Source organism: Coregonus lavaretus, assembly GCF_964263955.1.
Source record: "Coregonus lavaretus genome assembly, contig: HAP1_SCAFFOLD_388, whole genome shotgun sequence".
Classification (NCBI taxonomy): domain Eukaryota; kingdom Metazoa; phylum Chordata; class Actinopteri; order Salmoniformes; family Salmonidae; genus Coregonus; species Coregonus lavaretus.
In genome coordinates, this window is record NW_028166980.1 from 60,343 (window position 1) to 132,431 (window position 72,089).

Genomic DNA, 72,089 nt, shown 5'->3' on the forward strand with positions numbered 1-72,089 from the left:
ACGTTAGGTTAGGTTAGGATATAATGTTAGGGTTAGGTTAGGATATAACGTTAGGTTAGGTTAGGATATAACGTTAGGTTAGGTTAGGATATAACGTTAGGTTAGGATATAACGTAAGGGTTAGGATATAACGTTAGGGTTAGGTTAGGTTAGGATATAACGTTAGGGTTAGGTTAGGATATAACGTTAGGGTTAGGTTAGGATATAACGTTAGGTTAAGTTAGGATATAACGTTAGGATAAGTTAGGATATAACGTTAGGATATAACGTTAGGTTAGGTTAGGATATAACGTTAGGGTTAGGTTAGGATATAACGTAAGGGTTAGGATATAACGTTAGGGTTAGGTTAGGTTAGGATATAACGTTAGGGTTAGGTTAGGATATAACGTTTAGGTTAGGTTAGGATATAACGTTAGGTTAAGTTAGGATATAACGTTAGGATATAATGTTAGGTTAGGTTAGGATATAACGTTAGGGTTAGGTTAGGATATAACGTTTAGGTTAGGTTAGGATATAACGTTTAGGTTAGGTTAGGATATAACGTTAGGTTAGGTTAGGATATAACGTTTAGGTTAGGTTAGGATATAACGTTAGGTTAAGTTAGGATATAACGTTAGGATATAATGTTAGGTTAGGTTAGGATATAACGTTTAGGTTAGGTTAGGATATAACGTTTAGGTTAGGTTAGGATATAACGTTTAGGTTAGGTTAGGATATAACGTTTAGGTTAGGTTAGGATATAACGTTAGGTTAGGTTAGGATATAACGTTTAGGTTAGGTTAGGATATAACGTTTAGGTTAGGATATAACGTTAGGTTAAGTTAGGATATAACGTTAGGTTAGGTTAGGATATAACGTTAGGGTTAGGTTAGGATATAACGAATGTAGAATGCCCTGCTTTTATTTAGTCATATTCCAACCGTAAGCTATTTTCTGTAATTAGCTCACCATTAACTTGTAAATAATGATCTTGTTGTGAGTTTATTTTCATGTAATAATTAATACAAATTAGCTAAAGTAAAGACGACGTCAGCTATATGATATGGTTATTATTTGAACTGGCTAGCCAGATAACTTAACGTTAGCTAGCTAGCTAACAAGCTAGAAACTAACCAAAACATTGTTTAGAAAGTTGCTTTTAATTGCCTAGTTTGCTAGATTGACATATACTAAATTCATTTTTAAACAGATGGGTTTATTGGTGTTTAAATACACTAGTTACAGTGAGGGGGAAAAAGTGTTTGATCCCCTGCTGATTTTGTACGTTTGCCCACTGACAAAGAAATGATCAGTCTATAATTTAAATGGTAGGTTTATTTGAACAGTGAGAGACAGAATAACAACAGAAAAATCCATGTCAAAAATGTTATGAATTGATTTGCATTTTAATGAGGGAAATAGCTACTGTTATAGCTTGCCATTGTTTACAGAAGTCTTCTAAGTCCCTATAGCAACAAGCCATTGTTTACAGAAGTCTTCTAAGTCCCTATAGCAACAAGCCATTGTTTACAGAAGTCTTCTAAGTCCCTATAGCAACAAGCCATTGTTTACAGAAGTCTTCTAAGTCCCTATAGCAACAAGCCATTGTTTACAGAAATCTTCTAAGTCCCTATAGCAACAAGCCATTGTTTACAGAAGTCTTCTAAGTCCCTATAGCAACAAGCCATTGTTTCCAGAAGTCTTCTAAGTCCCTATAGCAACAAGCCATTGTTTACAGAAGTCTTCTAAGTCCCTATAGCAACAAGCCATTGTTTACAGAAATCTTCTAAGTCCCTATAGCAACAAGCCATTGTTTACAGAAGTCTTCTAAGTCCCTATAGCAACAAGCCATTGTTTACAGAAGTCTTCTAAGTCCCTATAGCAACAAGCCATTGTTTCCAGAAGTCTTCTAAGTCCCTATAGCAACAAGCCATTGTTTCCAGAAGTCTTCTAAGTCCCTATAGCAACAAGCCATTGTTTACAGAAATCTTCTAAGTCCCTATAGCAACAAGCCATTGTTTACAGAAGTCTTCTAAGTCCCTATAGCAACAAGCCATTGTTTACAGAAGTCTTCTAAGTCCCTATAGCAACAAGCCATTGTTTACAGAAGTCTTCTAAGTCCCTACTAAGGGCAGGACAGAAATATGCTCTCAGGCTAGATTTTAATTTGTTCAACCAAAGTTCCTCAAAGGACCTGATGATACAGTGGGGAAAAAAAGTATTTAGTCAGCCACCAATTGTGCAAGTTCTCCCACTTAAAAAGATGAGAGAGGCCTGTAATTTTCACCATAGGTACACGTCAACTATGACAGACAAAATGAGGAAAAAAAATCCAGAAAATCACATTGTAGGATTTTTTATGAATTTATTGGCATATGATGGTGGAAAATAAGTATTTGGTAAATAACAAAAGTTTCTCAATACTTTGTTATATACCCTTTGTTGGCAATGACACAGGTCAAACGTTTTCTGTAAGTCTTCACAAGGTTTTCACACACTGTTGCTGGTATTTTGGCCCATTCCTCCATGCAGATCTCCTCTAGAGCAGTGATGTTTTGGGGCTGTCGCTGGGCAACAGACTTTCAACTCCCTCCAAAGATTTTCTATGGGGTTGAGATCTGGAGACTGGCTAGGCCACTCCAGGACCTTGAAATGCTTCTTACGAAGCCACTCCTTCGTTGCCCGGGCGGTGTGTTTGGGATCATTGTCATGCTGAAAGACCCAGCCACATTTCATCTTCAATGCCCTTGCTGATGGAAGGAGGATTTCACTCAAAATCTCACGATACATGGCCCCATTCATTCTTTCCTTTACAAGGATTAGTCGTCCTGGTCCCTTTGCAGAAAAACAGCCCCAAAGCATGATGTTTCCAACCCCATGCTTCACAGTAGGTATGGTGTTCTTTGGATGCAACTCAGCATTCTTTGTCCTCCAAACATGACGAGTTGAGTTTTTACCAAAAAGTTATATTTTGGTTTCATCTGACCGTATGACATTCTCCCAATCCTCTTCTGGATCATCCAAATGCACTTCAGACGGGCCTGGACATGTACTGGCTTAAGCAGGGGGACACGTCTCGCACTGCAGGATTTGAGCCCCTGGCGGCGTAGTGTGTTACTGATGGTAGGCTTTGTTACTTTGGTCCCAGCTCTCTGCAGGTCATTCACTAGGTCCCCCCGTGTGGTTCTGGGATTTTTGCTCACCGTTCTTGTGATCATTTTGACCCCACGGGGTGAGATCTTGCGTGGAGCCCCAGATCGAGGGAGATTATCAGTGGTCTTGTATGTCTTCCATTTCCTAATAATTGCTCCCACAGTTGATTTCTTCAAACCAAGCTGCTTACCTATTGCAGATTCAGTCTTCCCAGCCTGGTGCAGGTTTACAATTTTGTTTTTGGTGTCCTTTGACAGCTCTTTGGTCTTGGCCATTGTGGATTTTTGGAGTGTGACTGTTTGAGGTTGTGGACAGGTGTCTTTTATACTGATAACAAGTTCAAACAGGTGCCATTAATACAGGTAACGAGTGGAGGACAGAGGAGCCTCTTAAAGAAGAAGTTACAGGTCTGTGAGAGCCAGAAATCTTGCTTGTTTGTAGGTGACCAAATACGTATTTTGCACCATAATTTGCAAATAAATTCATTAACAATCCTACAATGAGATTTTCTGGATTTTCTTTTCTCAATTTGTCTGTCATAGTTGACGTGTACCTATGATGAAAATTACAGGCCTCTCTCATCTTTTTAAGTGGGAGAATTTGCACAATTGGTGGCTGACTAAATACTTTTTTTCCCCACTGTATAGGCCTAGATATTGTTTTTGTCTTAAAGTGTTTTAGGTTTTCCCTAATTGTAATCTACTCCCTTTAGTACTTGAAGTTAATAAAGTATTTTGTTGAAATCTTTTCTTTGTTATTTCAGCACTACTACCTCACTGCTTTAGCACACGGCCACATTCCCATGTTCCAATGTGAATTCTTTAATTATTTAAGAGATGGGGTTGGTCTACGGCTGGAGAGAACGATGCTAAATGGGCGTGAACAAAGAGCAGCACTGTAGCTATACAAACAAATAGGTAAAAAGTCATCTGGCAACACTGCTTAGGGTTTCAGCAACTTTAATAATGTATTTCTAGCCTAGAATCATCCACTATACTACTGTGGAAAATTAAGACTAAATATGGCTATTGTTGTTCACTTGACTGTCTTATTAAGACAATTGTCAAAAAGCGTTTCAATATTCATTAGAGACGTCAATTGTTGTACAACATAATGGTCATCACCTTTTAGCTAAAATAAACAGTGGATTTCTGCTGTTGTGGGTCTTTAACCATCTGTCTGACTTTGTTGTTCACACAGGAGAGAGACGTGACTATTGTGGATCCTCTGGGGAGCCTCAACAACATCATGAAGCTGACGAGGCAGAGAAGAGTCCCTCCACATCAGAACACCTCAAGAAACACCAGCGGAAACCCACAGGGAAGAAATCTCACCACTGCTCTGACTGTGGGAAGAGATTCACCTTAAAAGCAGACCTTAACAGACATGAGAGAACACACACAGGAGAGAAATCTTATAGCTGTGATCAATGTGGGAAGAGTTTTCCTCACTCAAGCAACCTGAGGGTACATCAGAGAATACACACTGGAGAGAAACCTTATAGCTGTGATCAATGTGGGAAGAGTTTTTCTCAGTCAAACATCCTGATAACACACCAGAGAACTCACACTGGAGAGAAACCTTACAGCTGTGATCAATGTGGGAAGAGTTTTGTTGAATCTGGAGCTCTGACTATACACAAGAGAACACACACAGGAGAGAAATCTTACAGCTGTGATCAATGTGGGAAGAGTTTTTCTCAGTCAAACATCCTGATAACACACAAGAGAACACACACAGGAGAGAAACCTTACAGCTGTGATCAATGTGGGAAGAGTTATGCTTATTCAAACGTGATGATAATACACCAGAGAACACACACAGGAGAGAAACCTTACAGCTGTGATCAATGTGGGAAGAGTTTTGTTGCATCTGGAGCTCTGACTAGACACAAGAGAACACACACAGGAGAGAAACCTTATAGCTGTGATCAATGTGGGAAGAGTTTTTCTCAGTCAAACATCCTGATAACACACCAGAGAACTCACACAGGAGAGAAACCTTACAGCTGTGATCAATGTGGGAAGAGTTTTGTTGAATCTGGAGCTCTGACTATACACAAGAGAACACACACAGGAGAGAAACCTTACAGCTGTGATCAATGTGGGAAGAGTTTTTCTCAGTCAAACATCCTGATAACACACAAGAGAACACACACAGGAGAGAAACCTTATAGCTGTGATCAATGTGTGAAGAGTTTTGTTAGATCTAGCTCTCTGACTATACACAAGAGAACACACACAGGAGAGAAATCTTACAGCTGTGATCAATGTGGAAAGAAATACTCCCATTCAGGTTCTCTGATTAAACATCAGAAAATACATACATGAGTTGTTTCATGATATCAATAAAATAATGTCACAGTTGTTGGGTTTTATTTTTCTCATAATTGGATTTGTATGTGATGAATAGCTTAGAAGGAATGCATTAATGAGGAGCATAGGTTTGTACTATACTGATATAAATTGTTTCACATAACAGGCTGTGATTCATGTGTGGAACGTTAGGGGAAGGACAGATAAGACTTGTATTTCTTACAGATACGAACACTGCCTCTTTGTTGTCTGTGAACCGTTGTCTGTGAACCGTCCTTGGATGTAGGAACTGTGGGGATTTGTTTTCTCATAGCTGGATGAGATGACTACCTTGGAAGGAATGCATTGATGATTAAGCATGAAGGGTTTGTACTGTACTGATATAAATTGTTTCACCTAACAAGCTGTGATTAATGTGAGGAGCTGTTTTAGGGAGTAGGGGGAGATAAGAACTTGTGTCTCAAAATACTAGACCTCACTGCCTCTTTGTGATCTGTGAACCGTCCTTGAACGTAGGTACATAGAGTACAGTGGAACGGTGTCTTTTCGGTGCTGACTCTGCAGGTTATTATCATAGCAACTATGCCTGGCAACAAATGGAGTGCCAAGGAGTTGAGACCAACCCCCGCGCCAACGGATTGGCTGAAATGGAGTCTGGACCACACTCAGTCCTTTGCTCTGGTTGGCCAACAGAAGAGGTGGAGGCTTTCTGTCAGAGTACTTGAGAAATTTCTGTAAACAATAATTCTAGTTCTCTGTCGGCCCTGCGTGGTTTGTCAGTGAGCCCGTATACGAACTTTCATACTTATCATACATACATTTTGCATATAATAAATTTAGCTTGGATTGAATATCTCTTGATTTTTCTTATTCCAATACCAGATTTGAATTACGCAATTTCTAACAATTGGTGACCTCCGACTGTGATCTGGTAGCGGAACTTCACTTCGCTGGAATTCACCCAGCCTATTGGACATCACTGTCATCGAACCGTGTTTCACAAATTGCCCGGGCTTCTATAAAGGTAAGCAAAACACCTATTGTAATATAACTGAAGTTTTGCACATTGGCTTTATCCAAATTAATTTTGTGAAGCACCTGTTTGATGTAAGTGAACCCTATTCTACTATAAATAACAATTACAGTATACTATTTCGATTTCATAATATACTATGCAAATGTTTGATAATTGTGATGGTTAAACCCATGGGAGTGTGACGCTATGACTGAGGCTCATAGGAGGCACTTTAAAGTAGTTTAGACAGTGCGACGCTATGACTGAAGGCTCATAGGAGGTACTTTAAAATAGATTAGACAGTGCGACGCTATGACTGAAGGCTCATAGGGGGTACTTTAAAAGTTAGACAGTGCGAGTGTGGTCTTATGAATGAGAGTGTGAATGACAAGCCTGTATATTTTGTTAGAAAACGAATTGGAAGTTAAAACGTCTGTGGCTGTCCAAACTGTGTAATTTGGGGATAACTGTTGGGTTCGTGATTGTTTAAACCATATAACCCATCAATAACAATTGGGAACATAAAGCTAAAGTGATTAATTGTGTGACTGAACTGGTTTTGAATAGTTGTGTTGAAACAATTTGGTTTATTATTTGATTCAGTGTTTGATGTTTGACATAGCATAATACTGGTTTTAGGTGCTTGGGTTGAGGCTTCTTTTTTGTTGATTATTTGATGTAATGTTTGACCCTGCAAAATACTGGTTAAACAATTAGACTGAAATAATTCGGTTTATCATTTAAATATAAACATGCACCAACTTTAACTAATTAGGTGGGAATAATTTGATTTAAATAACTAGATGAAAGTACTTTAAATAACCACAGAATATTGGAAACACTAACACAGCTCCTCGAAGGAACCTGCTCCCAGAGGAGAGGGAGAGAGAGTTGCGAGGGGAGGGGCTGGAGACAGCGAGAGTGTGGCTTTTGAAGAGTCAGGAGAGAGAGAGAAGGGGGGTGATTTAGATTGATACAAACAATTATTGATGGGTTAGGACTGGGGATATCTGTATCATTTATATTTGCATTTTTGGTTATTTAGTTAAATAAAGTGGTCTAATGGTATTACAATTACCAATTTGCGTTATAAACTAAAAATATTAGACCATTAACATTGAAAGCACTTTTTATACAAAATATTGGAGTCAGTAAGGTTTTAAATTACAATTAAGAATAAATAATAAAGTTCTTAAAACAAAAGTATAGATACAACAACATTGGCAAAAATGACAGATAAAGTAATTAAAGTGTTGAAATCCACCCTCGAGATAAATGGGGGAAAAGACGGGAAGGAATGGAAGAGGAGAGGAGAAAAGTTATACAAAGAATGGATAGCAGATGGATGGATAATGGCAATGAATGGAATCCCAGGGGAAGGAGAACCGAGGACAATACTGACGGCCCTGAAGAAGAGAACAGAGAAGGCAGTAAGTGAGTGGAAAGAGGAAGGAGAGCCCCTCAAAGGGAAGTCCAAAGACGCGATGGAGAAAGCCAGGTTAAAGGAGCGGATTGGTTTGGCTATGTTGGAGAAACTAAAGAAAATGTGGGAAGACAAAGCACCACCCAAGATAACAAATCGGTTGTATCCAGCCCTGCCATCGGCCCCACCACCGTATGAAAACCCTCCAAAAACAATGGCACCAGTGTTGGAACTGACTGGGCAGGTACAGTATCAGCAGAAAGACGGCGTGCTGCAGGACACATGGGTGGGTGAAGAAGAGGTGAATAGACGAAGAGGTGATATCGAACAGATGTTGACAACTGCACGAGAACTGAAAGAACAGATTTCTCAGCTGAGTAGACTGGATAAAGAGGAAGAAGACTCAGAGAGAAGTACAGAGTACCGGGACTTGTGTCGAACCAGAGCAAGTGAGAGAGAGAATGAGGAAATAGGAGGTAGAAGCACAGCCAGTTCAACCATTTATGACAAACAATGCCGAATTAAAAAAGGAACTGAAAGTACTGGAAAAGCAGGTGAGAGAAGACAGAAAGGAGCTGGCACTCACATCACTGCAAAGAACATCAGAGCCAAGGGGGGGCCATTGTATTGATTTGGGAGAAGAAGAGGAAGAGTATGAAGACGTAAAGCAGACAAAAATGCTCTATGGAGCTTTTCAAGGAGATATTTGGGATGAGGAAGGGCCTGCACAACGCACACGGGCCAAAACTCAAGGGAGAGGGGGTAACTGTGGGGGTCAGTATCCTCTGAGAGAAACAACAGTGGGAGCTTCAGTATACAAACCCTGGCCACACAGGGATGTGCAAACTCTGGTTGACAGTTTACCCCAGCCTGAAGAATCAGGACACAGGTGGGTGAAGGCTTTTGAGAGCCTTACTGCAGCAGATAAACTCACCATAGGGGATATGGTGGCAGTGATGAACAGGTGCATGGGAGATCATGAATGCAAAGAGATACTCACACAAGCAGGCCTGAGAGGAATAGTAGGAGCAGCAACTGGTTTTGATCGATACCGAACTGTCATATGGGATGCAGTTAGAAGGAAGTATCCCACTCAGGCAAGGCCAGATCTCATGAGAACACTGACGCTGAATGATGATGAAACCATACCAGCCTACATGAAGAGGGCAAAGTGCCTCTGGAGACAAGCATGGAATGAAGAGCCCACCAAAAATACAATGAGTCACCTCTTCCTGGCAAACTGCCTGGGGGGACTCCCAGACCAGGCCCGGGTAGAGTGTGAAAAGGTTGTGGCACTCACAGCAAAATCCATCCCAGAGTTCACAGAGATAGCCCAACATCATGTGGAGCGATGGAGGGAAGGCAAGAGGAAGGAGGAAGACGAACTAAAGCAGCTACAGAAGAAAGTTTTGAAAAAACAACTGGCTGAAGACAAACCAGGCAAACAGATGGTTCTGACCAGTACCCCGAATCCACAGGGTGTGCCAGGTATTGATCCAGCTGCAGCCGCGGCTGCTGCAGTAGTACAGGCAATGGCTGGGATGATGGCACCCCGGATGATGGCTCCTGTGGGGCCAAATGGGTATTTCTCTGTTGGGATGTACACAGAACCAGACCCATCTCAACAGCCTGGCTATGCACCCCGCAGATACGCAGATAGAGGATGTTTTAATTGTGGGAAAGAAGGACACATGGCAAGATTTTGCCCACACTCACACCAGCTATCAAGACAACAAAAAGGAAGAGGGTATGGTGGACAGCAAAGAAGAGGAATGCAAAGGTTCCAACAGGGACGAGGAAGCTGGCAAGGAGGCCAACAATTTCCACCACCCCAGCAAAACCCTGGAGGAAACAATGGGCAGCCACAACCAGTGCCCAATGCGGCATTGCTACCAGGTATGTCATGGATGGGAATGCAACACCCCAACCAGGACCCCCAATGAAGCTGCCTAGAAACCCAATATAACCTCAACACCAACATCTACTCATTTCCACCAGGGTCAGAACCGGTAGTGTCATGTTTAATTGGAGGAAGAAAACATAATATGTTGATTGATACAGGATGCACATGGTCTTCTGTACAAGCATCATATCCACTCACTACCAAGACACAAGCTTTCTCTGGGGTTTCTGGGGCAATTATGAGAAAGCCATATACAGTTCCATTGGAAGTTGTATGGGATGACCTGCAAGTAACTCACCAGTTTCTCTACAATCCAGAGTGTTCGGTGGGGTTAATGGGAAGGGACTTGCTCTCCAAGCTGGGATGCAGCATCTATTGTAACCAAGAGGGACTGCATGCTTCTATCACACCTATTGATGAACTCATGCCAATACTCATGAAGGAACTCTCTGATCCCCCACGCATGCTGTACATGGGAACACACTCAGAAGAAGAGGAGGAGGAAGAAACATATGTGTATTGGCTGAAGTTAATGGATACTGACCCTGATGCTCCTAGAGTATGCAGAGAGTTCCAGCTATGGAAGGCATGGATACAGACTTTAAACGCATACTACCCTCCTGAGGACCCTCCACACGTCACAATGAACTACACCAGGGACCTGGATGAAGCATATGATGAAGCATGGGAAGAAGAAATGGAGGACAGACGACCAAGTGTGACAAGCAATCACATGTACATACTCAAAGAAGGAGTGGCAACCAGTTGCATGGTAATGGATGGAGATGTGGTACTGACAGACAAATGGTACGCACTTCCTGGTGACTCTGTACCACATGTTACTCTCCTAGTAGGGTTTGGCTATGAGGCAAGATCATTGGGACCAGCAGTAAAGAAGGCAAGCTGCCTGCGGTGGAGCAAGAGCGCCTGTTACAAGATACAAAGCTCAGTCATGGATGGAAATCAGGTTTGGAGAATCTTACTAAACGTGGATGACATTGGAAAACCTGAAGTGGTGAGAAGATCTCGTTACCATGGAAGAGAAATGACTGACCATCCAGACACGGTCAACATCTTCAACCAGTTACCAGAACAACTGTGGACACTAACTGCAGAGGATGTGGGACTAGTTGATGTAGAACCAGTGGTGGTTTCAGTTAGAAAAGACAGTGGCCTTACTATTCCAGTTTGCAAGCGCCAATACCCACTCAGTGAAGAAAAGACAAGGGGAATTGAGCCTACAATATCAGGACTTCAAAAAGGGCAAGTAATATATCCAACCTGCTCCAACTGGAACACTCCAATTTTACCAGTAAAGAAAGGTGACACTGGAAAATGGAGGATGGTGCAGGACTTCAGACCAATCAACGAAGTAACTGTACCGGACGTTAGACCTGTACCAGACCCATATCTGGCCCTGCAAAACATCTCACCTACCCAAGACTGGTTTACAGTGGTGGACCTTGCTAATGCATTTTTCTGCATTCCGTTACACCCGGAGTCTCAACCACTATTTGCATTCACCTACAGAGGACAGCAATTCACCTATTCTCGTCTTCCACAAGGATATCGTGATTCCCCAGGAATCTTCAACGCTATCCTGAAAAGTCACTTGGAGGAGTTAACATTACCAGAAGGGGTGACACTGCTTCAATACGTTGATGATCTCCTGTTGGCAGCACCAACTGCTGAGTCTTGTTTGCAGGCCAGCAAGTCCCTTCTCCTCTTGGTAGCTAAGAAAGGGTACAAAGTGAAGAAAGAGAAAGTGCAGTGCTGTAGGAGAAGTGTACAGTTCCTGGGGAGAGTACTGTCAGGAAAGGGACAAGCTGTCTCTTCGGCCCAGAGGACATCAATCTTGGAACATCCCAAACCCACTACTGTACAACACCTTTTGTCATTTCTTGGCCTTACTGGATACAGCAGAACGCACGTGCCAGAATACTGTCTTAAGGTGGAACCACTGCGAGCAATCTTGAGAGAAGCAGGAAACAGAAACCTCACAGCTGTCCTTAAGTGGACTCCAGAGGCAGAGGCAGCTTTTATCCAACTCAAACAAACGCTAGCGCAGGCTGAAGCACTGTCTTTACCTGATTACACCACGCCATTCTGTTTGGATGTTTCTGAAAGGGATGGTTATGTGCATTCCATCCTGTATCAGAAACAAAAGGGGGAGAGAAGAATCTTACACTACTACAGTGCAAAACTGGACAACATTGAGACAGGACAAACTGACTGTGCCAGACACATGGCTGCCATTGCTAAAGCTGTAGGCAAAACAGCTCACATTGTAATGAGACATCCACTTGAAATCAACACAGACCATGGAGTGACAGCTTTTATTGGCTCTAAACTTTTCACGTTGTCCAGCAAAAGAAAATCCAACATAACAAAGGCCATCACTGCAAAACACATTACCTATGTGACGACCACAACCAACATGACTGATGGCATGGGTCAGGGAGAACCACATGTATGTGAAGACAGAGCAGCCAAACAAATCAAGGTTCGAATGGACCTACAGAACTCACCTCTGGACGGCAACAAGACCACCCTGTTCACAGATGGATGCTGCTATAGGTCAAAAGACCCAAAGGAAGGGAATGTTGCTGCCTATGCTGTGGTAAAGCAAGACAAGGAAGGAGAACACGAAGTTGTTGAAGCAAAAAGACTGAATCCCAATGAAAGTTCAGCACAACTAGCTGAACTTAGGGCATTGAGGAGAGCTCTACAACTAAGTGAAGGAAAGAATGTGGACATCTACACAGACTCTGCCTATGCACATGGGATTGCACACATTGATGGACCACAGTGGATGAGGAGAGGATTTGTGACCAGCTCAAATGAGCCCATCAAACACAAGGTTGAAGTACAGAAGTTAATTGATGCAATCCAGCTTCCCAAACGAGTGGCAATAATGAAGTGCAAAGGTCATAGCAGAGAAAGCACCAGAGTGCGTGAAGGAAATGATCGGGCTGATCAAGCAGCAAAGGATGCAGGAGGATACACTGCCCAGCAGATGGTGCAACGAGCCACTCAAGGACAGGAGGAGTTGACGACAGACACAGTAAGACAGTTGCAAGAAGCAGCAGGCGCCTACGAACAGAACGTATGGAGCAGACAGGGAGCAAGACAAGACCATCATGGGATTTGGAGATCTCACACAGGAAAAACAGTGGGACCTGCAAAACTCCTCAGATCAATCTTAAGGGAAGAGCATGAGAAGGCTCATGGAGGATGGAAAAGTGTCGCAAAATCAGTTGAGAAAGCATGGTGGCATCCACACATGTTGGACATGGCAAGAGAGACATCAGAGAGCTGTGAAGTGTGCAAACAATACAACAACAAAGTGTCACTTGGAGCAGTGATTGGCAGCTTCCCAATACCTGACGCGCCATTTCAAGACATTTGCATAGATTTCACGGACATGGGACAGGACAACAGAGTGGAAGGAAAAAGATACCTGTTGGTAATGGTTGACAGATTCACCAGATGGGTGGAAGCCATCCCCACAGCAAGAGAAGATGCAAAGGCTGTGATTAAATGGCTGAGGACGGACCTCATTCCAAGGTTCGGGGTCCCGCGAATGGTCCGTTCCGACAACGGTACACATTTCAAGAACAAACACCTGAGGGAGGTAGAGCAGGCCCTAGGAATCACCCACAAGTTCGGGTCAGTATACCACCCCCAATCGCAGGGACTCGTAGAGAGAGCTAACCAATCGCTGAAACGAAAAATGGCCAAAATCATGGCCGGAACTAAACTGAAGTGGGTAGATGCGCTGCCCCTAGCTCTAATGTCAATGAGAAACTCACCTGGGTCTGACACCCATTTAACGCCCCATGAGCTTATGACAGGACGCAGAATGCCAGGGCCACCAGCAGACAATCTTAGTATGCCTAGGCTAGATATTGCAAAAATCAGATACACAGACTACATGCAAGCGCTAATTTCTCTTGTTGAAAGATTGTCTAAACAGGTGGTGGAAGTGCGCACTCCTGCTGTTGAAACCACGGACGAGAACAGAGACATCCTGGTGGGGGATTGGGTGAGAGTGAAGGTGCATTCCAGAAAGTGGACGGAGCCAAGGTGGGAAGGGCCCTTCCGGGTAAAAGAGGTATCAAGCCACTCGTTGCGGGTGAACACGAGCAAGAAAGACGTGTGGTACCACAGGACACACTGTGCCAAGGACATAGTTCCAGGAAGGACTCTAGATCAGGTACAACAGGACTTGGCAACAGAAGGGGAGTGATGATGATGTTGTGGTTAGGAGTGGGGCTCGCCTTATGGGGAACAGTGTTCTCAGCTCCCAATCAGTACCATAACATAGTCATTACCTTACAGGAAGGGGAATCTCAAGTGATGTCCCTAGAACCATGTAAGATCTGGTCATGGAGGAATAGGGCTAGTGGAATTGGGGACACTGGTTGCAATTGGAACCAGAAGGGAAACTGTAACAAAATGAATCCCCATGTGTTAAAGAGAGGTACTTATCTGTGTGAGGGAAAGTGGTGTCCATATTGGGACTATATGATCACAAATGTTGGCACCTTCTGGGAATGGCGTAGAGGCTATCCGTATGCATTAGGAGATGCTTCTAAAGCAGCTAGGTTTTCAATGATAAGGGGTGTACAGGGGTCAAAAGGGGGTGCATGTAAAGGTGATGAAATCCTACTAACCATTCAAGACATTAAACTTACAGACGCAGGTGTGTACACCTTAGCAGCAGTACGATCCGGACCAGACACCATGGGTATGTTCACCATCGCAGTCACACCCAAACCTGCAGCTGGGGAGAGACAGACCCAGTTGGACCACACCCCCGCTCCAGGACCAGCTCAACTTCAACCCACTAGGGTACCAAACCCTGTTCAGGTGATTAATGTTAGGGATATAACGGACAGCGACCAATTGGGGACAGAAACTGGCTATGAAGGGAAAGAAAATATGTGGTTGGCATACATGAGGTATACGGCTAGGACACTGGCCAGGCAGAATTGTGTTATCTGTGGGCATGCAAGACCTGGGTTGGCAACCCACCCATTCGCTTTAGGAGAAGGGGAAGGATGGCAGTGCATATTGGAAGAGTTCTACCATTCACTGCCAAACACCACCCTGTGCAAAGCCCTAAGTTTGATTTTCCCTGAGGTTCCCCCACAAAAGGCACCTGAGGGAGTTCAGGCTTATGGAGGTAATTACAGTTGCATTACTGGAACAGGTAAGGGTGTTAACTATGGTAGGCTACCACCCGGGGATTGTGCTGTGAATGTAACCATGAACAGCACTTGGCCAATAGAGGGTAAAACCCAGACAAAAGGGGTGGCTGATGTGTGGTGGATCTGTGGACCAAATAGAAAACTAACCCCGATTCTAAAGGGGGACTGGCAGGGCACGTGTGCATTAGCTAGTTTAATTATACCACTGACCATTATTGATGTTTCCTCAGACCAACTTTTGGGGATTGCCCAGCTAACCTCAGACAGAGAGAGAATGAGGCGGGGGAGACGTAGTGCCCCATGGTCAACAGAAGAGGAGATCCACTCTAACCTGTTGGGGGTGCCTGTGGGAGTACCATTACAGTTCCAGGCACTCAACAGGAACGATGGGTTGTGGCATCTGTTGCCAATCATAGGTCCTGCCATAGATGCTGCTAAACAGCGATCTTGGATAAATTACATATATTATAACCAACAGCGATTTGTTAACTACACACGCACTGCCCTGACTGGAATGTCCGAACAACTAGAGGCCACCTCTAGGGTGGCTAGGCAAAATAGACTAGCACTTGACATGTTGCTTGCTAACCAGGGGGGTGTTTGTAAGATGTTTGGGGAACAATGCTGTACGTTTATTCCTAACAATACTAGCCCTGACAGGAGCATAACAAAGGCCCTTGTTGGCCTGGAGAAGTTGTCAGCAGAAATGGAGAGCATGGCTGGAGTGGGGAGTGGTGGGCTGTTCTCCTGGCTGAGTGACTGGTTTGGTGAGTACTCTTCTATGGTGGTTACTGGATTTCTGACCCTAGTAATTGTGTTTTTGCTGTTAATGTGTTGTGCTGCTTGCATCGTCCCCTGTCTCAGGAGGTCAGTGGTAGGAGCGGTGCAGGCGTCAGGTATGATGCTGTTGTTACCGGCCCAGGATGATGCGGGTGACTCTGCTACTGACTCTGAGACCAAGCTGGATGATCCATGGTTTGCCTAGTAAAATACATACACGCATTTATTTTCAGTTCTTGCTCATTTATTACCTTATGTTTTTACTAACCACTGTGATTGTTTATTCTTCCTGATGTGAAGGTAAAGGATTCCTGGGTGGCTGGTAGCCAACTCAGTACATGTTAGGTGTAGGGGAGGAATAGAGGGTTAAAATTATTATTTTTTATTTTCTATTAACATTAAATGTTGTGATTTAATTTCCATATCCTGTTATTCTTAAGGGTGATTATACTCAGTTTAGAGTGACACCATAAAATTGTTGGGTTTTATTTTTTGGATCTGTATGTGATGAATAGCTTGGAAGGAATGCATTAAAGAGGAGTACTGTACTGATATGGATTGTTTCACATAACAGGCCGATAAGAACACTCTCTCTTTGTTGTCTGTGAAACTGTCCTTGAACATGGGTACATGGAGTACAGTTTTTGGGGGCTCGTCCTTTTGGGTGCTGACTGTTGTACTATTAATAAAAACGTTGATAGAATTAACTACATACATTAATGTTAAAAATAAGGCAATTGGACACAACAAGGTTTTGAGGCGGTGCATGGCCAGTTGGCTGCAACCTCTCTCATGGCTTTCCAAAATCGTATTGCTGTCGACATGCTCCTGGCTGAAAAAGGAGGAGTATGTGCTATGTTTGGTGAACAATGTTGTACCTTTATTCCCAACAATACAGCCACAGATGGCAGTTTGATAATTGCCCTGGAAGGGTTACAAACTCTTAATGGTAAGATGAAGAGCCACTCAGGGGTGGACACTTCCATGTGGGATTCCTGGATGGACGCTTTTGGTAAATATAAAGCCCTGGTGTCCTCCATTTTGGTTTCAATCTCGGTGTTTGCGGCCATTTTGGTTTTGTGTGGGTGCTGTTGCATACCATGCATTCGCTCACTCACCACTAGGCTCATAACTAAGGCCATTGACCCAACAAGCCCTTCCCAGATGTTTCCTCTTCTTGGGGAAGGAGATTTTTTATCTTTCGAGGAGGATGAGGGTAGAACTTTTACTTAGTTTATGTCACGTCTCTTTTGAGACGTGAAGAGGGGGACTCAAAACTTTCTCTTTGAGAAAGTTTCCCTTTTCTTTTTTACTTAGTTTATGTCACGTCTCTTTTGAGACGTGAAGAGGGGGACTTAAAACTTTCTCTCTGAGAAAGTTTCCCTTTTCTTTTTTTTACTTAGTATATGACACGTCTTAAGAGACGTGTAGAGGGGGATTTGTAATAAATGCTATTTTTATAAACAGCTTATTGCTATTAAATTGCTATAACTAATTCCTTTTTCCAAGACAAGTTTTGACCACACACACACTCTTGCCACAAAATGCACTCACACACACAGACACACTCAAGACAAGATAAGAGATGACTAAACGCACACACCAAATCTCCTACTTTGCTGAAACATTCGGAACAAAGGCCCTGAGCTACAGTGTGTAAATCTCCTAGACCCAATCACAGAGGACGACGCCCGAGCAGCATGGACCAACCAGAAGACCAGATCTGCCAGACTCAACCCACTTTACAAATAGTATAAAACATGTGTGTACTGTTTTTTGGGGCTTTTTCTGGAGGTTCCCTATGAGCTGAAAGAACGAGACCGTGCACGCGAATTCAGATATCTTTACCTCTGAATAAACTGCCTTATATTATAAAATTATCCACCTTGTCCAAAAGTCTCTACTTGGTCTCCGTTCTCCAGTAAACTTGTTTTATCAACAGTCCAAACTGCTCCTACATGTTGTACCAGTACTGAGTAGGTCCAAACTGCTCCTACACGGTGTAACAGTACTGAGTAGGTCCAAACTGCTCCTACATGGTGTAACAGTACTGTGTAGGTCCAAACTGTTTTGGACAAGTCTCTGAATGTCTTTGAATGGCCCAGCCAGAGCCCAGAAATGAACCCGATCGAACATCTCTGGAGAGACCTGAAAACAGCTGTGCAGCGACTCTCCCCATCCAACCTGACAGAGCTTGAGAGGATCTGCAGAGAAGAATGTGAGAAACTCCCCAAATACAGGTGTGCCAAGCTTGTAGCGTCATACCCAAGAAGACTCGAGGCTGTAATCGCTGCCAAAGGTGCTTCAACAAAGATCTCTCCAGAGACGTTCGATCGGGTTCAAGTCCGGGCTCTGGCTGGGCCACTCAAGGACATTCAGAGACCTGTCCTGAAGCCACTACTGCGTTGTCTTGGCTGTGTGCTTAGGGTCATTGTCCTGTTGGAAGGTGAACCTTTGCCCCAGTCTGAGATCCTAAGCGCTCTGGAGCAGGTTTTCATCAAGGATCTCTGAACTTTGCTCCGTTCATCTTTGCCTCGATCCTGACTAGTCTCTCAGTCCCTGCCGCTGAAAAACATCCCCACGCTATGATGCTGCCACCACCATGCTTCACCGTAGGGATGGTGCCTGGTTTCCTCCAGACGTGACGCTTGGCATTCAGGCCAAATAGTTAAATCTTGGTTTCATCAGACCAGAGAATCTTTAGGACCAGAGTCCTTTAGGTGCCTTTTGGCAAACTCCAAGCGGGCTGTCATGTGCCTTTTACTGAGGAGTGGCTTCCGTCTGGCCACTCTACCATAAAGGCCTGATTGGTGGAGTGCTGCAGAGATTGTTCTACCATAAACCAAATTTTGCGAGTCACAACTTTCCAAAACCAGTCAACCGTATCCTCTCCAGAGGCAACAGAGCCGTTCTCATTGTGGACAAACTCTTTATAAATGGAGACACAACTCCATAACACCATGGCTCTACTAAATTTAACGTTACGGAAAAAACTACTGTCAATATCTGAACACTATGGAGTTGATAAGCGCACACACGCTTGATCTCTCTCTTTCTCTCTCTTCACTCCGTCTCTCTCTCCTCTCCCTCTCTCTCTTCTCTCTCTCTCTCTCCCTCTCTCTCTTCTCTCCCTCTCTCTCTCTCCGTCTCTCTCTTCTCTCCGTCTCTCTCTCTCCCTCTCCCTCTTTCTTTTCTCTCTCTCTCTCTCCTCTCCCTCTCTCCTCTCCCCCTCTCTCCTCTCTATTGTTGAGAACTTTTCTATAATTTAATATGTTTTCTGTTTGTCTATCTTTTGTATGTCTGTCTACACGTTTATCTATGTTTAGATATCAGAACAGGGACGCTGGGGAATAATAACATCTTGCACGGGATACATTGGTACTGTAGTGAATACGTCTCTATAGTAATGCAATGTCTCTTTCATGATCACGTGAAACGTCAATTACTATGGAAATGCTTGGATGTGGGTTTTTTTCTTCTATGAAAATGATGTTTAATGTAGCTATACATTTTAGTCATTTAGCAGATGCTCTTATCCAGAGCGACTTACAGTTAGTGAATACATATTTTTTTATACTGGCCCCCCGTGGGAATCAAACCCACAACCCTGGCGTTGCAAACGCAATGCTCTATCAACTGAGCTACATCCCTGCCGGCCATTCCCTCCCCTACCCTGGGCCAATTGTGCGCCGCCCATGAGTCTCCCGGTCGCGGCCGGCTGCGACAGAGCCTGGATTTGAACCAGGATCTCTAGTGGCACAGTTAGCACTGCTATGCAGTGCCTTAGACCACTGCGCCACTCAGGAGCTATGGTGCAACTACGATGTCGATACGATATGGATTACAGTTATCATCAGGCTATACTAACTCCATGCTTCACACATAGACACTCAACCATGCAAATTGTCCGGGTTATTTATTTATTTTGGACACAGTCTCACCCAGACATCACTAAATCACATCCAATATAACACACATCAACCTACTCAGATCCATAGGTCCTCTGTATATTATCATACACACCCTCACTAAATCACATCCAATATAACACACATCAACCTACTCAGATCCATAGGTCCTCTGTATATTATCATACACACCCTCACTAAATCACATCCAATATAACACACATCAACCTACTCAGATCCATAGGTCCTCTGTATATTATCATACACCCCCTCACTAAATCACATCCAATATAACACACATCAACCTACTCAGATCCATAGGTCCTCTGTATATTATCATACACACCCTCACTAAATCACATCCAATATAACACACATCAACCTACTCAGATCCATAGGTCCTCTGTATATTATCATACACCCCCTCACTAAATCACATCCAATATCACACACATCAACCTACTCAGATCCATAGGTCCTCTGTATATTATCATACACACCCTCACTAAATCACATCCAATATAACACACATCAACCTACTCAGATCCATAGGTCCTCTGTATATTATCATACACCCCCTCACTAAATCACATCCAATATCACACACATCAACCTACTCAGATCCATAGGTCCTCTGTATATTATCATACACACCCTCACTAAATCACATCCAATATAACACACATCAACCTACTCAGATCCATAGGTCCTCTGTATATTATCATACACACCCCATCACTAAATCACATCCAATATAACACACATCAACCTACTCAGATCCATAGGTCCTCTGTATATTATCATACACACCCTCACTAAATCACATCCAATATCCCACACATCAACCTACTCAGATCCATAGGTCCTCTGTATATTATCATACACACCCTCACTAAATCACATCCAATATAACACACATCAACCTACTCAGATCCATAGGTCCTCTGTATATTATCATACACACCCTCACTAAATCACATCCAATATCCCACACATCAACCTACTCAGATCCATAGGTCCTCTGTATATTATCATACACACCCTCACTAAATCACATCCAATATAACACACATCAACCTACTCAGATCCATAGGTCCTCTGTATATTATCATACACACCCTCACTAAATCACATCCAATATAACACACATCAACCTACTCAGATCCATAGGTCCTCTGTATATTATCATACACACCCTCACTAAATCACATCCAATATTACACACATCAACCTACTCAGATCCATAGGTCCTCTGTATATTATCATACACACCCTCACTAAATCACATCCAATATAACACACATCAACCTACTCAGATCCATAGGTCCTCTGTATATTATCATACACACCCTCACTAAATCACATCCAATATCAACACACATCAACCTACTCAGATCCATAGGTCCTCTGTATATTATCATACACCCCCTCACTAAATCACATCCAATATTACACACATCAACCTACTCAGATCCATAGGTCCTCTGTATATTATCATACACACCCTCACTAAATCACATCCAATATCACACACATCAACCTACTCAGATCCATAGGTCCTCTGTATATTATCATACACACCCTCACTAAATCACATCCAATATAACACACATCAACCTACTCAGATCCATAGGTCCTCTGTATATTATCATACACCCCCTCACTAAATCACATCCAATATCACACACATCAACCTACTCAGATCCATAGGTCCTCTGTATATTATCATACACACCCTCACTAAATCACATCCAATATAACACACATCAACCTACTCAGATCCATAGGTCCTCTGTATATTATCATACACACCCCATCACTAAATCACATCCAATATAACACACATCAACCTACTCAGATCCATAGGTCCTCTGTATATTATCATACACACCCTCACTAAATCACATCCAATATCCCACACATCAACCTACTCAGATCCATAGGTCCTCTGTATATTATCATACACACCCTCACTAAATCACATCCAATATAACACACATCAACCTACTCAGATCCATAGGTCCTCTGTATATTATCATACACACCCTCACTAAATCACATCCAATATCCCACACATCAACCTACTCAGATCCATAGGTCCTCTGTATATTATCATACACACCCTCACTAAATCACATCCAATATAACACACATCAACCTACTCAGATCCATAGGTCCTCTGTATATTATCATACACACCCTCACTAAATCACATCCAATATAACACACATCAACCTACTCAGATCCATAGGTCCTCTGTATATTATCATACACACCCTCACTAAATCACATCCAATATTACACACATCAACCTACTCAGATCCATAGGTCCTCTGTATATTATCATACACACCCTCACTAAATCACATCCAATATAACACACATCAACCTACTCAGATCCATAGGTCCTCTGTATATTATCATACACACCCTCACTAAATCACATCCAATATCAACACACATCAACCTACTCAGATCCATAGGTCCTCTGTATATTATCATACACCCCCTCACTAAATCACATCCAATATAACACACATCAACCTACTCAGATCTACTGCACACATATAATATCTTGACTCCATTTTCTACCATCTGTGGCATTGGGCTCACAGGCAAACGGGCAAACGGGGAATCAAACAAAATGTTGCTAGAAGCTGTTTCTTGAATTCTAAACATCAGACATTTTGGAAATCTCTATTATTCTGACCATCATAATACCTCTTACGGCAGTAACTTTACAAGCACAAATGGTGGTAGATTTAGACTGAGAATAGTATCTAGTTATAGTAAGGGGTGAAATAAGTATAGGCAGGTATAATTGTAACTAGGGGTGTAACGATTCATCGACTACATCGATGTATCGATTTATATTCATATGATTCAACTACATCGATCTGTGCGCGGCGAGTTGGCCTTTTGGACAACATATATCGATCTAATATCGTTTTAAAATGTAATAAATCGATTGTATCGATACTAGGAAATAACCCATTGGATTTAAGCACGTCAGACTTTATATGCAGGGGTGCACATAACTGGTACGCAGATACGCAAGAGCGACAAATTACTACCCGCCTTTGCGTACTTGACCGATCTTCTCATCTAACCTTACACATGACATGTTGCTTGTCAACTACTGTCAGGAATGTCCAAAAAGCAACAGACATTAAGCAGCCTTTTTGGCGTTTCGCCACCTACAAAGAAACGCCAACTGGAGCCAGAGCCGAAGAAATGTGGTGCAAGATTTGCCGCTCAAATCCACATCTAGCAGACAAAACAGGTGCATTTTATAAAGGCTCAAAGAATTTCAACCATCCTTTATTTGACCAACATGAAAAGAGCAAGGAGCACACGAATGTGGCGCAAGCCATTGCTAAAAGCTAGCCGAGAATAAATGTCCAGTCGCCCACTTGCCAGATGGCGAGACAAGCTGAATGAAGAACAGCGGCAAGCTCTGTTTAATATTTTTCTCTTTCCATAAAGCTAAACACGCACGTCCCATGTCTTCCTATTCTGAGGATGTTCCTTTACTGAATGCTTTTTGATGGATCTGAGGACATCACAAAAACTGAGCAGGAAATAGTTTACATTGTGTCCAGCAACGGAGAGTTTACTTCTGACTTTATTGGACTGATTGAATTGGGTGCTGACCGAACCGCACAGGCCATAACAGACGGACTTGTGAGACTTTTCCAGGACACAGGCTTGGATGACTGGACAACAAAGTTGCACAGACGGGGCTGCTGTCAACGTAGGTATGGGTAAGTTTCATAATACCAGATGGTCTGCATGGAGGCATGAAACACTGTTAAAAATAGCAAGACTATTGCCAGCCATTAAAATGCAACTGGTTACCAGGTATTTATTTCAGTCACACTGGTTGAATTTTTGGCTAAAAGGTTACTGAATCGATTTCAAGTCACTGAATCGTTTCGGATCGTATCGTTCTAAATGAACCAATATCGTCCTTGAATCGTATCGACAACCACGAATCGTGATACTAATCGAATCGTTGTTAAAACGAATCGTTACACCCCTAATATATATATATATGTATTCACTAACTGTAAGTCGCTCTGGATAAGAGCGTCTGCTAAATGACTAAAAATGTAAAAAAAAATTGTAACAATACATCATATAGATGTATATAATGAACAGACTAGGTCTATACTGCTCCAACATGGTGTAACAATACATCATATAGATGTATATAATGAACAGACTAGGTCTATACTACTCCTACATGATGTAACAATACAGTGTGTTCGGACCCATTGGCTTTTCCCACATTTTGTTACGTTACAGCCTTATTCTAAAATAGACTAAAATAAAATAAAAATCCTCATCAATATACACATAATGACGAAGCAAAAACACGTTTTTGTTGCTAATTTATATAAATAAAGAAATAATGAAGTATTACATTTACATAAATATTAATATTAACATTAATTAATACATTAATAAAAACTTTAATATATCATTTACATAAGTATTCAGACCCTTTACTCAGTACTTTGTTGAAGCACCTTTGGTAGCGATTACAGCAACGAGTCTTCTTGGGTGTGACGCTACAAGCTTGGCACACCTGTATTTGGGGAGTTTCTCCCATTCTTCTCTGTAGATCATCTCAAGCTCTCTCAGGTTGGATGGGGAGCGTCGCTACACAGCTATTTTCAGGTCTCTCCAGAGATGTTAGATCGGGTTCAAGTCTGGGCACTGGCTGGTCCACTCAAGGTTATTCAGAGACTTGTCCCGAAGCCACACCTGCGTTGTCTTGGCTGTGTGCTTAGGGTCGTTGTCCTATTGGAAGGTGAACCTTCGCCCCCCAGTTTGAGGTCCTGAGAGCTCTGGAGCAGGCAGGTTTCATCTTTCCCTCGATCCTGACTAGTCTCTACCACTGAAAAACATCCCCACAGCATGATGCTGCCACCACCATGCTTCACCGTAGGGAGGATGCCAGGTTTACGCCACCCGTGACGCTTGGCGTTCAGGCCAAAGAGTTCAATCTTGGTTTCATCAGACCAGTGAATCTTGTTTCTCATGGTCTGAGAGTCCTTTAGGTACCTTTTGGCATATTCCAAGCGGGCTGTCATGTGCCTTTTACTGAGCAGTGGCTTCCGTCTGGCCACTCTACCGTAAAGGCCTGATTTGTAGAGTGCTACAGAGATTGTTGTCCTTCTGGAAGGTTCTCCCATCCCAACTGAGGAACTCTGGAACTCTGTCAGTGGCCATCGGGTTCTTGGTCACCTCCCTGACCAAGGCCCTTCTCCCCCGATTGCTCAGTTTGGCTGGGCGGCCAGCTCTAGGAAGAGTCTTGGTGGTTCCAAACTTCTTCCATTTAAGAATGATGGAGGCCACTGTGTTCTTGGGGACCTTCAATATTGCAGACATTTTTTGGTACCCTTCCCCAGACACAATCCTGTCTCAGAGCGCTACGGACAACTCCTTCGACCTCATGGCTTGGTTTTTGCTCTGACATGCATTGTCAACTGTGGGACCTTATATAGACAGGTATAATCGTAAACAATATGATTTCATGTGCCATGAACAAAAACACTAAATTCTCAGTCAAAAACAAAAGTCAGAACACAGCCTCACTATTCTCTCATGTGATTTTATTTCTATTCAGATAAAATTACGCTGCATTAATAAAATCATTTTTACAATCAGCACCAGTTCTCTCTGACATGGTGGAATAATACTGTTTGGAACATTCATGAGGTAGTGAATGTTTTTCAGGTCAACAACTTATCAATGTTCTCAGAACATCACATTTTCATACACCTTTAGCTTGATGACTAGAAACACAAACTAACTCAATGAAACACAACAAGTCAATTCAAAAGGTTTCAATGTTAGAATCAAGAAAAGCACATGCTATGAATCTAGTTCATCATTTACATTTTGCAATATCCAAATCATATATCCAATCAATTTCAATCAACTTCATTTAGCAAAAGCCTAATCTTATATATAAAATCAAAGTCTATAGGTTTCAAGGTTAGAATCAAGAAATGCAAAGTTCCATTCATCTATATAATAATTTACATTTAGCAATATCCAAATTATATAATGAACAACTGAGGGTTTATACCTGTAACCAATGCATTAAAGTTCATAACCAAAACAAAATACACATTTTATAGTATTTAATCTGATTTTAGATATGATCAGGCCTCGAGGTGAAAAAACAAAAATATGCCTATTTTTGAGTAAGAATTCATATAAACAAAATGATTTCATGTGGCATAAACAAAAACACAAATTGTCAGTTTAAAAAATAAGTCAGAACACAGTCACTCAATTCTCTCGTGTGATTTCAGGTTCTCTGACTGGGAAATTGTCCTTCCACACGGGGAGAGAGCAGTGGTAGGACTTTTTTCGTGTGTGTTCTCTTATGCTCCTTCAGGCTCCTTAACTTGGTAAAACTCTTTCCACACTGGGAACATTGGAATGGCTTTTCTCTTGTGTGTGTCCTCTCATGCCTTTTCAGGTTAGTTAACACGGTAAAACTCTTTCTACACTGGGAACATTGGTAAGGCTTTTCTCCTGTGTGTATTCTCTCATGCCTTTTCAGGGTAGCTAACACGGTAAAACTCTTTCTACACTGGGAACATTGGTAAGGCTTTTCTCCTGTGTGTGTCCTCTCATGCCTTTTCAGGTTAGTTAACTTGGAAAAACTCTTTCTACACTGGGAACATTGGTAAGGCTTTTCTCCTGTGTGTGTCCTCTCATGCCTTTTCAGGGTAGCTAACGCGGTAAAAGTCTTTCTACACTGGGAACATTGGTAAGGCTTTTCTCCTGTGTGTATTCTCTCATGCATTTTCAGGGTAGCTAACACGGTAAAACTCTTTCCACACTGGGAACATTGGAAAGGCTTTTCTCCTGTGTGTGTCCTCTCATGAGCTTTTAGGTCCCCTACTCGGGAAAATCTCTTTTTACACTGGGAGCAGTGGTAAGGCTTTTCTCCTGTGTGTTTTCTCTCATGCACTTTTAGATACCCTCTCTGAGTAAAACTCTTTCCACACTGGGAACATTGGAAAGGCTTTTCTCCTGTGTGTATTCTCTCATGCCTTTTCAGGTTATATAACATGGTAAAACTCTTTCCACACTGGGAACATTGGAAAGGCTTTTCTCCTGTGTGTGTCCTCTCATGAGCTTTGAGGTCCCCTGATCGGGAAAATCTCTTTTCACATTGGAAGCAGTGGTGTTGTCTCGCTGGTTTGGGCGTCTCTGGGTCTGGTTCCGCTGAAGGGCTCTTCCCGCTGTCAGAGTGAGAGTCTGGTCTCTCTCCTGCCAAAGACAAAGAGTATTTAGTTAAACAGAGACTTGAATGAAACCTCCACATGATAAAAATGTCTTCCTATGATGTTTAACCTAGACTAGATCCCTAAATAAAAGAGCAGAGCTTGTCATCACAGAGTGGCTGTAGTGCTTCGTACACTGGGTAAATCCATTTGAATTCAATACATTTTTGACAGCATCCCTTTTGATTTAAAAAAAGCTTTCCTTACATGTTTGCCTATGGAAGAAGTGGTAAGAAAGTGACTTTTTGTAACTGAAAGCCAAAACATTCATGAGATAAAGGGATGTAGCTCAGTTGATAGAGCATGGCGTTTGCAACGCCAGGGTTGTGGGTTCGATTCCCACGGGGGGCCAGTATAAAAAAATATATATATACAGTGGGGAGAACAAGTATTTGATACACTGACGATTTTGCAGGTTTTCCTACTTACAAAGCATGTAGAGGTCTGTAATTTTTATCATAGGTACACTTCAACTGTGAAAGACGGGCGGCAGGTAGCTTACTGGGTAAGAGCGTTGTGCCAGTAACCGAAAGGTCGCTGGTTCTAATCCCCGAGCCGACTAGGTGAAATATCTGTCGATGTGCCCTTGAGCAAGGCACTTAACCCTAATTGCTCCTGTAAGTCGCTCTGGATAAGAGCGTCTGCTAAATGACCAAAAATAAAAATAAAAATAAAATAAATAAAATAAAGACGGAATCTAAAACAAAAATCCAGAAAATCACATTGTATGATTTTTAAGTAATTAATTTGCATTTTATTGCATGACATAAGTATTTGATCACCTACCAACCAGTAAGAATTCCGGCTCTCACAGACTTGTTAGTTTTTCTTTAAGAAGCCCTCCTGTTCTCCACTCATTACCTGTATTACCTGCACCTGTTTGAACTCGTTACCTGTATAAAAGACACCTGTCCACACACTCAATCAAACAGACTCCAACCTCTCCACAATGGCCAAGACCAGAGAGCTGTGTAAGGACATCAGGGATAAAATTGTAGACCTGCACAAGGCTGGGATGGGCTACAGGACAATAGGCAAGCAGCTTGGTGAGAAGGCAACAACTGTTGGTGCAATTATTAGAAAATGGAAGAAGTTCAAGATGACGGTCAATCACCTTCGGTCTGGGGCTCCATGCAAGATCTCACCTCGTGGGGCATCAATGATCATGAGGAAGGTGAGGGATCAGCCCAGAACTACACGGCAGGACCTGGTCAATGACCTGAAGAGAGCTGGGACCACAGTCTCAAAGAAAACCATTAGTAACACACTACGCCGTCATGGATTAAAATCCTGCAGCGCACGCAAGGTCCCCCTGCTCAAGCCAGCGCATGTCCAGGCCCGTCTGAAGTTTGCCAATGACCATCTGGATGATCCAGAGGAGGAATGGGATAAGGTCATGTGGTCTGATGAGACAAACGTAGAGCTTTTTGGTCTAAACTCCACTCGCCGTGTTTGGAGGAAGAAGAAGGATGAGTATAACCCCAAGAACACCATCCCAACCGTGAAGCATGGAGGTGGAAACATCATTCTTTGGGGATGCTTTTCTGCAAAGTGGACAGGACGACTGTACCGTATTGAGGGGAGGTTGGATGGGGCATTGTATTGCGAGATCTTGGCCAACAACCTCCTTCCCTCAGTAAGAGCATTGAAGATGGGTCGTGGCTGGGTCTTCCAGCATGACAACGACCCGAAACACACAGCCAGGGCAACTAAGGAGTGGCTCCGTAAGAAGCATCTCAAGGTCCTGGAGTGGCCTAGCCAGTCTCCAGACCTGAACCTAATAGAAAATCTTTGGATGGAGCTGAAAGTCCGTATTGCCAAGCGACAGCCACGAAACCTGAAGGATCTGGAGAAGGTCTGTATGGAGGAGTGGGCCAAAATCCCTGCTAAGTGTGTGCAAACCTGGTCAACCAGGAAACGTATGATCTCTGTAATTGCAAACAAAGGTTTCTGTACCAAATATTAAGTTCTGCTTTTCCGATGTATCAAATACTTATGTCATGCAATAAAATGCAAATTAATTACTTAAAAATCATACAATGTGATTTTCTGGATTTTTGTTTTAGATTCCGTCTCTCACAGTTGAAGTGTACCTATGATAAAAATTACAGACCTCTACATGCTTTGTAAGTAGGAAAACCTGCAAAATCAGCAGTGTATCAAATACTTGTTCTCCCCACTGTATATACATGTGTAAAAGACACCTAGGTCTCAATATATTTTCCCATGACTGTGTTTTTGTATTTTAATGAGTATATGTTTGAGAACAAGTATTTCACGTCATTGAAACTTCAGATCACAGACTTGTTTCAATAGGGATTTTTCCTCGGATAACTATTTTTCGCCAACTCTTTAAATTTGAGACTTTAGTTTTTTTCCAACTCTTTCTCCATTTTCTTTCTGCTGGTGTGTGCTATTATTGTGCCCCTAACATAAGCTTTAGTCCTTCCAAGTCACCTCTCTCTTCTCCCGATACGTTCCCTTCTGCAGCCGCCAGTACTCTCTCTCCAGATCCCTGAGAAAGCGGATGATGATCGGTCTAAGGCGGCTGATTCTCCCGTGGTATTGTTGCTAGGGAACGGTGGACTCCGTTGAAGCTCGGATTTGTCCAGATCCCTCCCAAGAGCTTCCCAGATAATTCGTCTCACGCATTCCCGCGGCCTGCTATCCTCCAGACCCTCCTTGACCCCTAAAAGTCTTAAATTGAGGAGCCTGTCTCGGTTAGCTGAATCTTGAACGCTTCTGTGGAGATCCTCATACGGTTTGGCGTTCTTCTCGACTTCCTTAAATCAGTCGGTCGTTGTCGTCCTCCAGCGTTGATCTCTGACCCTCTGCCTCATATTGCCTCTGTAATAGGACCGATACATCTTCTTGCATATTCATCTGAGATCGCTTGACCTGAGAAAACATCAATAAAAAAAAAACATCAGACTCAAGAGATTCAAGAATGGTGCTTGACTCTACCCATTTCTTCCATGGCCTTCTGCAGGGATGATTGCAAGGCCGACAACGAGCTGGGTTCTATGTTCTGCCCTTTCAAAGTCATACTGGCTGAAGTGTGGTCCTCTGTAGCTCAGCTGGTAGCGCACGGCGCTTGTAACGCCAAGGTAGTGGGTTCGATCCCCGGGACAACCCATACACAAAAAATAATAATGTATGCACGCACGACTGTAAGTCGCTTTGGATAAAAGCGTCTGCTAAATGGCATATTATTATTATTATTATAAGTGCAACAAGAGGTAGACGGTTAGCCGTTGTGCTACGTGTGTTGAAGCTGAATTCAATGCAGACATTGTTGAAAAACTTAGATAAAACAAAACAACAAAATCCCTCAAAAAACAATGATACTAAATTGACTATTCTATCGAACTTTGAGGAAACTGGGAGGGTTTTATCGGGAGGCTCATTTCAGACAACCACCTTGCTTCCCAACATCCCGTGACTCAAGAGTTGTGTTTATTTTGATGGTCGAGCGAGAGTTGGTCATCATCTGGATGTCACAGTGCCTTACCAATTAGTTCCTTCCGCTTTCAAGACAACTGGGGAATCGGTCATTCTGACATTTCCGACTTGAACACTCATAGAAACATTTCCTTGGTTTCCCACTTGGAAAATATCGGAATCGACCAACAGGAAGCTCTACACAACAAACTTCCATACACTTTAACTATGAGGTTCCGAGTTCTCTTGAAAGCACCAACACGTTACTGATTTCAGGAGCAGGAAGACGAGCCGTGCGAACGAGCATTACACCTAATATAATACCAAATCACCGGTGTTCGAGGTGCATGCCGGCCTGAGGTGCTTCCCACTGGGCAGCTGTATCACGGTGTCGCCGGCGGTAGTTAACGTGGCCAAATGTTTTCCTCCAAGTTGTAAGCAGCACAACAGCCTGCACGGCTAGTCTGTGTTTCACTGTGTCCTTAGCCCCGGCCTGCCGAGCACTGCTTTACGCCGAGGGAATGTAGCTAGCTGGCTAACCTCGTCCCACACTGCGTGGAAGTGTCTGGGAACGAGATTACTAGCTAGCTAGCACAAGCTAGTGTAGCCCTAGAGGAAGAGAGAGAACCAACTCACGGGAATATCTCTCCTTCCAGCAGGTGGAGTTTTTGTATGGAGGTCAATGAGCTGGTCCAAGTTGGTCAACTAAATGAATGGCTTACGTGCTACGTGATGTTTACTTGATCGAATAGAAGTTTCTTAAGTTGTTCTGAGTGTACTGATAAGTAGGACACGTGACATACCGACAACTTAGAGAAAAAACACTATAGGAGATGGCTTTGCAAATTCATAACATGATGCTAGTAGCATAGCATCTCTCTCCATTGAATTGACGAGCGAACTCCAAATATCCAAAGTGAAAAACACATTTAAGGCGGTACTTACTGGTGTTAATCAGATCTCCCATCTCCTCCTCTTCATCTTTCAACGTGACAGTAATCTCTCCCTCCTTCTTCACTCCAAAAACGGCATCCTCCTCTAGAAGAGAGAGAACCACTGTAACATCCTCCTCCTCTTTCACTCTGAACGCGTCTTCCTCTTCTTTCACTGCAACATCCTCCTCCTCTTTCACTCTGAACGCGTCTTCCTCTTCTTTCACTGTAACATCCTCCTCCTCTTTCATTCTGAACGCGTCTTCCTCTTCTTTCACTGTAACGTCTTTCTCTTCTTCTTTCACGGTAACAGCTTCACCCTCTACTTGTTTTTGTATTGTAACATCCTCCTCTTCCTCCTCCTCTTTCACTAGAGCTTCTTTCTCCGTCCAGCAGACCTCCTCTTCTTTAGCAGGAGGAGAGTAGCTTAGTGAGCTCATGGTCGGGGATGTTAGCTAGCTAGGCTAGTGCTAACTTAACAAGCCAGCTAGCTGACTAATAACAACTTAATATTAAATTAAATAGGTTAACAAGTAGATACGTCCGAAGTGTGTTTAAAACACAGTAGCTAATATACACCGAAAGCGTCTAGAGCTTGAATCTTTCGGCTGTTGGCTAACCAGCTACGGAGGTGGTTGACTGTTGCCTTCCGTCCACTAGATTACACGTCACGCTTTAAGCATTGCCTGAAAGACACACATCGCCATCTGCTGACTGGAGTGGGTATCGCAGTTGAGGAAAATATTTTATTTTCAAAGTTTATTTTAAATGTATATAATTATATAATACTATTATATTGAGACATATATATTGTTATTTAGCAGACGCTCTTATCCAGAGATCAAAAATGAGAAAAATGTTGTAAATTGATTTGCATTTTGAATGAGGGAAATAAGTATTTGACCCCTTTGCAAAACATTACTTAGTACTTGGTGGCAAAACCCTTGTTGGCAATCACAGAGGTCAGACGTTTCTTGTAGTTGGCCACCAGGTTTGCACACATCTCAGGAGGGATTTTGTCCCACTCCTCTTTGCAGATCTTCTCCAAGTCATTAAAGGTTTCGAGGCTGACGTTTGGCAACTCGAACCTTCAGCTCCCTCCACAGATTTTCTATGGGATTAAGGTCGGGAGACTGGCTAGGCCACTCCAGGACCTTAACGTGCTTCTTCTTGAGCCACTCCTTTGTTGCCTTGGCTGTGTGTTTTGGGTCATTGTCATGCTGGAATACCCATCCACGACCCATTTTCAATGCCCTGGCTGAGGGAAGGAGGTTCTCACCCAAGATTTGACGGTACATGGCCCCGTCCATCGTCCCTTTGATGCGGTGAAGTTGAAAGATTACCACCTGTGATAGATTACCACCTGTGATAGATTACCACCTGTGATAGATTACCACCTGTGATAGATGACCACCTGTGATAGATTACCACCTGTGATAGATGACCACCTGTGATAGATTACCACCTGTGATAGATTACCACCTGTGATAGATTACCACCTGTGATAGATTACCACCTGTGATAGATGACCACCTGTGATAGATGACCACCTGTGATAGATGACCACCTGTGATAGATTACCACCTGTGATAGATTACCACCTGTGATAGATTACCACCTGTGATAGATGACCACCTGTGATAGATCACCACCTGTGATAGATGACCACCTGTGATAGATTACCACCTGTGATAGATTACCACCTGTGATAGATTACCACCTGTGATAGATTACCACCTGTGATAGATTACCACCTGTGATAGATCACCACCTGTGATAGATTACCACCTGTGATAGATTACCACCTGTGATAGCGAAACACTGTCCTCTCCATTACTCCAGCCAAATAGTATCAAATACTTGTTCTCCCCACTGTATATGCAGTTATCTTAGCCAGCCAGCTAACTTTAGCTATTTAGCCAACTAGCTATGTTATTTCTCCCCACTGTATATATATTGTTATTTAGCAGACGCTCTTATCCAGAGCGACTTACAGGAGCAATTAGGGTTAAGTGTCTTGCTCAAGGGCACATCGACAGATTTTTCACCTCTACTGTATTTTAGTCAATGCCACTCCTACATTGCTCATCTTAATATTTATATCTTTCTTAATTCCATTCTTTTACTTTTAGATTTGTGTGTATTGTTGTGAATTGTTAGATACTACTGCACTGTTGGAGCTAGGAACGTAAGCGTTTCGCTACACCCGCAATAACATCTGCTAAATATGTGTACGTGACCAATACAATTTGATTTGATTTGAATTCACCTTTCAGCAGGACAATAATCTAAAACACACACGGACAAATCTCCAATGGAGTTGCTTATCAACAAGACAGGGAATGTTCCTGAGTGGCAGAGTTACAGTTTGGACTTAAATCTGCTTGAAAATCTATGGCAAGACTTGAAAATGGTTGTCTAGCAACGATCAACATCCAATTTGATAGAACTTGAAGAATTCTGAAAATAATAATGAGGTAAATGTTGCACAATCCAAGTGTGCAAAGCTTTTAGAGACTCACCCAAAGAGACTCACAGCTGTAATCTCTGCCAAAGGTGATTCTACCATATATTGACTCAGCGGTGTGAATACTTATGTAAATGAGATATTTCCTGGATTTCATTTTCAATACATTTGCAAAAATGTCTAAAAACATGTTTTCACTTTGTCCTTGTGTTTTAGATGGGTGAATATTATTATTTTTTCAATCCATGTTGAATTCAGGCTGTGACACAGCAAAATGTGGAATAAGTCAATGGGTATGAATACTTTCTGAAGACACTGTATAAAGTTATAGAGAGTGTTTGGAACCACCAATACTCTTCTTAGAGACTTTTCCAGGCCAAACTCTGTGGAGTTGGTTGTCCTTCTGGAAGGTTCTCCCATCTCTGCAGCACTCCACCAATCAGGCCTTTATGGTAGAGTGGCCAGACGGAAGCCACTCCTCAGTAAAAGACACTCCTCCGCCCGCTTGGAGTTTGCCAAAAGGCACCTAAAGGACTCTCAGACCATGAATGCCAAGCCTCACGTCTGGAGGAAACCGGGCACCATCCCTACAGTGAAGCATGGTGGTGGCAGCATCATGCTGTGTGGATGTTTTTCAGCGGCAGGGACTGGGAGACTAGTCAGGATTGAGGGAAAGATGAACAGAGCAAAGTACAGAGAGATCCTTGATGAAACCTGCTCCAGAGTGCTCAGGAACTCAGACTCGGTCGAAGGTTCACCTTCCAACAGGACAACGACCCTAAGCACACAGCCAAGACAACGCAGGAGTGGCTTCAGGACATGTCTCTGAATAACCTTGAGTGGCCCAGCCAGAGCCCGGACCTGAACCCGATCGAACATCTCTGGAGAGACCTGAAAATAGCTGTGCAGCTACGCTCTCCATCCAACCTGACAGAGCTTGAGAGGATCTTCATAGAAGAATGGGAGAAACTCCCCAAATACAGGTGTGCCAAGCTTGTAGCGTCATACCCAAGAAGACTCGAGGCTGCAATCGCTGCCAAAGGTGCTTCAACAAAATACTGAGTAAAGGGTCTGAATACTCCAACGTCGTTTTAGAGAATTTGATAGTTTGTCCAACCGGCCTCAGAACCACGCCAGCCCAGGACCTCCACATCCGGCTTCTTCACCTCCGGGATCGTCTGAGACCAGACAGCTGATGAAACTGAGGAGTATTTCTGTCTGTAATAAAGCCCTTTTATGGGGAAAAACTCATTCTGATTGGCTGGACCTGGCTCCCCAGTGGGTGGGCCTATGCCGTCCCAGTCCCACCTATTGCTGAGCCCCTGCCCAGTCATGCTATCACGATCGTCGATAGATGAAGCGGACCAAGGCGCAGCGTGATAACCGTACATCTTTTATTGAAGTACACACACGAACAAAACAACAAACCAAACGATACGTGAAGTCCTAGGTTAACACCAAAACAAAACCGTACGGAACAAGATCCCGCAAAACAAAAGTGCCAAAAGGCCGCCTAAGTATGGTCCCCAATCAGAGACAACGAGCTACAGCCATCTCTGATTGGGAACCACCCTGGCCAACATAGATATACACAATCTCCTCGAATCCAAGATGGCGAAGTAGTGCAGTTGTGTTTTTATCGTCTGTCTGTAAATAGCCTGTAAATACCCTATTTTCGTACATTTTTCGTACATATTTCCCTATCAGACTTTTCATCCTTCTACAAGATATACTTTCCTGCAACCCGCCTCACTCAATGTGGAACGGATTCTATTATTGACTTACCTTTATCTAGAATCTAGAATCTCCAGTTGAAACTAGCTAGCCAGCTAACTAGCTACTTGCTATTTGCTATTAGCCACAGCTAGCGGTATTTTCATCCAGAACATTGGATTTTTTCCGCGGGATTAATTTTAATCACTGGACATTGATCACCGGATATTCGGCCAGTCTGCACAGCGCGTTATCGACCCAGAACATATCAGTTTTTCCGCGGAATCACTGATTCACTGGAACCAGCTGGCTACAACAAAACGGACGCTGTGGTCTGGCTAATCAACCTGAGCCAGGCCCATCTCCCGGCTATCTACCTCTCTATCAACCGGACGGGACTACATAGTATTGACACGGAGCCCCGCCGATCCTACACGACTGGTCTGCCGACGAAATCGTCTGATGTGGTTACGACGTAACCACGAAGATTCCATCCATCTGCTAGCCCTGGCCCGTTAGCACACGCTTACTCACTAAACTGAACTAGCTACTGGAATAGCTACTTGCTATTAGCCACAGCTAGCAGTGTTTCACGCAGAACATTTGATTTTTTTCCGCGGGATTAATTTTAATCACTGGACTTTGATCACCGGATATTCGGCCAGTCAGCACTGCGCGTTATCGACCCAGAACATATCAGTTTTTCCGCCGGAATCACTGGACCTTTAACTTCGGATTCTTCGCTACCAGCTGGCTACAACAAAACGGACGTAGCACACGCTAGCCGTAGCCTCTTACTCACTAGCACTTCACCACCGGACCTTATGATAACTCAGCTATACAGCTGATATCTGCTGGACTGTTCCTTTTTACGGTACTACATCCTGTTTATGTTTAGCCTCAGCCCAAACATGGTTAGTTTATTGTTGTTTCGGTTATTTCTAATTGTACTATATCACTGTAGACCCCCCAGCCTAGCTAAACCTGCCTTAGTTAGCTCTTTTGTCCCTCCACCCATACACTTAGAAACCGACTCAATTGATGCCTCTAGAGATACTATCTCTTTCAGTGTTACCCAACGCTTAGGTTTACCTCCACTTTACTCATATCCTTCCATATCCTTGTCTGTACATAATGCCCTGAATCTTTTCTATAACACCCGGAAATCTGCCCCCTTTATTCTATGTACCCAACGCACTAGAAGACCAGTTCTTAAAGCCTTTAGCCGTATCCTTATTCTAGTCCTCCTCTGTTCCTCTGGTGATGTAGAGGCTAACCCAGGCCCTGTAGCCCCCAGTATCACTCCTACTCCCCAGGAGCTATCATTTGTTGACTTCTGTAATCGCAAAAGTCTTGGTTTCTTGCACATAAATATCAGAAGTCTACTTCCTAAGTTTGAGTTATTCACTGCGTTAGCACACTCTGCCAACCCTGATGTTCTAGCAGTGTCTGAATCCTGGCTCAGGAAGGCCACCAAAAATTCTGAAATGTCCATCCCCAACTATAACATTTTCCGTCTAGATAGAACTGCCAAAGGGGGTGGAGTTGCAATCTACTGTAGAGATAGCCTGCAGAGCTCTATCATACTATCCAGGTCTGTGCCCAAACAGTTTGAGCTTCTACTTCTAAAAATCCACCTTTCCAGAAATAAGTCTCTCACTGTTGCCGCTTGCTACAGACCCCCCTCAGCCCCCAGCTGTGCCCTGGACACCATATGTGAATTGATTGCCCCCCATTTATCCTCTGAGTTTGTACTGCTTGGTGACCTAAATTGGGATATGCTTAATACCCCAGCCATCCTACAATCCAAGCTAGATGCCCTCAACCTCACGCAAATTATCAACGAACCTACCAGGTAGTGTAATGAACCTATTTTTGACACATTTGGCTGGAAAGTGTCAATGCTACAGGAAGCTTCGTTTCCCCCTCATCACTACTTCTCAGCATGTTCTCTGGGAAGTAGACTACGGGAGTTTTTGTAACTTTTTCCCACTTTTGGCTTTACTGCTAGCGCGCTAGCTGACTGACATCTGGAATCTATCTATTTTGGATGTTGGGGATTTTCCCCTGCCATCATTCTGTATGTCTCTGCTCTTTTGATCTGCAGTTATGTTTCAGTTGGGTTTTGTTAGTTGGGTTCTAACTGGGTCTCCGGAAGTTGGGCTCCAGCTCGTAGACCATAGCTAGTTGGCTAAATAGCTAACGTTAGCTGGCTGGCTAAGATAACTGCATATAGATAACATGATTTGATATGGACCATAGCTAGTTGGCTAAATAGCTAACGTTAGCTGGCTGGCTAAGATAACTGCATATAGATAACATGATTTGATATAGACCATAGCTAGTTGGCTAAATAGCTAACGTTAGCTGGCTGGCTAAGATAACTGCATATAGATAACATAGCTAGTTGGCTAAATAGCTAAAGTTAGCTGGCTGGCTAAGATAACTGCATATAGATAACATAGCTAGTTGGCTAAATAGCTAACGTTAGCTGGCTGGCTAAGATAACTGCATATAGATAACATGATTTGATATAGACCATAGCTAGTTGGCTAAATAGCTAACGTTAGCTGGCTGGCTAAGATAACTGCATATAGATAACATGATTTGATATGGACCATAGCTAGTTGGCTAAATAGCTAACGTTAGCTGGCTGGCTAAGATAACTGCATATAGATAACATAGCTAGTTGGCTAAATAGCTAACGTTAGCTGGCTGGCTAAGATAACTGCATATAGATAACATAGCTAGTTGGCTAAATAGCTAACGTTAGCTGGCTGGCTAAGATAACTGCATATAGATAACATTGTATGATATTTTGGTTAGATGGCGTTATGTATTTCCAAAACGTTGGTTTTCCACCATTGGATGCCCTATTATGCACATGCAACATGGTCTAGGGAAAGGCGCCTGTTCAACGTCGCACTGAAGACTGTTTCAGAACCGTGGACAGCGACTGCTATCCAACGAGGGAGAAAGCGCATTTGTTATGAAATAATATTATTTTTTATTAGTTTTGCACCATTGTTCTAACCATATACAATGTCTTAGAGTGATGGACTGTGCCATCCCCACGACCTTCACAATGGATCAGTCCACTCGGACAGGCGTCCACAATGGATCAGTCCACTCAGACAGGCCTCCACAATGGATCAGTCCACTCAGACAGGCCTCCACAATGGACCAGTCCACTCAGACAGGCCTCCACAATGGATCAGTCCACTCAGACAGGCCTCCACAATGGATCAGTCCACTCAGACAGGCCTCCACAATGGATCAGTCCACTCAGACAGGCCTCCACAATGGATCAGTCCACTCGTACAGGCCTCCACAATGGATCAGTCCACTCGTACAGGCCTCCACAATGGATCAGTCCAAAGACCCGAAACACACAGCCAGGGCAACTAAGGAGTGGCTCCGTAAGAAGCATCTCAAGGTCCTGGAGTGGCCTAGCCAGTCTCCAGACCTGAACCCAATAGAAAATCTTTGGAGGGAACTGAAAGTCCGTATTGCTCAGCGACAGCCCCGAAACCTGAAGGATCTGGAGAAGGTCTGTATGGAGGAATGGGCCAAAATCCCTGCTGCAGTGTGTGCAAACCTGGTCAAGACCTACAGGAAACGTATGATCTCTGTAATTGCAAACAAAGGTTTCTGTACCAAATATTAAGTTCTGCTTTTCTGATGTATCAAATACCTATGTCATGCAATAAAATGCAAATGAATTACTTAAAAATCATACAATGTGATTTTCTGGATTTTTGTTTTAGATTCCATCTCTTACAGTTGAAGTGTACCTATGATAAAAATTACAGACCTCTACATGCTTTGTAAGTAGGAAAACCTGCAAAATCGGCAGTGTAGCAAATACTTGTTCTCCCCACTGTATATACATGTGTAAAAGACACCTAGGTCTCAATATATCTTCCCATGACTGTGTTTTTGTATTTTAATGAGTATATGTTTGAGAACAAGTATTTGATACACTGCCGATTTTGCATCGGTACACTGTGTCCTTAGCCCCGGCCTGCCGAGCACTGCTTTACGCCGAGGGAATGTAGCTAGCTGGCTAACCTCGTCCCACACTGCGTGGAAGTGTCTGGGAAGGAGATTACTAGCTAGCTAGCACAAGCTAGTGTAGCCCTAGAGGAAGAGAGAGAACCAACTCACGGGAATATCTCTCCTTCCAGCAGGTGGAGTTTTTGTATGGAGGTCAATGAGCTGGTCCAGGTTGGTCAACTAAATGAATGGCTTACGTGCTACGTGATGTTTACTTTGATCGAATAGAAGTTTCGTAATGCTTAAGTTGTTCTGAGTGTACTGATAAGTAGGACACGTGACATACCGACAACTTAGAGAAAAAACACTATAGGAGATGGCTTTGCAAATTCATAACATGATGCTAGTAGCATAGCATCTCTCTCCATTGAATTGACGAGCGAACTCCAAATATCCAAAGTGAAAAACACATTTAAGGCGGTACTTACTGGTGTTAATCAGATCTCCTATCTCCTCCTCTTCATCTTTCAACGTGACAGTAATCTCTCCCTCCTTCTTCACTCCAAAAACGGCATCTTCCTCTATCTCTTCTTCCTCTTCTTTCACTGTAACATCCTCCTCCTCTTTCACTCTGAACGCGTCTTCCTCTTCTTTCACTGTAACATCCTCTTCCTCTTTCACTCTGAACGCGTCTTCCTCTTCTTTCACTGTAACATCCTCCTCCTCTTTCACTCTGAACGCGTCTTCCTCTTCTTTCACTGTAACATCCTCCTCCTCTTTCACTCTGAACGCGTCTTCCTCTTCCTTCACTGTAACATCCTCCTCCTCTTTCACTCTGAACGCGTCTTCCTCATCTTTCACTGTAACGTCTTTCTCTTCTTCTTTCACGGTAACAGCTTCACCCTCTACTTGTTTTTGTATTGTAACATCCTCCTCTTCCTCCTCCTCTTTCACTAGAGCTTCTTTCTCCGTCCAGCAGACCTCCTCTTCTTTAGCAGGAGGAGAGTAGCTTAGTGAGCTCATGGTCGGGGATGTTAGCTAGCTAGGCTAGTGCTAACTTAACCAGCCAGCTAGCTGACCAATAACAACAACACCGTAAATATGAAATTAAATGAGATAACTAACTAGACGACAGAAGTGGGTTTAAAACACAGTATCTAATATACACGAAAGCGTCTAAAGAGCTTTATTGGTTCGGCTATTTTGTCTAGCAAGCTACCGAGGTGTCTGACTAACTGTTGCTGCTGTTGAAAGAAGCGTCCCGTCCACTAGATTATACGTCACACTAGCAGCATAGCCTTAAAGTCCCACATCGCCATCTGCTGACTGGAGTGGGTAACGAAGTTGAGTAAAATGTAGATTTTATTTTCAGACAAAAAGTTAAAGCGTAGGAAGCATGTGTTTTTACTCACCAATGTAACAACACAGTGTGGTTAAAGACTTAGTAAATTAGTTGTAGTCACGATCTGGTTAGCTATAAGAACAAACAGTTATGTTTTTGCTTTATTACATATTTATTAACTTATTTCCGGATATCTTCTAAACTACCCATAGTGCACTATTTCTCAACGTCATATGGGGGATCTACTCTGTGCTACCGAGTTCATATGCTAGCTCAAACTGACTAATCTCAGCCACACCTCATGCTCTTCTCAGACTGTGTGGCTAAAGACTTGAACTAACCCAAGATAGACCAGAGCCTGTCGTTTCCAATGGGAGCAAATTAATCATAGTGGGCAGAACAAGCAAGGAGGTGGGCAGAGCCAAGCAGGAGCAAGAGAGCTCCTATTGGCCCGTTCTAGAATCTATTTGCATATTTCCTTTAGGGAACGCCTACTTTGTGAAGATTGCCCATGTGCAATAACTCAATTCGCCCTTGCACTCCTTCTAAACAACGCAATTTTTTACACCTTTGGCAAAGGGTAAAGTCTACAAAACGTAGTCCACTCTGTTTGTTACAGATTCTAGTGATGGAAACAGAAAACTGTATTGAGATCAAATGTTTCATAGATTTAAATAAATAAATAGCAGAATATCGGCCAAAATCCATCTCGCTCCATCTTCTCCCACTGCCGGCCACTGGGCTTCCTCTCATCACCATATTTGGTTTTGATTTGAAACGCCAACCTGATGTTTCACATTTATACATCAGGTGAAATATCTGGCTCATTGTTCTATCTGTGGTGTGGTTGTGTTATTAGGTGGTGGGCAGAAGCTGAAAAGAGTGAAGTTAATCGATCCCAGTCGAGAGAGGACCTGATTTTTTTGTATATGACAGTAAAATATTGTTATGATGACTATAACATTTGTTGGCACCTTAAATTCTTGCACATTTTCGCATAAAAAGTATATTTCAACACTCTGTCTGCTCAGGCAACATTGATGAACTCATAAACTACGAACCAATCAGAGGTCCCGTACATAACCCTCGTGATCAAGGCAGCCAATGGCCTGCTTCTATCTACGATGTAACTACAGCCTCTTGTGAAAACTGCTGTCTGATGAAGAGAAACAGATATATCTTGCTCCCGAAGACTGAAATAAGATAAATATAATGTTTCCAGTGCACTTGAAATATTCAGCATGCAATAAGAATTGTCTTGATAGTATGAAGAGGTACAGTGGAAAATAAGTATTTGGTCAATAACAAAAGTTTCTCAATACTTTGTTATATACCCTTAGTTGGCAATGACACAGGTCAAACGTTTTCTGTAAGTCTTCACAAGGTTTTCACACACTGTTGCTGGTATTTTGGCCCATTCCTCCATGCAGATCTCCTCTAGAGCAGTGATGTTTTGGGGCTGTCGCTGGGCAACACAGACTTTCAACTCCCTCCAAAGATTTTCTATGGGGTTGAGATCTGGAGACTGGCTAGGCCACTCCAGGACCTTGAAATGCTTCTTACGAAGCCACTCCTTCGTTGCCCGGGCGGTGTGTTTGGGATCATTGTCATGCTGAAAGACCCAGCCACGTTTCATCTTCAATGCCCTTGCTGATGGAAGGAGGTTTTCACTGAAAATCTCACGCTACATTCATTCTTTCCTTTACACGGATCAGTCGTCCTGGTCATTCATCTTACTTTACTATCAACTGGCTAGCTGCATCTATCATTCATCCTTCTTCGCTATCAACTGGCCAGCTGCATCTATCATTCATCCTACTTTACTATCAACTGGCCAGCTGTATCTATCATTCATCCTACTTTACTATCAACTGGCTAGCTGTATCATTTATCCTACTTTACTATCAACTGGATAGCTGTATCTATCATTCATCCTACTTTACTATCAACTGGCCAGCTGTATCTATTATTCATCCTAATTTACTATCAACTGGCCAGCTGTATCTATCATTCATCCTACTTTACTATCAACTGGCCAGCTGTATCTATCATTCATCCTACTTTACTATCAACTGGCCAGCTGTATCATTCTTCCTACTTTACTATCAACATTCCAGCTGCATCATTCATCCTACTTTACTATCAACTGGCCAGCTGCATCTATCATTCATCCTTCTTCGCTATCAACTGGCCAGCTCCATCTAGCATTCATCCTACTTTACTATCAACTGGCCAGCTGTATCTATCATTCATCCTACTTTACTATCAACTGACTAGCTGTATCATTCATCCTACTTTACTATCAACTGGCTAGCTGTATCTATCATTCATCCTACTTTACTATCAACTGGCCAGCTGTATCTATCATTCAACCTACTTTACTATCAACTGGCCAGCTGCATCATTCATCCTACTTTACTATCAACTGGCCAGCTGTATCTATCATTCATCCTACTTTACTATCAACTGGCTAGCTATATCTATCAATTATCCTACTTTATTATCAACTGGCTAGCTGCATCATTCATCATACTTTACTATCAACTTGCTAGCTGTATCTATCATTTATTCTACTTTACTATCACTTTAATATCAACTGGCCAACTGCATCATTCATTCTACTTTACTATCAACTGGCCAGCTGTATCAATCATTCATCCTACTTTACTATCAACTGGCCAGCTGTATCATTCATCCTACTTTACTATCAACTGGCCAGCTGCATTTCATCCTACTTTACTATTAACTGGCTAGCTGTATTTATCATTCATCCTTCTTTACTATCAACTGGCCAGCTGTATCTATAATTCATCCTACTTTACTATCAACTGGCCAGCTGTATCATTCATCCTACTTTACTATCAACTGGCCAGCTGCATCATTCATCCTACTTTACTATCAACTGGTCAGCTGTATCTATCATTCATCCTACTTTACTATCAACTGGCTGGCTGTATCTATAATTTATCTTACTTTACTATCAACTGGCCAGCTGTATCTATCATTCATCCTACTTTACTATCAACTGGCCAGCTGCATCATTCATCCTACTTTACTATCAACTGGCCAGCTGTATCTATCATTCATCCTACTTTACTATCAACTGGCTAGCTGCATCTACCATGTATCCTACTTTACTATCAACTGGCCAGCTGTATCTATTATTCATCCTACTTTACTATCAACTGGCCAGCTGTATCTATCATTCATCCTACTTTACTATCAACTGGCTAGCTATATCTATCAATTATCCTACTTTATTATCAACTGGCTAGCTGCATCATTCATCATACTTTACTATCAACTGGCTAGCTGTATCTATCATTCATTCTACTTTACTATCACTTTACTATCAACTGGCCAACTGCATCATTCATTATACTTTACTATCAACTGGCCAGCTGTATCAATCATTCATCCTACTTTACTATCAACTGGCCAGCTGTATCATTCATCCTACTTTACTATCAACTGGCCAGCTGCATTTCATCCTACTTTACTATTAACTGGCTAGCTGTATCTATCATTCATCCTTCTTTACTATCAACTGGCCAGCTGTATCTATAATTCATCCTACTTTACTATCAACTGGCCAGCTGTATCATTCATCCTACTTTACTATCAACTGGCCAGCTGCATCATTCATCCTACTTTACTATCAACTGGTCAGCTGTATCTATCATTCATCCTACTTTACTATCAACTGGCTGGCTGTATCTATAATTTATCTTACTTTACTATCAACTGGCCAGCTGTATCTATCATTCATCCTACTTTACTATCAACTGGCCAGTTGCATCATTCATCCTACTTTACTATCAACTGGCTAGCTGCATCTATCATGTATCCTACTTTACTATCAACTGGCCAGCTGTATCTATTATTCATCCTACTTTACTATCAACTGGCTCGCTGCATCATTCATCCTACTTTACTAACAACTGGCCAGCTGTATCATTCATCCTACTTTACTATCAACTGGCCAGCTGCATCATTCATCCTACTTTACTATCAACTGGTCAGCTGTATCTATCATTCATCCTACTTTACTATCAACTGGCTGGCTGTATCTATAGGTTTTCACTGAAAATCTCACGCTACATTCATTCTTTCCTTTACACGGATCAGTCGTCCTGGTCATTCATCTTACTTTACTATCAACTGGCTAGCTGTATCTATCATTCATCCTTCTTCGCTATCAACTGGCCAGCTGCATCTATCATTCATCCTACTTTACTATCAACTGGCCAGCTGTATCTATCATTCATCCTACTTTACTATCAACTGGCTAGCTGTATCTATCATTCATCCTACTTTACTATCAACTGGCCAGCTGTATCTATCATTCATCCTACTTTACTATCAACTGGCCAGCTGTATCTATCATTCATCCTACTTTACTATCAACTGGCTAGCTGTATCATTTATCCTACTTTACTATCAACTGGATAGCTGTATCTATCATTCATCCTACTTTACTATCAACTGGCCAGCTGTATCTATTATTCATCCTAATTTACTATCAACTGGCCAGCTGTATCTATCATTCATCCTACTTTACTATCAACAGGCCAGCTGTATCTATCATTCATCCTACTTTACTATCAACTGGCCAGCTGTATCATTCTTCCTACTTTACTATCAACATTCTAGCTGCATCATTCATCCTACTTTACTATCAACTGGCCAGCTGTATCTATCATTCATCCTACTTTACTATCAACTGGCTAGCTGTATCATTTATCCTACTTTACTATCAACTGGATAGCTGTATCTATCATTCATCCTACTTTACTATCAACTGGCCAGCTGTATCTATTATTCATCCTAATTTACTATCAACTGGCCAGCTGTATCTATCATTCATCCTACTTTACTATCAACTGGCCAGCTGTATCTATCATTCATCCTACTTTACTATCAACTGGCCAGCTGTATCATTCTTCCTACTTTACTATCAACATTCCAGCTGCATCATTCATCCTACTTTACTATCAACTGGCCAGCTGCATCTATCATTCATCCTTCTTCGCTATCAACTGGCCAGCTCCATCTAGCATTCATCCTACTTTACTATCAACTGGCCAGCTGTATCTATCATTCATCCTACTTTACTATCAACTGACTAGCTGTATCATTCATCCTACTTTACTATCAACTGGCTAGCTGTATCTATCATTCATCCTACTTTACTATCAACTGGCCAGCTGTATCTATCATTCAACCTACTTTACTATCAACTGGCCAGCTGCATCATTCATCCTACTTTACTATCAACTGGCCAGCTGTATCTATCATTCATCCTACTTTACTATCAACTGGCTAGCTATATCTATCAATTATCCTACTTTATTATCAACTGGCTAGCTGCATCATTCATCATACTTTACTATCAACTGGCTAGCTGTATCTATCATTTATTCTACTTTACTATCACTTTACTATCAACTGGCCAACTGCATCATTCATTCTACTTTACTATCAACTGGCCAGCTGTATCAATCATTCATCCTACTTTACTATCAACTGGCCAGCTGTATCATTCATCCTACTTTACTATCAACTGGCCAGCTGCATTTCATCCTACTTTACTATTAACTGGCTAGCTGTATTTATCATTCATCATTCTTTACTATCAACTGGCCAGCTGTATCTATAATTCATCCTACTTTACTATCAACTGGCCAGCTGTATCATTCATCCTACTTTACTATCAACTGGCCAGCTGCATCATTCATCCTACTTTACTATCAACTGGTCAGCTGTATCTATCATTCATCCTACTTTACTATCAACTGGCTGGCTGTATCTATAATTTATCTTACTTTACTATCAACTGGCCAGCTGTATCTATCATTCATCCTACTTTACTATCAACTGGCCAGCTGCATCATTCATACTACTTTACTATCAACTGGCCAGCTGTATCTATCATTCATCCTACTTTACTATCAACTGGCTAGCTGCATCTATCATGTATCCTACTTTACTATCAACTGGCCAGCTGTATCTATTATTCATCCTACTTTACTATCAACTGGCCAGCTGTATCTATCATTCATCCTACTTTACTATCAACTGGCTAGCTATATCTATCAATTATCCTACTTTATTATCAACTGGCTAGCTGCATCATTCATCATACTTTACTATCAACTGGCTAGCTGTATCTATCATTCATTCTACTTTACTATCACTTTACTATCAACTGGCCAACTGCATCATTCATTCTACTTTACTATCAACTGGCCAGCTGTATCAATCATTCATCCTACTTTACTATCAACTGGCCAGCTGTATCATTCATCCTACTTTACTATCAACTGGCCAGCTGCATTTCATCCTACTTTACTATTAACTGGCTAGCTGTATCTATCATTCATCCTTCTTTACTATCAACTGGCCAGCTGTATCTATAATTCATCCTACTTTACTATCAACTGGCCAGCTGTATCATTCATCCTACTTTACTATCAACTGGCCAGCTGCATCATTCATCCTACTTTACTATCAACTGGTCAGCTGTATCTATCATTCATCCTACTTTACTATCAACTGGCTGGCTGTATCTATAATTTATCTTACTTTACTATCAACTGGCCAGCTGTATCTATCATTCATCCTACTTTACTATCAACTGGCCAGCTGCATCATTCATCCTACTTTACTATCAACTGGCCAGCTGTATCTATCATTCATCCTACTTTACTATCAACTGGCCAGCTGTATCTATTATTCATCCTAATTTACTATCAACTGGCCAGCTGTATCTATCATTCATCCTACTTTACTATCAACAGGCCAGCTGTATCTATCATTCATCCTACTTTACTATCAACTGGCTAGCTGTATCATTCATCCTACTTTACTATCAACTGGCTAGCTGTATCTATCATTCATCCTACTTTACTATCAACTGGCCAGCTGTATCTATCATTCAACCTACTTTACTATCAACTGGCCAGCTGCATCATTCATCCTACTTTACTATCAACTGGCCAGCTGTATCTATCATTCATCCTACTTTACTATCAACTGGCTAGCTATATCTATCAATTATCCTACTTTATTATCAACTGGCTAGCTGCATCATTCATCATACTTTACTATCAACTGGCTAGCTGTATCTATCATTCATTCTACTTTACTATCACTTTACTATCAACTGGCCAACTGCATCATTCATTCTACATTACTATCAACTGGCCAGCTGTATCAATCATTCATCCTACATTACTATCAACTGGCCAGCTGTATCATTCATCCTACTTTACTATCAACTGGCCAGCTGCATTTCATCCTACTTTACTATTAACTGGCTAGCTGTATCTATCATTCATCCTTCTTTACTATCAACTGGCCAGCTGTATCTATTAATTATCCTACTTTACTATCAACTGGCCAGCTGTATCATTCATCCTACTTTACTATCAACTGGCCAGCTGCATCATTCATCCTACTTTACTATCAACTGGTCAGCTGTATCTATAATTTATCTTACTTTACTATCAACTGGCCAGCTGTATCTATCATTCATCCTACTTTACTATCAACTGGCCAGCTTCATCATTCATCCTACTGTACTATCAACTGGCCAGCTGTATCTATCATTCATCCTACTTTACTATCAACTGGCTAGCTGCATCTATCATGTATCCTACTTTACTATCAACTGGCCAGCTGTATCTATTATTCATCCTACTTTACTATCAACTTGCTCACTGCATCATTCATCCTACTTTACTAACAACTGGCCAGCTGTATCATTCATTCCACTTTAATATCAACTGGCCAGCTGTATCTATCATTCATCCTACTTTACTATCAACTGGCCAGCTGTATCATTCATCCTACTTTACTATCAACTGGCCAGCTGCATCATTCATCCTACTTTACTATCAACTGGTCAGCTGTATCTATCATTCATCCTACTTTACTATCAACTGGCTGGCTGTATCTATAATTTATCTTACTTTACTATCAACTGGCCAGCTGTATCTATCATTCATCCTACTTTACTATCAACTGGCCAGCTGCATCATTCATTCTACTTTACTATCAACTGGCTAGCTGTATCTATCATTCATCCTACTTTACTATCAACTAGCCAGCTGCATCATTCATCCTACTTTACTATCAACTGGCTAGCTGCATCTATCATGTATCCTACTTTACTATCAACTGGCCAGCTGTATCTATTATTCATCCTACTTTACTATCAACTGGCTCTCTGCATCATTCATTCTACTTTAATATCAACTGGCCAGCTGTATCTATCATTCATCCTACTTTACTATCAACTGGCCAGCTGTATCATTCATCCTACTTTACTATCAACTGGCCAGCTGCATCATTCATCCTACTTTACTATCAACTGGCTAGCTGCATCATTCATCCTACTTTAATATCAACTGGCTAGCTGTATCTATCATTCATCCTACTTTACTATCAACTGGCCAGCTGCATCATTCATCCTACTTTACTATCAACTGGCTAGCTGTATCTATCATTCATCCTACTTTACTATCAACTGGCCAGCTGCATCATTCATCCTACTTTACTATCAACTGGCCAGCTGCATCATTCATCCTACTTTACTATCAACTGGCTAGCTGTATCTGTCATTCTTCCTACTTTACTATCAACTGGCCAGCTGTATCATTCATCCTACTTTACTATCAACTGGCCAGCTGCATCTATCATTCATACTACTTTACTATCAACTGGCTAGCTGTATCTATCAATTATCCTACTTTTCTATCAACTGGCCAGCTGCATCATTCATCCTACTTTACTATCAACTGGCTAGCTGTATCTATCATGTATCCTACTTTATTATCAACTGGCCAGCTGCATCATTCATCCTACTTTACTATCAACTGGCTAGCTGTATCTATCATTCATCCTACTTTATTATCAACTGGCTAGCTGTATCTATCATTCATTCTACTTTACTATCAACTGGCCAGCTGCATCTATCATTCATCCTACTTTGCTATCAACTGGCCAGCTGCATCTATCATTCATCCTACTTCGCTATCAACTGGCCAGCTGCATCATTCATTCTACTTTACTATCAACTGGCTAGCTGTATCTATCATTCTTCCTACTTTACTATCAACTGGCCAGCTGTATCATTCATCCTACTTTACTATCAACTGGCCAGCTGCATCTATCATTCATACTACTTTACTATCAACTGGCCAGCTGTATCTATCATTTATCCTACTTTACTATCAACTGGCCAGCTGTATCATTCATCCTACTTTACTATCAACTGGCCAGCTGCATCATTCATCCTACTTTACTATCAACTGGTCAGCTGTATCTATAATTTATCTTACTTTACTATCAACTGGCCAGCTGTATCTATCATTCATCCTACTTTACTATCAACTGGCCAGCTTCATCATTCATCCTACTGTACTATCAACTGGCCAGCTGTATCTATCATTCATCCTACTTTACTATCAACTGGCTAGCTGCATCTATCATGTATCCTACTTTACTATCAACTGGCCAGCTGTATCTATTATTCATCCTACTTTACTATCAACTTGCTCACTGCATCATTCATCCTACTTTACTAACAACTGGCCAGCTGTATCATTCATTCCACTTTAATATCAACTGGCCAGCTGTATCTATCATTCATCCTACTTTACTATCAACTGGCCAGCTGTATCATTCATCCTACTTTACTATCAACTGGCCAGCTGCATCATTCATCCTACTTTACTATCAACTGGTCAGCTGTATCTATCATTCATCCTACTTTACTATCAACTGGCTGGCTGTATCTATAATTTATCTTACTTTACTATCAACTGGCCAGCTGTATCTATCATTCATCCTACTTTACTATCAACTGGCCAGCTGCATCATTCATTCTACTTTACTATCAACTGGCTAGCTGTATCTATCATTCATCCTACTTTACTATCAACTAGCCAGCTGCATCATTCATCCTACTTTACTATCAACTGGCTAGCTGCATCTATCATGTATCCTACTTTACTATCAACTGGCCAGCTGTATCTATTATTCATCCTACTTTACTATCAACTGGCTCTCTGCATCATTCATTCTACTTTAATATCAACTGGCCAGCTGTATCTATCATTCATCCTACTTTACTATCAACTGGCCAGCTGTATCATTCATCCTACTTTACTATCAACTGGCCAGCTGCATCATTCATCCTACTTTACTATCAACTGGCTAGCTGCATCATTCATCCTACTTTAATATCAACTGGCTAGCTGTATCTATCATTCATCCTACTTTACTATCAACTGGCCAGCTGCATCATTCATCCTACTTTACTATCAACTGGCTAGCTGTATCTATCATTCATCCTACTTTACTATCAACTGGCCAGCTGCATCATTCATCCTACTTTACTATCAACTGGCCAGCTGCATCATTCATCCTACTTTACTATCAACTGGCTAGCTGTATCTGTCATTCTTCCTACTTTACTATCAACTGGCCAGCTGTATCATTCATCCTACTTTACTATCAACTGGCCAGCTGCATCTATCATTCATACTACTTTACTATCAACTGGCTAGCTGTATCTATCAATTATCCTACTTTTCTATCAACTGGCCAGCTGCATCATTCATCCTACTTTACTATCAACTGGCTAGCTGTATCTATCATGTATCCTACTTTACTATCAACTGGCCAGCTGCATCATTCATCCTACTTTACTATCAACTGGCTAGCTGTATCTATCATTCATCCTACTTTATTATCAACTGGCTAGCTGTATCTATCATTCATTCTACTTTACTATCAACTGGCCAGCTGCATCTATCATTCATCCTACTTTGCTATCAACTGGCCAGCTGCATCTATCATTCATCCTACTTCGCTATCAACTGGCCAGCTGCATCATTCATCCTACTTTACTATCAACTGGCTAGCTGTATCTATCATTCTTCCTACTTTACTATCAACTGGCCAGCTGTATCATTCATCCTACTTTACTATCAACTGGCCAGCTGCATCTATCATTCATACTACTTTACTATCAACTGGCTAGCTGTATCTATCAATTATCCTAATTTTCTATCAACTGGCCAGCTGCATCATTCATCCTACTTTACTATCAACTGGCTAGCTGTATCTATCATGTATCCTACTTTACTATCAACTGGCCAGCTGCATCATTCATCCTACTTTACTATCAACTGGCTAGCTGTATCTATCATTCATCCTACTTTATTATCAACTGGCTAGCTGTATCTATCATTCATTCTACTTTACTATCAACTGGCCAGCTGCATCTATCATTCATCCTACTTTGCTATCAACTGGCCAGCTGCATCTATCATTCATCCTACTTCGCTATCAACTGGCCAGCTGCATCTATCATTCATCCTACTTTACTATCAACTGGCCAGCTGCATCGATCATTCATCCTACTTCGCTATCAACTGGCCAGCTGCATCTATCATTCATACTACTTTACTATCAACTGGCCAGCTGCATCTATCATTCATCCTACTTTACTATGAACTGGCCAGCTGCATCATTCATCCTACTTTACTATCAACTGGCCAGCTGCATCAAGGGTCTTTAGATGCCAGGGGGAAAACAATATCTAATATCAGAGAGCTCTTACCCAACTCTGTGGAAACCCAAGGGGCCTCCAGAGTTATCCAAGCCTGAGACTGGGTTTGGTCATTTGTAAGTATAAATTAAATTAATGATGATAGACACATTGCAGTTTCTGAATGACATCAACAGAGCCAAGCTCAAATTCAAGGTACAGTACAGAAGCTTACACAAGGATATGGATGCATCTCAATAGTCTGAACCCAAGGATATGGATGCATCTCAATAGTCTGAACCCAAGGTTATGGATGCATCTCAATAGTCTGAGCCCAAGGTTATGGGTGCATCTCAATAGTCTGAACCCAAGGTTATGGATGCATCTCAATAGTCTGAACCCAAGGTTATGGATGCATCTCAATAGTCTGAACCCAAGGTTATGGATGCATCTCAATAGTCTGAACCCAAGGTTATGGGTGCATCTCAATAGCCTGAACCCAAGTATCATAATCAAACCAGACTCAGAGCTGGATAGGTAAGAGATAGCAGGAACATAATCAAACCAGACTCAGCGCTGGATAGGTAAGAGATAGCAGGAACATAATCAAACCAGACTCAGAGCTGGATAGGTAAGAGATAGCAGGAACATAATCAAACCAGAACTCAGAGCTGGATAGGTAAGAGATAGCAGGAACATAATCAAACCAGACTCAGAGCTGGATAGGTAAGAGATAGCAGGAACATAATCAAACCAGACTCAGTGCTGGATAGGTAAGAGATAGCAGGAACATAATCAAACCAGACTCAGAGCTGGATAGGTAAGAGATAGCAGGAACATAATTAAACCAGACTCAGAGCTGGATAGGTAAGAGATAGCAGGAACATAATCAAACCAGACTCAGCGCTGGATAGGTAAGAGATAGCAGGAACATAATCAAACCAGACTCAGCGCTGGATAGGTAAGAGATAAACATAATCAAACCAGACTCAGAGCTGGATAGGTAAGAGATAGCAGGAACATAATCAAACCAGACTCAGAGCTGGATAGGTAAGAGATAGCAGGAACATAATCAAACCAGACTCAGAGCTGGATAGGTAAGAGATAGCAGGAACATAATCAAACCAGACTCAGAGCTGGATAGGTAAGAGATAGCAGGAACATAATCAAACCAGACTCAGCGCTGGATAGGTAAGAGATAGCAGGAACATAATCAAACCAGACTCAGAGCTGGATAGGTAAGAGATAGCAGGAACATAATCAAACCAGACTCAGAGCTGGATAGGTAAGAGATAGCAGGAACAAAATCAAACCAGACTCAGCGCTGGATAGGTAAGAGATAGCAGGAACATAATCAAACCAGACTCAGCGCTGGATAGGTAAGAGATAGCAGGAACATAATCAAACCAGACTCAGAGCTGGATAGGTAAGAGATAGCAGGAACATAATCAAACCAGACTCAGCGCTGGATAGGTAAGAGATAGCAGGAACATAATCAAACCAGACTCAGAGCTGGATAGGTGAGAGATAGCAGGAACATAATCAAACCAGACTCAGCGCTGGATAGGTAAGAGATAGCAGGAACATAATCAAACCAGACTCAGAGCTGGATAGGTAAGAGATAGCAGGAACATAATCAAACCAGACTCAGAGCTGGATAGGTAAGAGATAGCAGGAACATAATCAAACCAGACTCAGAGCTGGATAGGTAAGAGATAGCAAGAACACTTCTACAGCCAGAGAGGTGTTGAAGGACTGGTTAGGAAGAACACTTCTACAGCCAGAGAGGTGTTGAAGGACTGGTTAGGAAGAACACTTCTACAGTCAGAGAGGTGTTGAGGGACTGGTTAGGAAGAACACTTCTACAGCCAGAGAGCTGTTGAGGGACTGGTTAGGAAGAACACTTCTACAGCCAGAGAGGTGTTGAGGGACTGGTTAGGAAGAACACTTCTTCTATCCAGCGCTGAATATGGTTTGATTTCAACATTTCAAAGTACAGGGTGGCAGAACGTACAGCTGCAGAACGTACAGGGCGGCAGAACGTTCAATTTCTATTTGTTCATTGGTTTTGCAAGAATTTATTGATTGGTCGGTCATTGGGTTCATTTGTTTTACAATATGTTCAAATCAAATCAAGCTTTATTTATAAAGCACATTTCAGACATGGATGCAACACAATGGCTTAACAGAAGAAGAAAAAAACTAATAAACACTATGAAAATAAAAACATAAATATTTACTAGACAACAAACAGAGGATAAAAAAACTAAAGAATATCAATAAAAGCTGAAAGACTAAAGAGCATCTAAGGAAATAACATTGGTTAAAACAGTAAGAATATGATGTAATATCCAGCCCAAAATATAAGCTGGTTTTACTACACTGTTTATAAACAATATCATTGTGCAAAAAAAATGAATGATCACCCCCTTGTTAATACGTATTGGCAATAATTCACTTAGTGGTGAGGCATGGAATAATTAAAAAGGTATATTTTGTCAGGCTGGATGTTTGAAATATGAGTAGGTGATTTGAGTCATGCTTCTTCAGTAGTGGAATAAAGACAATTAGCACTTGAATGTTGTAAAGAAATACTGGAGTGATGTAAGATTGTTAATAAAACAGTTCATAGACCAATTTTTTATACTGCGTCCAGTTTTATAGGCTGCAAGTACGTTGAAATGAAGTTGTTGTAAAGTTGTTGAAACCACGACAATTTGTTAAAAAAAACAGCTAGCTACATTTTGAAGTGTTGCATTTTGATTCAAGTGGATCGGCAACGCGGTAAGTGTAACGCAACACCAGTTTTTGTTAATCACATTTTGTTGATCACATAAATAGTACATTTTCAATTCCCCTGACGAGGCTAATATCCATATCACGCTGAAATCAATAGAACAGGGGGCAAACATTTAAGGGTTCCACATTGTGACATTATTTCATTGATATCATGTAACAACTCCTTCATGTATGTATTTTCTGATGTATAATCAGAGATATTTTACCAGAGTATCTCTTTCCACAGTCAGAGCAGTGGTAAGGTTTCTCTCCTGTGTGTGTTCTCTGGTGTGTAGTCAGCTGGCTAGAAGTAACAAAACTCCTCCCACATTGATCACAGCTGTAAGGTTTCTCTCCTGTGTGAATTCTCTGGTGTGATTGCAATGTAGATGATTGTGAAAAGGTCTTCCCACAGTCAGAGCAGCTATAAGGTTTCTCTCCAGTGTGAATTCTCTGGTGTGATTGCAATGTAGATGATTGTGAAAAGGTCTTCCCACAGTCAGAGCAGCTATAAGGTTTCTCTCCAGTGTGAATTCTCTGGTGTGTTTTCAGGCTACTTGTATTATTAAAACTATTCCCACACTGATTACAGTCATAAGGTTTCTCTCCAGTGTGAATTCTCTGGTGTGTTTTCAGGCTACTTGTATCATTAAAACTCTTCCCACACTGATCACAGCTGTAAGGTTTTTCTCCAGTGTGAATTCTCTGGTGTATTTTTAGTGAATCTGATCTTGAGTAACTCTTTCCGCAGTCAAAGCAGTGGTGAGATTTCTCTCCTGTGTGTGTTTTCTGGTGTGTTTTCAGATTACTTGAATTAGTAAAACTCTTCCCACATTGATCACAGCTATAAGGTTTCTCTGCAGTGTGTGTTCTCTGGTGTGCTTTCAGATTACTTGAATGAGTAAAACTCTTCCCACATTGATCACAGCTATAAGGTTTCTCTCCTGTATGGATTCTCAGATGTGTTTTAAGGTCTGCTGAAGAGGTGAATCTCTTCCCACAGTCAGAGCAGCAGTGAGAATTCTCTCCTGTGTGAATTCTTAGGTGTAGTTTTAGTGAATCTGATCTTGAATAACTCTTCCCACAGTCAGAGCAGCAGTGATATTTCTTCCCTGTGGGTCCCTGCTGGTGTTTCTTGAGGTGTTCTGATGTGGAGAGACTCTTCTCTGACTCCTCAGCTTCATGATGTTGTTGAGGCTCCCCAGAGGATCCATAATAGTCACGTCTCTCTTCTGTGTGAACGACAAAGTCAGACAGCTGTTTAAAGGCCCACAACAGCAAGGTAATGCCCATGATGTTGTACAACAATTTAAGTCTGTAATGAATGTTTTAATACTTTTAAAAACGTATTTGACACTTGTCTTAATATGACAGTCAGTGATAAACAGTGATATTTAGTCTTATTTTTTAACAGTAGTAAAGTTGATGATTTTAGGCTATAAATAAGTTATTACAGTTGCTGAAACCCTAAGCAGTGTGCCAGACGACTTTTGGTCACCAATATACGACCCTTTCTGTTTGCTGGATATTGGTTGTGAACTGGAACACGATGTCATATACGATCCAGAGCATCCCAAACATGCTCAATGGGTGACATGTCTGGTGAGTATGCAGGCCATGGAAGAACTGGGACATTTTCAGCTTCCAGGAATTGTGGTGATGGCAGCGGATGAATTGGCACGATAATGGGCCTCAGGATCTCATCACGGTATCTCTGTGCATTCAAATTGCCATTGATAAAATGCAATTGTGTTGGTTGTCCGTAGCTTATGCCTGCCTGCCCATACCATAACCCCACCGCCACCATGGGGCACTATGTTCACAATGATGACATCAGCAAACCGCTCACCCACACGACGCCATACCGCGCGGTCTTCCATCTGCCCGTTACCGTTGAAACCGGGATTCATCCGTGAAGAACACACTTCTCCAGCGTGCCAGTGGCCATCGAAGGTGAGCATTTTGCCAAAATGAAGTCGGTTACGGCGCCGAACTGCAGTCAGGTCAAGACCCTGGTGACCCTTCTTGGGTTGTGCCACAACCCACAGTTTCATCAGCTGTCCGGGTGGATGTCTCAGACGATACCAGAGGGGGAAAAGCTGGATGTGGAGGTCCTGAGATGGTCTGCGGTTGTTTCATCAGCTCTCCGGGTGGATGTCTCAGACGATCCCAGAGGGGAAAAGCTGGATGTGGAGGTCCTGAGATGGTCTGCGGTTGTTTCATCAGCTGTCCGGGTGGATGTGTCAGACGATCCCAGAGGGGGAAAAGCTGGATGTGGAGGTCCTGAGATGGTCTGCGGTTGTTTCATCAGCTGTCCGGGTGGATGTCTCAGACGATCCCAGAGGGGGAAAGCTGGATGTGGAGGTCCTGAGATGGTCTGCGGTTGTTTCATCAGCTGTCCGGGTGGATGTCTCAGACGATCCCAGAGGGGGAAAAGCTGGATGTGGAGGTCCTGAGATGGTCTGCGGTTGTTTCATCAGCTGTCCGGGTGGATGTCTCAGACGATCCCAGAGGGGGAAAAGCTGGATGTGGAGGTCCTGAGATGGTCTGCGGTTGTTTCATCAGCTGTCCGGGTGGATGTCTCAGACGATCCCAGAGGGGGAAAAGCTGGATGTGGAGGTCCTGAGATGGTCTGCGGTTGTTTCATCAGCTGTCCGGGTGGATGTCTCAGACGATCCCAGAGGGGGAAAGCTGGATGTGGAGGTCCTGAGATGGTCTGTCCGGGTGGATGTCTCAGACGATCCCAGAGGGGGAAAAGCTGGATGTGGAGGTCCTGAGATGGTCTGTCCGGGGTGGATGTCCCAGAGGATCCCAGAGGGGGAAAAGCTGGATGTGGAGGTCCTGAGATGGTCTGCGGTTGTTTCATCAGCTGTCCGGGTGGATGTCTCAGACGATCCCAGAGGGGGAAAAGCTGGATGTGGAGGTCCTGAGATGGTCTGCGGTTGTTTCATCAGCTGTCCGGGTGGATGTCTCAGACGATCCCCAGAGGGGGAAAAGCTGGATGTGGAGGTCCTGAGATGGTCTGTCCGGGTGGATGTGTCAGACGATCCCCAGAGGGGGAAAAGCTGGATGTGGAGGTCCTGAGATGGTCTGCGGTTGTTTCATCAGCTGTCCGGGTGGATGTCTCAGACGATCCCAGAGGGGGAAAAGCTGGATGTGGAGGTCCTGAGATGGTCTGCGGTTGTTTCATCAGCTGTCCGGGTGGATGTCTCAGACGATCCCCAGAGGGGGAAAAGCTGGATGTGGAGGTCCTGAGATGGTCTGTCCGGGTGGATGTGTCAGACGATCCCAGAGGGGGAAAAGCTGGATGTGGAGGTCCTGAGATGGTCTGTCCGGGTGGATGTCCCAGACGATCCCAGAGGGGGAAAAGCTGGATGTGGAGGTCCTGAGATGGTCTGTCCGGGTGGATGTCTCAGACGATCCCAGAGGGGAAAAGCTGGATGTGGAGGTCCTGAGATGGTCTGTCCGGGTGGATGTCTCAGACGATCCCAGAGGGGGAAAAGCTGGATGTGGAGGTCCTGAGATGGTCTGTCCGGGTGGATGTCTCAGACGATCCCAGAGGGGGAAAAGCTGGATGTGGAGATGATCCTGAGATGGTCTGTCCGGGTGGATGTCTCAGACGATCCCAGAGGGGGAAAAGCTGGATGTGGAGGTCCTGAGATGGTCTGTCCGGGTGGATGTCTCAGACGATCCCAGAGGGGGAAAAGCTGGATGTGGAGATGATCCTGAGATGGTCTGTCCGGGTGGATGTCTCAGACGATCCCAGAGGGGGAAAAGCTGGATGTGGAGATGATCCTGAGATGGTCTGTCCGGGTGGATGTCTCAGACGATCCCAGAGGGGGAAAAGCTGGATGTGGAGGTCCTGAGATGGTCTGTCCAGCTGTCCGATCCCAGAGGGGGAAAAGCTGGATGTGGAGGACCTGAGTAAAGCTGGATGTGGAGGTCCTGAGTAAAGCTGGATGTGGAGGTCCTGAGTAAAGCTGGATGCGGAGGTCCTGAGTAAAGCTGGATGCGGAGGTCCTGAGTAAAGCTGGATGTGGAGGTCCTGAGTAAAGCTGGATGTGGAGGTCCTGAGTAAAGCTGGATGTGGAGGTCCTGAGATGGTCTGCGGTTGTGAGGCCGGTTTGGACGTACTACCAAAATTCTCTAAAAACGACGTTGGAGGCGGCTTATGGTAGAGAAACGTGCATAGACCTACAAATGCGACCCAAACTGGCCATTGGATTTATTTGAAAAAATATGGCCCTTTACAATGTCCACTCATAGGATGCTGCATAAACCATTTAAACATATTAAAACAATAATATTGCATTGCTGTGTGGTGTCAGTCAAAATGTCTTGTAGTCGAGTCTAGACTGCTGCTCAAATGTTGCTGTAATAGACCTACATGTTTCTCCTTTGCACGGTGTTTTGTAGAAAGTTTAGTTTTCTGGTTATTCATTGTCAAGCTTTAAAAACCGAAGCCTGACTGAAACATTTCCAGTAGCCTAGGACTTTCCCTCCGCTGACCGCTCTAAACGGGACACACGAAAGCAGCGCAACTGACGTTGCGCCGGAGAAGATGGCTGCCGTTTTACAGCCCTCTAACTATTTGTACTATTATGTGTGTTTTTCCACGTTATTTGTAATTTATTTTGTACATAATGTTTCTGCCATCGTCTCTTATAACCAAAAAGAGCTTCTGGATATCAGGACAGTGTATATTTGTAAACAACAGCTGGTGCACAAAATCAAATACTAAGGAAGTCTCGAGGTTTTGCTCGCCTGAGGTAGAGTACCTTATGATAAGCTGTAGACCACACTATTTACCAAGAGAGTTTTCATCTATATTTTTCATAGCTGTCTATTTACCACCACAAACCAATGCTGGCATTAAGATTGCACTGAATGGGTTGTACAAGGCCATAAATCAACAGGAAAACGCTCATCCAGATGCAGTGCTCCTAGTGGCCGGGGACTTTAATGCAGGGAAACTTAAATCCGTTCTACCTAATTTCTACGAGCATGTTAAATGTGCAACCAGAGGAAAAAAACTCTAGACCACCTTTACTCCACACACAGAGACGCATACAAAGCTCTCCCTCGCCCTCCATTTGGCAAATCTGACCATAACTCTATCCTCCTGATTCCTGCTTATAAGCAAAAACTAAAGCAGGAAGCACCAGTGACTCGGTTAATAAAAAAGTGGTCAGATGACGCAGATGCTAAGCTACAGGACTGTTTTGCTAGCACAGACTGGAACATGTTCCGGGATTCTTCAGACAGCATTGAGGAGTACACCACATCAGTCACTGGCTCCATCAATAAGTGCATCGATGATGTCGTCCCCACAGTGACCGTACGTACATACCCCAACCAGAAGCCATGGATTACAGGAAACATCCGCACTGAGCTAAAGGGTAGAGCTGCCGCTTTCAAGGAACGGGACTCTAACCCGGACGCTTATAAGAAATCCCGCTATGCCCTCAGACGAACCATCAAACAGGCAAAGAGTCAATACAGGACTAAGATTGAATCGTACTACACTGGCTCTGACGCTCGTCGGATGTGGCAGGGCTTGAAAACTATTACAGACTACAAAGGGAAGCACAGCCGCGAGCTGCCCAGTGACACAAGCCTACCAGACGAGCTAAACCACTTCTATGCTCGCTTCGAGGCAAGCAACACTGAAGCATGCATGAGAGCACCAGCTGTTCCGGATGACTATGTGATCACAAGAGGAACACCTACGTGAGAATGCTATTCATTGACTACAGCTCAGCATTCAACACCATAGTGCCCTCTAAGCTCATCACTAAGCTAAGGATCCTGGGACTAAACACCTCCCTCTGCAACTGGATCCTGGACTTCCTGACGGGCCGCCCACATCTGCCACACTGATCCTCAACACGGGGGCCCCTCAGGGGTGCGTGCTCAGTCCCCTACTGTACTCTCTGTTCACCCATGACTGCATGGCCAGGCACGACTCCAACACCATCATTAAGTTTGCCGACGACACAACAGTGGTAGGCCTGATCACCGACAACGACGAGACAGCCTATAGGGAGGAGGTCAGAGACCTGGCCGTGTGGTGCCAGGACAACAACCTCTCCCTCAATGTGACCAAGACAAAGGAGATGATTGTGGACTACAGGAAAAAAAAGAGGACTGAGCACGCCCCCATTCTCATCGACGGGGCTGTAGTGGAACAGGTTGAGAGCTTCAAGTTCCTTGGTGTCCACATCACCAACGAACTATTATGGTCCAAACACACCAAGACAGTCGTGAAGAGGGCACGACAAAGCCTATTCCCCCTCAGGAGACTGAAATGATTTGGCATGGGTCCTCAGATCCTCAAAAAATTATACAGCTGCACCATCGAGAGCATCCTGACTGGTTGCATCACCGCCTGGTATGGCAACTGCTTGGCCTCCGACCGCAAAGCACTACAGAGGGTAGTGCGTACGGCCCAGTACATCACTGGGGCCAAGCTTCCTGCCATCCAGGACCTCTATACCAGGCGGTGTCAGAGGAAGGCCCTCAAAATTGTCAAAGACTCCAGCCACCCTAGTCATAGACTGTTCTCTCTGCTACCGCACGGCAAGCGGTACCGGAGTGCCAAGTCTAGGTCCAAAAGACTTCTCAACAGCTTCTACCCCCAAGCCATAAGACTCCTGAACAGCTAATCATGGCTACCCGGACTATTTGCACTGCCCCCCCACCCCATCCTTTTTACGCTGCTGCTACTCTGTTAATTATTTATGCATAGTCACTTTAACTCTACCCACATGTACATATTACTACCTCAACTAGCCGGTGCCCCCGCACATTGACTCTGCACCTGTACCCCCCTGTATATATAGCCTCCCTACTGTCACTTTATTTTACTTCTGCTCTTTTTTTCTCAACACTTTATTTGTTGTTGTTTTATTTTTACTTTCTTTGTTAAAAATAAATGCACTGTTGGTTAAGGGCTGTAAGTAAGCATTTCACTGTAATGTCTGCACCGGTTGTATTCGGCGCATGTGACCAATACAATTTGATTTGATTTGAATTCACCGATGCGAACACAACAGGCTGTAATTTCATAAAGTAGATGACTCAACTTTTGACTCATTTATACTCGCTTGCAGTGCTGGAAAAAGTACCCAATTGTCACACTTGAGTAAAAGTAAAGATTCCTTCATAGAAAATTACTCAAGTAAAAGTGTAAGTCACCCAGTAAAACACTACTGAAGGACAAAAGTCAAAGTATTTGGTTTAAAATATACTTAAGGACAAAAGTCAAAGTATTTGGTTTAAAATATACTTAAGGACAAAAGTCAAAGTATTTGGTTTAAAATATACTTAAGGACAAAAGTCAAAGTATTTGGTTTAAAATATACTTAAGGACAAAAGTCAAAGTATTTGGTTTAAAATATACTTAAGGACAAAAGTCAAAGTAACATTTATTCCAAATTCCTTATATTTAGCAAACCATACGGCACCATTTTAGTTTTATTTTAGTTTTTGGATAGCCACGGGCACACTCCAACACTCAGACATCATTTACAAACGAAGCATTTGTGTTTTAGTGAGTCCACCAGATCAGAGGCAGTAGGGATGACCAGGGATGTTCTCTTGATAAGTGCATGAATTGGACCATTTTCCTGTCCTGCTAAGCATTCAAAATGTACTTTTGGGTGTCAGGGAAAATGTTTGGCGTAAAGAGTACATCATTTTATTTAGGAATGTAGTGAAGTAAAAGTAAAAGTTGTCCAATATATAAATAGTAAAGTACACATACCCCAAAAAACTACTTAAGTAGTACTTAAAAGTATTTGTACTTAAATACTTTACACCACTGCTCGTTTGTGTGTCATATTGTCCTTCAGTAGTAATTTATACCCGCGTGTGAATCCTTTATCTCATAACTTTATAACTTTTTGACAACCAAGATGTCATTTCCTGTAGGCTACAGCACACCAGATACACACCAGATATTTTATATGTAGTTTTATATGAGGTCAGCAATGTCCTGTTGGAACTGAAAACTTGGCACGGACATTTATCCCACAACATGTTTAAAACTTTCGTTCTGGTAGATAGCATTAGGGATGTGATACAGTGCACTGGCTGGATCGTGTGTTGGTCTGTGTGTGGATCTGGGAGGAGGGGTGTGTCTGTGGCAATTCACTGATGTTTGGCGTGCAGCACGTTAGCAGTGCTTGCTGGGAGTTGTAGTGCAGCATCGCGGGCGGTTTGGAAGCGGGCCAAAATTAATTGACAACCTAAATAACTTTGCGGGCCGGATGGAAATGTGTCCCGGGCCGGATTGGGCCTGCTGGCCTTGTGTTTGACACCTGCTCTAGATCGTCATCTGTAATAATAATTCACAGACAGTGAAGATGTCATCTCACGGTGACTTACAGTTTGTTGCAAGTCTCTTTCAGGACATCACCTCTCCCTGGGAGAACTACAAACTGTTCTTAAGGTCTTGGATCTCTCTGGTCAGATGTTCCGATGCTGGGACTTGTAGTCATCTGTAATAATAATCCACCCCCCCCTGGGAGAACTACAAACTGTTCTTAAGGTCTTGAACCTCTCTGGTCAGATGTTCCGATGCTGGGACTTGTAGTCATCTGTAATAATAATCCACCTCTCCCTGGGAGAACTACAAACTGTTCTTAAGGTCTTGGACCACTCTGGTCAGATGTTCCGATGCTGGGACTTGTAGTCATCTGTAATAATAATCCACCTCTCCCTGGGAGAACTACAAACTGTTCTTAAGGTCTTGGATCTCTCTGGTCAGATGTTCCGATGCTGGGACTTGTAGTCATCTGTAATAATAATCCACCCCTCCCTGGGAGAACTACAAACTGTTCTTAAGGTCTTGGACCACTCTGGTCAGATGTTCCGATGCTGGGACTTGTAGTCATCTGTAATAATAATCCACCTCTCCCTGGGAGAACTACAAACTGTTCTTAAGGTCTTGGATCTCTCTGGTCAGATGTTCCGATGCTGGGACTTGTAGTCATCTGTAATAATAATCCACCTCTCCCTGGGAGAACTACAAACTGTTCTTAAGGTCTTGGATCTCTCTGGTCAGATGTTCCGATGCTGGGACTTGTAGTCATCTGTAATAATAATCCACCTCTCCCTGGGAGAACTACAAACTGTTCTTAAGGTCTCTTGGACCTCTCTGGTCAGATTGTCTCTTTTTATGTTAGTTGAGTCCACCAGTATTTGGACAAGGCTCTTAAAGCTATTTTCCTGTTGCTGTAACAATTGCTTGTAGACATATTGTTGTTGATGTAAAAGATCACGCACCTGTGCTAGCGATGAAGTTGAAAGATTACCACCTGTGATAGATTACCACCTGTGATAGATTACCACCTGTGATAGATTACCACCTGTGATAGATTACCACCTGTGATAGATTACCAACTGTGATAGATTACCACCTGTGATAGATGACCACCTGTGATAGATTACCACCTGTGATAGATTACCACCTGTGATAGATTACCACCTGTGATAGCGAAACACTGTCCTCTCCATTACTCCAGCCAAATAGTATCAAATACTTGTTCTCCCCACTGTATATGCAGTTATCTTAGCCAGCCAGCTAACTTTAGCTATTTAGCCAACTAGCTATGTTATTTCTCCCCACTGTATATATATTGTTATTTAGCAGACGCTCTTATCCAGAGCGACTTACAGGAGCAATTAGGGTTAAGTGTCTTGCTCAAGGGCACATCGACAGATTTTTCACCTCTACTGTATTTTAGTCAATGCCACTCCTACACATTGCTCATCCTAATATTTATATATTTCTTAATTCCATTCTTTTACTTTTAGATTAGGTGTGTATTGTTGTGAATTGTTAGATACTACTGCACTGTTGGAGCTAGGAACACAAGCGTTTCGCTACACCCGCAATAGCATCTGCTAAATATGTGTACGTGACCAATACAATTTGATTTGATTTGAATTCACCTTTCAGCAGGACAATAATCTAAAACACACACGGACAAATCTCCACTGGAGTTGCTTAGCAACAAGACAGGGAATGTTCCTGAGTGGCAGAGTTACAGTTTGGACTTAAATCTGCTTGGAAATCTATGGCAAGACTTGAAAATGGTTGTCTAGCAACGATCAACATCCAATTTGATAGAACTTGAAGAATTCTGAAAATAATAATGGGTAAATGTTGCACAATCCAAGTGTGCAAAGCTTTTAGAGACTTACCCAGAGAGACTCACAGCTGTAATCTCTGCCAAAGGTGATTCTACCATATATTGACTCAGCGTGGTGTGAATACTTAAATAAAAATTAGTAACTAATATACTAAGTAAATATTTAATTTAAGTATATTAATATATACTTAAAATTTGTAAATGAGATATTTCAAAAATGTCTAAAAACATGTTTTCACTTTGTCCTTTTTTTATTTTATTTTTTATTTATTTATTTCACCTTCATTTAACCAGGTAAGCCAGTTGAGAACAAGTTCTCATTTACAACTGCGACCTGGCCAAGATAAAGCAAAGCAGTGCGATAAAAACAACAACACAGAGTTACATATGGGGTAAAACAAAACATAAAGTCAAAAATACAACAGAAAATATATATACAGTGTGTGCAAATGTAGCAAGTTATGGAGGTAAGGCAATAAATAGGCTATAGTGCAAAATAATTACAATTAGTATTAACACTGGAATGATAGATGTGCAAGAGATGATGTGCAAATAGAGATACTGGGGTACAAATGAGCAAAATAAATAACAACATAGGGATGAGGTAGTTGGGCGGGCTAATTTCAGATGGGCTGTGTACAGGTGCAGTGATCGGTAAGGTGCTCTGACAACTGATGCTTTAAGTTAGTGAGGGAGATAAGAGTCTCCAGCTTCAGAGATTTTTGCATTTCATTCCAGTCATTGGCAGCAGAGAACTGGAAGGAATGGCGGCCAAAGGAGGTGTTGGCTTTGGGGATGACCAGAGAGATATACCTGCTGGAGCGCATACTACGGGTGGGTGTTGCTATGGTGACCAATGAGCTAAGATAAGGCGGAGATTTGCCTAGCAGTGATTTATAGATGGCCTGGAGCCAGTGGGTTTGGCGACGAATATGTAGTGAGGACCAGCCAACAAGAGCGTACAGGTCACAGTGGTGGGTAGTATATGGGGCTTTGGAGACAAAACGGATGGCACTGTGATAGACTACATCCAATTTGCTGAGTAGAGTGTTGGAGGCTATTTTGTAAATGACATCGCCGAAGTCAAGGATCGGTAGGATAGTCAGTTTTACGAGGGCATGTTTGGCAGCATGAGTGAAGGAGGCTTTTTTGCGAAATAGGAAACCGATTCTAGATTTAACTTTGGATTGGAGATTCTTAATGTGAGTCTGGAAGGAGAGTTTACAGTCTAACCAGACACCTAGGTATTTGTAGTTGTCCACATACTCTAGGTCAGACCCGTCGAGAGTAGTGATTCTAGTCGGGTGGGTGGGTGCAAGCAGCGTTCGGTTGAAGAGCATGCATTTAGTTTTACTAGTGTTTAAGAGCAGTTGGAGGCTACGGAAGGAGTGTTGTATGGCATTGAAGCTCGTTTGGAGGTTTGTTAACACAGTGTCCAATGAAGGGCCAGATGTATACAAAATGGTGTCGTCTGCATAGAGGTGGATCTGAGAGTCACCAGCAGCAAGAGCGACATCATTGATATACACGGAGAAAAGTGTCGGCCCAAGAATTGAACCCTGTGGCACCCCCATAGAGACTGCCATAGGTCCAGACAACAGGCCCTCCGATTTGACACATTCAACTCTATCTGAGAAGTAGTTATGGAAGCTGCCTGTTTATATTTTAGACGTCAGAGATGTATAGAGAATGCGGTGGTTGACAGAGTCGAAAGCCTTGGCCAGGTCGATGAAGACGGCTGCACAGTACTGTCTATTATCGATCGCAGTTATAATATCGTTTAGGACCTTGAGCGTGGCTGAAGTGCACCCATGACCAGCTCGGAAACCGGATTGCATAGCGGAGAAGGTACGGTGGGATTCGAAATGGTCGGTGATCTGTTTGTTAACTTGGCTTTCCTTGTGTGTAGATGGGTGAATATTATTATTTTTTTCAATCCATTTTGAATTCAGGCTGTGACACAGCAAAATGTGGAATAAGTCAATGGGTATGAATACTTTCTGAAGACACTGTATAGAGTTATAGAGAGTGTTTGGAACCACCAAGACTCTTCTTAGAGACTCTTCCAGGCCAAACTCTGTGGAGTTGGTTGTCCTTCTGGAAGGTTCTCCCATCTCTGCAGCACTCCACCAATCAGGCCTTTATGGTAGAGTGGCCAGACGGAAGCCACTCCTCAGTAAAAGCCACTCCTCAGCCCGCTTGGAGTTTGCCAAAAGGCACCTAAAGGACTCTCAGACCATGAATGCCAAGCCTCACGTCTGGAGGAAACCGGGCACCATCCCTACGGTGAAGCATGGTGGTGGCAGCATCATGCTGTGTGGATGTTTTTCAGCGGCAGGGACTGGGAGACTAGTCAGGATCGAGGGAAAGATTAACAGAGCAAAGTACAGAGAGATCCTTGATGAAACCTGCTCCAGGGTGCTCAGGACCTCAGACTCGGTCGAAGGTTCACCTTCCAACAGGACAACGACCCTAAGCACACAGCCAAAACAACGCAGGAGTGGCTTCGGGACAAGTCTCTGAATAACCTTGAGTGGCCCAGCCAGAGCCCGGACTTGAACCCGATCGAACATCTCTGGAGAGACTTGAAAATAGCTGTGCAGCGACGCTCCCCATCCAACCTGACAGAGCTTGAGAGGATCTTCATAGAAGAATGGGAGAAACTCAACAGTAGACACAACATTAGTAGGCTTGATTACCAACAATGACAAGACAACCTACAGGGAGGAGATGCGGGCTCTAGGAGTGTGGTGCCAGGAAAATAACCTCTCACTCAACGTCAACAAAACAAAGGAGATGATCGTGGACTTCAGGAAACAGCAGAGGGTGCACCCCCCTGTCCACATCGACTGGACCGCAGTGGAGAAGGTGGAAAGATTCCAGACTCCAGCCACCCTAGTCATAGACTGTTCTCTCTGCTACCACACGGCAAGCGGCACCGGAGCGCCAAGTCTAGGTCCAAAAGGCTTCTCAACAGCTTCTACCCCCAAGCCATAAGACTCCTGAACAGCTAATCATGGCTACCCGGACTATTTGCACTGCCCCCCCACCCCATCCTTTTTACGCTGCTGCTACTCTGTTAAGTATTTATGCATAGTCACTTTAACTCTACCCACATGTACATATTACCTCAACTACCTCAACTAGCCGGTGCCCCCGCACATTGACTCTGCAACGGTACCCCCCTGTATATATATAGCCTCCCTACTGTCACTTTATTTTACTGTATATATAGCCTCCCTACTGTCACTTTATTTTACTTCTGCTCTTTTTTTCTCAACACTTTTTTTTGTTGTTGTTTTATTCTTACTTTTTTTGTTTAAAATAAATGCACTGTTGGTTAAGGGCTGTAAGTAAGCATTTCACTGCAACGTCTGCACCTGTTGTATTCGGCGCATGTGACCAATAAAATTTGATTTGATTTGATTTGATTTGAAGATTCAAGTTCCTTCACTGGCCACTTTAAGAAATGGAACACTTTAATAATGTTTACATATCTTGCATTACTCATCTCATATGTATATACTGTATTCTATACTATTCTACGGTATCTTAGTCACTTTAATAATGTTTACATATCTTGCATTACTCATCTCATATGTATATACTGTATTCTATACTATTCTACGGTATCTTAGTCACTTTAATAATGTTTACATATCTTGCATTACTCATCTCATATGTATATACTGCATTCTATTCTATAATATTCTACTGTATCTTAGTCCATGCCGCTCTGTCATTGCTTGTCCATGTATATATTCTTAATTCATTCCTTACTAGTTTTGTGTGTATTGGGTATATGTTGTGGAATTGTTAGATATGACTTGTTAGATATTACTGCACTGTCGGAGCTAGAAGCACAAGCATTTCGCTACACCCGCAATAACATCTGCTGAACACGTGTATGTGACCAATAAAATGTGATTTTATATTTTTTAGTTCTTTCTTTTTTATAATAATAATAATAATTGGTTATTTAGCAGACGCTCTTATCCAGAGCGACTTACAGGAGCAATTAGGGTTAAGTGCCTTGCTCAAGGACACATCGACAGATTTTTCACCTAGTCGGCTTGGGGATTAGAACCAGCGACCTTTCGGTTACTGGCACAACGCTCTTAACCACTAAGCTACCTGCCGCTATATTGAATTATTAGGTATTACTGCACTGACTTTTGGAGCTAGAAACATAAGCATTTCGCTGCACCTTGCGATAACATATGCAAAATATGTGTACATGACAAATACAATTTCATTTGATTTATGTGCTTGTTTTCATTAAATAAATGCTTCAAAATTCACAAAAAGTGACGTTATAGAGTCTCATAGAACACAACACATAAGAACTCCTAAGCCTGTGTTTACCTCAGACCTTATTTTCGGTGTTTATCCAAAAACCCTACAAAAAAAAAAAAATTCTAAAAGACGCCATTATATTTCTCTCTATTGGCGTCTTTCAGCGGTGCATTCAGGTCGCCTGAACGTTTGCTACGTTGTGGAACGGTTTGTGCTAAACGACACAGACTTTGAGATACGTTTGCTCCGTTCGGTGGGTGTGCCAGGGTGTGGCTGTAATCAATGAGTGACATATTTAAAGGGAGCTGTGCATTTTTAACACACAACCCAACCCCTCCCCGTTTTTCAACTAGTCGTTCGTGTACAGTACCGTTTTTGGTTCAATTTAACGTTGTATTACGTTTGTATGTACTGAACGTAGCCCAGTCGATGCTGCCAGTGTGACGTATAATCTAGTGGACGGGAAGCTTCTTCGAGAACAACAACGCCACCTCGTTAGCGTGCTATCCAACACCGCCGAAACATTTAAGCCCTTCAGACCAATTTCGGTGTATATTTGCCACTGTGTTTTGAACACACACTTCTGTCGTATCTACTAGTTACCCAATTTAATGTAATATTTACGTTGTTAGTCAGCTAAATTAGCCTGGCCCTAAGCTAATGCTAACTAACATCCCCGACCATGAGTTCACTAAGCTACTCTCCTCCTGCTAAAGACGAGGAGGTCTGCTGGACGGAGAAAGAGGGTCTGTGGCTGAACGTTGTCGTGAAAGAGGAGGAGGAAGAGGAGAATATCTCAGTAAAGAAAGAAGTAGAGGGTGAAGCTGTTACCGTGAAAGAAGAAGAGAAAGACGTTACAGTGAAAAAAGAGGAAGACGCGTTCAGAGTGAAAGAGGAGGAGGATGTTACAGTGAAAGAAGAGGAAGACGCGTTCAGAGTGAAAGAAGAGGAGGATGTTACAGTGAAAGAAGAGGAAGACGCGTTCAGAGTGAAAGAGGAGGAGGATGTTACGGTGAAGGAAGAGATAGAGGAGGATTCAGGTTTTGGAGTGGAGGAGGCGGAGGAGGAGGAAGAAGAAGAGGAGGAAGAAGAGGAGGAGACTGAAGATAGGATTAACGCCAGTAAGTACAGTCTTAAACAGGGGCACCGACAATAACATTGACAGTAATACAGTGGGGTCTGAAATGATTGGGGGGGGGGGGGGGGGGGCTCTTGGCATCAGGGACAACCTTTTCCTGTTTTTAAGATAGTTTAATACAATTCTACACATTTTGACATGGCTTATGTCATGCTATCTGAGTGACTCAAACATAACAAAATGCCATTAGATTCTCCCTGACGGTCTAGTTTTTATTTTGGGGATTGTTAGTTCTCATGGATTATCTTATAATAAATAACAATAAAAAATAAATACCTCAATTATTTCCTCTATGTCCTTTATATCTGGTTTTAGTCGTTTTAAGTCTAAACTGCAACGATTCTAAATGAATATAAGGGAAACACTGGAGTAATGTTTTCCTCTCAATTAGGTAGGGGTGAAAAGTATTGACACCCCTGTTTTCAAAACCCTTTCAATACCTCACCTTGGGAGGATAACGGCACTGAGCCTTTTTCTAAGATGTTTAATGATTTGGAGAACACATTGGGAGGGATCTTAGACGATTCCCCCATACAGAGTCCTTCCAGATCCTTGATATCCCTCATCTGCACTTATGGACTGCCCCTCTTCAATTCAAACCACAGGTTTTCAATGGGGTTAAAGTCTGGAGACTGAGATGGCCATGCATTCTCATTTTGACACCAAACCACAGGTTTTCAATTGGGCTAAAGTCTGGAGACTGAGATGGCCATGCATTCTCATTTTGACACCAAACCACAGGTTTTCAATGGGGTTAAAGTCTGGAGACTGAGATGGCCATGCCATCTTAAGAGAGTCATAGTTACTGGCAACGCTTCATTGAATTTCTTCACTGTGATGTGAGGAGCACCGGGCGAAGCGGGGCTTGTCTCCTTTGAATATCATTCATTTGACATTCGGTTGATCCGCGTGGCGGTAGTTGACCCTTTTCCGGCTTACAGATTGGCCGTCAGTCGTCCTGTCAGTCATCCATGTGCTACTTACCTGGATTGAGATCGCCAAAGGGCTAGCGCTACTGTATCTGGGGTCATCCAGCTAGGGTGGGCCATCCGTTTCCTACTGCTAGGGTGGGCCATCCGTTTCCTACTGCTAGGGTGGGCCATCCGTTTCCTACTGCTAGGGTGGGCCATCCGTTTCCTACTGCTAGGGTGGGCCATCCGTTTCCTACTGCTAGGGGTGGGCCATCCGTTTCCTACTGCTAGGGGTGGGCCATCCGTTTCCTACTGCTAGGGTGGGCCATCCGTTTCCTACTGCTAGGGTGGGCCAT

The 72,089-nt window shown here is 42.7% G+C and overlaps 1 protein-coding gene across 1 annotated transcript; it reads right to left on the bottom strand.

Moving 5' to 3' along the window:
* Positions 1-25,991: 25,991 nt before the first annotated feature.
* On the bottom strand, positions 25,992-57,141 carry LOC311114037 (uncharacterized protein; the record flags this gene model as incomplete). The annotated part of the gene is made up of 4 exons (XM_084189313.1): positions 25,992-26,040; positions 26,265-26,988; positions 40,040-40,426; positions 57,081-57,141. The coding sequence occupies 4 exons, from the start codon at positions 57,139-57,141 to the stop codon at positions 25,992-25,994; spliced, it is 1,221 nt and encodes a 406-aa protein (XP_084045439.1).
* Between the last annotated feature and the right edge of the window lie 14,948 nt (positions 57,142-72,089).